At 41.6% G+C, this 72,089-nt stretch overlaps 1 protein-coding gene across 2 annotated transcripts; it reads right to left on the bottom strand.

Annotated features, from left to right (window-relative positions):
* Window positions 1-31,354: 31,354 nt before the first annotated feature.
* On the bottom strand, window positions 31,355-52,776 carry Tpm1 (tropomyosin 1). 2 transcript variants are annotated; one of them, XM_026384888.2, is made up of 10 exons: window positions 52,535-52,771; window positions 51,237-51,362; window positions 39,771-39,904; window positions 37,460-37,577; window positions 36,176-36,246; window positions 35,328-35,403; window positions 34,840-34,902; window positions 34,461-34,530; window positions 33,036-33,114; window positions 31,438-31,631 (listed from the first exon to the last, which is right to left on the bottom strand). In XM_026384888.2, exons 1-10 carry the CDS (start codon window positions 52,646-52,648, stop codon window positions 31,628-31,630), a joined length of 855 nt encoding a protein of 284 aa, XP_026240673.1. In that variant the 5' UTR covers window positions 52,649-52,771; the 3' UTR covers window positions 31,438-31,627. The 2 variants fall into 2 exon arrangements, with proteins under 2 accessions (XP_026240674.2, XP_026240673.1); XM_026384889.2 differs by lacking the exon at window positions 33,036-33,114 and having other exon boundaries at window positions 31,355-31,631; window positions 52,535-52,776.
* Window positions 52,777-72,089: the final 19,313 nt, after the last annotated feature.

The following is a 72,089-nucleotide window of genomic DNA, read 5'->3' as shown; positions in this document are numbered from 1 at the left end:
ACATCCACATTTTTACATAATGCTATATTAGTGACTGTTGTATTCTGCTACCTTTCCTATCCTCTACTATCCCCCCTCCCCTCCCCTCCCATCTTCTCTCTCTACCCCATCTACTGTAATTCATTTCTCTCCTTGTTTATTTTCCCATTCCCCTCACAACCTCTTATATGTAATTTTGTATAACAATGAGGGTCTCCCTCCATTTCCATGCAATTTCCCTTTTCTCTCCCTTTCCCTCCCACCTCATGTCTCTGTTAATGTTAATCTTTTCTTCCTGCTCTTCCTCCCTGCTCTGTTCTTAGTTGCTCTCATTATATCAAAGAAGACATTTGGTATTTGTTTTTTAGGGATTGGCTAGCTTCACTAAGCATAATCTTCTCTAGTGCCATCCATTTCCCTGCAAATTCCATGATTTTGTCATTTTTTAGTGCTGTGTAATACTCCATGTTGTATAAATGCCACATTTTTTTTTATCCATTCATCTATTGAAGGGCATCTGGTTTGGTTCCACAGTCTAGCAATTGTGAATTGTGCTGCTATGAATATTGATGTGGCAGTATCCCTGTAGTACGCTCTTTTTACAAAATGAAACTGAATCCCCTCCTCTTGCCATGCACAAAAGTTAACTCAAAGTGGATCAAGGAGCTAGATATCAAATCAGAGACTCTGTATCTGATAGAAGAAAAAGTTGGCTCCGATCTATATATTTTGGGGTCGGGCTCCAAATTCTTTAATAGGACACCCATAGCACAAGAGTTAACAAGAATCAACAAATGGGACTTACTTAAACTGAAAAGTTTTTCTCAGCAAGAGAAACAATAAGAGAGGTAAATAGGGAGCCTACATCATGGGAACAAATTTTTACTCCTCACACTTCAGATAGAGCCCTAATATCCAGAGTATACAAAGAACTCAAAAAATTAGACAATAAGATAACAAATAACCCAATCAACAAATGGGCCAAGGACCTGAACAGACACTTCTCAGAGGAGGATATACAATCAATCAACAAGTACATGAAAAAATGCTCACCATCTCTAGCAGTCAGAGAAATGCAAATAAAAACCACCCTAAGATACCGTCTCACTCCAGTAAGATTGGCAGCCACTATGAAGTCCAACAACAACAAGTGCTGGCCAGGATGTGGGGAAAAGGGTACTCTTGTACATTGCTGGTGGGACTGCAAACTGGTGCGACCAATTTGGAAAGCAGTATGGAGATTCCTGGGAAAGCTGGGAATGGAACCACCATTTGACCCAGCTATTGCCCTTCTCGGACTATTCCCTGAAGACACTTTCTTATATACAATTTTTTTTTGCCGTTGTTGAATGATAAATTCTCAATGGTGGATTCATTAGCTCAAAGGGTTTGAAAAAAATTATTTGTTTTTTTAAGATATACATGACAGCAGAGTATATTTTGACATATTATACATACATGGAGTATAACTTATTCAAATTAGGATCCCATTCTTGTGATTGTACATGGTGTCGAGTTACCCTGGTTGTATTCATATATGAACATAGGAAAATTAAGTTCAATGCATTCTACTGTCTTTCCTATTCCCATCTCTCCTCCCTTCTCTTCATTACTCTTTGTCTAATCCAGTGAACTTCTATTCATTCCCCTCCCCAGCTTTATTGTGTGTTTGCAACCACATTTGGCCGAGAGAACATTCGGCCTTTCGTTTTTCGGGATTAGCTTATTTCATTTAGCACGATAGTCTCCAGTTCCATCCATTTACTGGAAAATGCCTTAATTTCATTCATTATGGCCAAGTAATATTCCATTGTATATATATACCACATTTTCTTTATTCATTCATCTGTTGAAGGGTACCTAGGTTGGTTCCATAGCATGGCTATTCTGAATTGAGCTGCTATAAATACTGATGTGGCTGCATCACCTTAGTATGCTGATTTGAAATCCTATGGATGGGGGGTGGGGTTGTGGCTTAGTGGTAGAGCGCTTGCCTAGCACATGGGAAGCCCTGGGTTTGATCCTCAGCACCACATAAAGATAAATAAAATAAAGGTATTGTGTCCAACTACAAATAAAAAAATGATTATTAAAAAATCCTATGGGTATATACCGAGAAGTGGAATAACTGGATCAAATGGTGGTTCCATTCCAAATTTTCTGAGGAATCTCCATCCTGCTTTCCAGCATGGTTGCACTAATCTGCAGTCCCACCAGCAATATATGAGTGTGCCTTTCCCCCACATCCTCACCAACATTTATTGTTTCCTATGTTTTTGATGATTGCCATTCTGATTTGCATTTCTCTAATTGCTAGAGTTTTTGAACATTTTTTCATATATTTGTTGACCAATTGTATTTCTTCTGTGAAGTGTCTGTTCGGTTCCTTTGCCCATTTATTGATTGGGTTATTTGTTTTATTGATGGTAGGTTGTTTTGAGTTCTTTATATATCCTGGAGATTAATGCTCTGAGTTACGTGTGATAAAGATTTTCTCCCATTCTGTAGGTTCTACGCTCTCTCTCTCTCTTTTTTTAATTTTTTAGTTGGACACAATATCTTTATTTATTTTTATGTGGTGCTGAGGATCGAACCCAGGGCCTCACACATGCTAGACGAGCACTGTAATGCTGAGCCAGAGCCACAGCCCTCTCTCATGTTCCTGATTGTTTCCTTTGCAGTGAAGATGCTTTTTAGTTTGATGTTAGACCCTTTACCATGAAAGGGTCTGAAAATTTTTTTAGTGTTCTCACAAATGTTTCAACTATTTTCCAAAAGGATCTTATAAATTATAATACCATCAGACATGTTTGATTTCACTACAAACATTCCAGTGATGAGTGATTTATAACGAAATTTTACTAATTTAATAGGTATAAAATGCTATCTTTTAAAAAAATGCTATTTTTATTTCCACAAAGGATAGAAAATCTTCAAGGGCTACTTTTTAGGGAGCAAACTTTGGTAACACAAAGATAAATCCAGGTAGCAGAAAATATCTTCACTTAGCTTTTTTGTCTTGACCAAGGAGGTGGGAAAGCAGGTTGGTATTCAACCTCTTTTTGGAGGGTAAGAACAACCAGGTTGGCTCTCTCATCTCCCTCACATGGAGGCCTGAAATATCTAGTAGAGTGGATAGTATTTAATGTTTATATATAGTTGGTTTATATGTAATATGATCCATACTTTATACATATACTTGCTGCAACTCACTGATAGAGAGTTTGAGTGTTGAACTTTTAGACCACCAACATAAGTTAAGAATCTAAGAAGGAATATAAGATTGGCAACATGCAAGTTGATTACCATCCAACGACTGGCATCTAGACTCAGTCAGAAGGAATTTTCAGGCAAACAATCTGGTGTGCTGTTTAGAGCTGCTTAGAGAGAGCCAGGTCTCTTAGCATTACCATTTGCATCAGTTCCCTAGGGAACTTGAGTGGCAACAGCCCACTCCAGTTTTCTCAGTTTTAGGTTGCCCATTTGTCTGAAAGAAGTGATGTGAATTTTGAAAATCTGAATCTTGAACATATTCTGATAATCTCAGGTGGAGGGGACAACTATAATTGGGGAAGTTTTCTTCCTTAAAAAGAAAAATCAGATCCCCTTTCCACTATGTCATATTCTGGTTCAGATACTCTTAATTAAATGCAAAGAAAATGAAAGAGACTTAACGTTGATAAATGTAAAGTCAGTGGGAAAATACAAAAGGAAATAATTTATTGAGAGAAAAATTGGTAAAAATTGCTAAAAAATGGTCATGTAAGCAGAAGGCATCATTTTGGCATTCGGGGAGATTTGTGCCCCATCCTGGCTTGTCCTTTACATATTTAACTCTTTGTTTTTGGTAGAAATGTGGATATAGGTGGGAAACTGTGTTCATTTCATCTTAATAGTAGTATGAGGTCGAGATTATTACCGTGGTTTTCATCTTACAAATGAGGAAACCAACAGAGAGACTGAAGGCCAAGGTCGCCTGGTCAGAAGGTATATCTTGACTCTCTTATTCAAGCCCTTTTTTGGCTAAAGGTTTACCCTTTCTGCATTTGAATTTGAGCAAAGGTCAGAATTCTTTTTTTTGTGGGGGTGGGGGGTACTGGGAATTGAACTCAGGGGCACTTGACCACTGAGCCACATCCCCAGCCCTATTTTGTATTTTATTTAGAGACAGGATCTCATTGAGTTGCTTAGCGCCTTGCTTTTACTAAGGCTGGCTTTGAACTCGTGATCCTCCTGTCGCAGCCTCCCACTTACAGCCGTGTGCCACCCCACCTGGCCTTGACATTCTTGTACTTAGGCTGCAGAACAGATCTGGGAAAAAGAGTGTGAAGATCTTGAGAGGATCACGTGTGAAAATGTTGGAGAGAAGTGGTTGGATGGAGAATGTGTGAACAGCAGGTGGCAGCAGTGTCTTTGGAGTTCAGGGTTGTCCCCTACAGTCCTTGGAAAGCAAGGTCAATATGTATGCACCGGGGAAGGCGTGAATAATACTTGACCTCTCATCTCTGACCTCTCCCCCCTCATTCACCTGCTGAACCAGGTGGACTAGCTTCATTCTAGAAAGGTGTTTCTCATTCTCTGCAGTGTACCCTCTGCAGTTCAGGGAAGAAGACTGGGAGGGATGATTCAGTTGACATGTACAATGGAAAGTCTCCTCTAGATACTTATGTAATACACAGTTGTGTGACCTTGGTATGGTATGTACCTTCTCTAGTCCTTCATATCCTTTAATGTAAAATTGGGATAATAATGGCTACCTGACTCAAAGGGTCATTGAGATGATAAATCAAAGCTCTAGAAATAGCACAGTGCTTGGCACACACTCTGCACACAATACACATTACTTGTTGTTCTTCTTTTTTATAGAAGCTTTATTATTTGCAGTGGAATTTCATTCTTATCATTTCATTCCATTCTCCCACCATATTTTGAGATGCAAATATTATACCCATTAAAAGAGAATGGCACTTAGGTTGAGCCAGAGGAAGTAAAAATAAGTACCATCTTTGAAGTCAGTCAGACTGGAAGTCAGACTCCTTTGAGGTATTTATACAAATTTCTTAATGCTTTGGAGCCTCAGTTTCTTCATCTGTAAAATAGCAATACTATTAGTTATCTTGTGAGTTTATTACAAGGATTAAATAAAACCACATATGCGAAGCCATCTGGTGTTGTTCCTTTCATATAATGATCACTTAAAATTGCTACAAGAATGTCTTAAAACAAAGTTTATAAGGGAGGCAAGTAAAATTACTTACAATCCTATCACCCAGAAATAACCTCGTCATTATTGTGGTGTGTCCCCACTCCTCACCTGGAATTTGTAAGTGACGTGGTTGAGATTGCAACACACATGTTCAGGTAAATTGACCAAGGTGTTGCAGCTGTGCAAGTGGCAGATCTGGGCTTACCAATCAGGATAGCTGTCTCCATCTTCCTGCTATATGATGCCTGGATTAAGTTAAGCTTAAATGCCTTTTGAGAAATTGATAAAAAAAATACTTGGTCTTTCAAATGTGAGAATACACACTTCAAAAGCATGTAAAGAAACCAGAAGTAGCTATGTAGTTAAAGGCTGGAATTTTGTCCAGAAAATAGTGTTTTGAGTGGAAAAATATTTTTAATTTCTATATATGTTTATTTAGCCAACATTTTAATTGTTAAAACATCACTGTTTAAGCATTTACAACTACAATGGGTAAATCTTGTAAAAATCCGGGTGAATTAATTAGTTGACAATTTTATTAAATTGACAATTCAGTGGATTGGGTGTTTAGTTATACTGATTTTTTAGCGAATTGGCTTATATTTATTGGACATGAAATGGTGCTCAATATGCTTATACATTTGTTAAATTTATAGAAGAATGGATGGATTTGTGGAATCTTGCCATAAACAGAATTATCTTTCCATCTAAAAATCAATGTCTTTGGGGCTGGGGATGTGGCTCAAGCGGTAGTGCGCTCACCTGGCATGCGAGGGGTGCTGAATTCCATCCTCAGCACCACATAAAAATAAAATAAAATAAAGATGTTGTGTCCACTGAAAACTAAAAAATAAATATTAAAAATTCTCTCTCTCTTTAAAAAAATCGATGACTTTACATGATATCATCACTTTTCTTTTTTAATCTGGGGATTAAACCCATAGGTGCTTTACCACTGAGCTACATCCCAGCCCTTTTTATTTTTTGAAACAGAGTTTCAGTTACTGAGGCTGGCCTCAAACTTGCAATCCTTCTGCCTCAGCCTCCCAAGTTGCTATATGACGTCAGCATTTTAAGAACCCTGAACACTTCCTGAGACAGTTATTCTGGTTTATGTTCATGAATACTCACTGCATGTGAATCCCTACTCCAAATCCACTCATTGCTCACTCAGCTACACTTAGAGTGGTGCTTCCTTGTTGCTTCTCAGGATTGAAGTCCATTCCCAGCAGGGCTTGGAGTCAGAGGACCCAAGCTTGGCTTATATGCTCACTGGCCACAGAGCATGGTCAGTTCATCTTTGAGCTCATACGTCATGACACACGACCAGTCAGGGTCACTCCATGCGAATCTGGGCTGACTAAATAAAGACACAGACACAGAAAATACTTTTTCTTTGGGTTCAGTGACCGCTCCTCAGCCACAGCTCCCACAAGGGGGGCAAGGCAGGCAAGAAGGAGAGCCAGGAGTATGTTCTGAACCCTTTTATTGGGGAGAAGCCATTCAAATGAGGCAAGGGGTCAGGTTTCAGGGCGTTGAGTCTAGCTTTGATGTCTTGTGGGTCAGCAGGTTGACTGACATCTTGGAAGGCCACGCCCATCTCATGTGCTGTATGGGGATCAAAGGCAGAACACGCCAAAGGGACACATATGTGCACAGCCCAGACAGAGCAACATCATCAGTCCAGTCGGCTTTATGTGCTCAAAATGCTCACAGCTCTCACACATAGCCCATAGCTGGCTCACCACACTCACAATTCTGGTGTCTGCCCTATTTTATTTCCAGCATTGCTACAAATGCCAAATAAAATATGCAAATGTTCTCAGTGAGCAGGAAAGTGCTAGATGAATGTTGTTCATTATTGTGAAAACCAAAGTGACCTGTATGCTTTGTGCAGTGGAGGGAGGGGGTTCCTCAGGAAGAACAGCTGGGCCTGTTCCCTGGGAAAGGGTTACTTGTCACCACCTTTGCTCTTCAGTCTCTTCCTTTCTGGTCATTGACATCCATAACAGAGAGACAAACATACCCATAAACTATCCCCACCCCCACTTCTGCCAGTGAGGAGCAGGCAAACACCAGTGGCCCTACAAACACCTCCTCACTGGCCATTTCATTGATGAGGTCAGGCCAGGAGCCACTTGGGGTTGATGGGAGGAAGGAAACCTGGATTCTGTGGCAGCCAGGTTAGGGGGCAGCTTCTTTCATCTGGCCTGTCCTCGCTACCCCTCACAGCTCTGTACCCAGCCTTTGAGGGGGGCTGAAGGGCCATCTGCTTGTCACCTTCCATGCTGCACAGAAAGAAGTTTCTTGACACCCTGAGGAAACCTGGCTGGTGAGGGCAGGGGAAGAGAACACAGTTGGGTGTGACAGGGAGGGCAGGTGATGGTATAAGCCTGGAACCACATCAAAGACCAAAAGTGAGGTTGGAAGAGAGATGCCTGGAGAATACTGTTTTTTTTTTCCCTTTTCCCTTTTCTCAAATATAAGAGTGAAATCATTAAAGGAAGAAAAAGAAGCCCTTCAAAGGAAAACTAGCATCAGTGTCAGACTTGAATGGGTAGCAGACATTCCAGCTGCAGTCAGGGACCTACCATCGCTAGGGGTCGCTGCCAGCCAGCGCGCTGGTGCCTGACCTCACACCCAGATCACTTGCCACCAGCCACGCAGTGAAGCACTATTCACTCATTCTGATTCTCTCTCTTTTATGGGTACATCAGCCCCAGAGGGGACTTAACATAACTTTTCATTATACCTGAAAGGCATTTCTTCCTTCCGTAGAATTTCACATCTGCTGCTTATCCCTCTGAATGCCCTTCATGGGGGAAAGCTGTGTTCAGACTCTGAGTTGGAATGTTCTGAGGTTCATCTAATCGAGTTATTACACAGATATGGGGTCCCCATCTTACCCCTCAGAGATCTGGTTCAATTTAGACTGAACCCCAATTCCAGGGCCTGTGACCAGGGCTGATTTATTAAGACCTCTACAAGTATTTCTCAGCTTTTTGGCTAAGATTAAATGTCTTGAGATCATTATAGGCCCCAGAGTCTTCTAATTATAAACTCCACATTTCATAGCACATTAACACACCAGCAAATACACGTATTTCACATTAAATATAATGTGTGTGTGTGTGTTTGTGTGTGTGTGTGTGTGTGTGTGTGTGTGTGTGTTTGTTTGTGTTTTGGAAAGGATCCAAAGGACTTTTACTATTCCTGCTTTTGGAATTATTTAGCTACTCTGGGTTACCATTGTACATGCACTGGAAAGTTTATACAGTGAGAAAATCAAACCTTAGCCTTATTTCCAAACATAGAATTTAGAAATGCTGAATTTACAAATGAACAAGATTGACATGATTATGTTTTATAGACATTTAATTAAAATGTCTTGATTCATTTTTTAATTATTTTTGTGTTTTAGAGTCCAAAACCTTTTTTTTTTTTTTTTTTTGCATTTGTCTCACATGTTCTCACAGGCCTTTGAATAAAGCTTGTTGGCTGGGAGCTCTGTGCCAGGGAGGGCTATTGACCAGATGACTCTGCTTGTGGTTAATTGAGAGCCCTTGCCAAGATTTTGGACTGTCCCTTACCTCCCTTGCAGCACCTTTTCTAATTCCTTGCTTCTGATTACCTGCCTGTATTTTGTTTCAGCTGGTAAAACTGTAATAACCATTGTTACATTGTATTATAAGGTTAATAGCAAATTCTGAGGACCATGGAGGGCAGTCACTTAGTTACCTTGTGACCTTCTACCATCTTGTTGGCTCCATCCTTTCCAACCAGGGCCCACCCTCTCTCATTCTGCACCCTCCAAACTGCCTCTGCCTGCAGCATGGCCATTCTGCCCAGGGCAGCTCTGCAGGGAGCCTGCACCACAGTGTCCTCTTCCATTTTTGGGCTGCTTCTTTCTCAAACAGCAGACCTTCCAGGAACACTTGCATTGCCTCCCTCTCTTGAACCTGCAGAATGACATTGTCTCCATCTCCTTTCATAAGAATTTGCTGATACATCTTATCTCCAGGGTAGGAGCTGCATCTGGACACTTCCCAGAATGGAGACCTCATCATCTATCAGGACAAGGATTTTACTTGCCCTCTGGCCTGTCCTCACTGATAGAAAGTAAGATAAATCTGAATTCTGGCTTCATTTTCATCTGCTCCTAATCTGGTCTCTGGTCTCCTTTGATGTTCATCATACCCTGTGAGCCAGAGCTGTGTCCCTGTGGGGCAGCTGAAGAGTCAAGTGGTAAAGCCCACTGAGATTCAGGCCTCTGGTCCCCAGGCCTGGGCTCTCTCAGGTTCTCCCGAACTGCAGCCCCACCCCACTCTTTTTATTACTGGGCTTTCTTCAGGAACACACTGCATTGTGAATTTCCTTCAGCCAACACAGGCTCTTTACTTGTTGAAGTCAATAGTGCCATGAGGGCAGGAGGAAGCAAAAGGGAAGGGAGCAGGGCAGCTTCTCCATTTGCCCCAGGAAGCACTGTGTTCAGGGCCTATCATACTCTTGGAAATATTTTAGGTTCTTTTAAAGTCAAGAGGAAAAAAACCTTTTAGGTTAAAAAAATGTTTTTAAATGTTCTACTAATATGCTATTAATTTATTTGTTTTTGGATAGTTATGCTATGGAGGTGACAGAGCTGGCACCTCCTGGTCTATGAGTGACAAATAGCCCCTAGTAGATGAACTAATTATAAGGCCAGTTCTGCCAGTATGATCTGCATGCATTGGGTCTAGATGTCCAATGCTCTCAGGTAATTTTCCTTAAGAGGAGATACCATACAGAGTATATAGAAGTTGTTTTTCTTCCTGTAAAAGGAAAATAGCATAAAGCTTTAGCTGTGGTTTGGGATCAAATTGGTTCCTCATCTCATATCAAGGAAGCAGGTATGGGTACAATATTGTGCTCCAAGCATCACAGGTGACAGAAGTGAAACCAGAGGCCATGCTCTGCAGAAACTGGCATCTTTGCTCTGGGCAGTTTGCTTTGTCCTTCGAATTCTACCCCAATAACTGCTCAGCTCAGGGCTCTCTGAAGAATAGACTGGCAGTCCATCCAAGGCATAGCTCATCCTCATACTGGCCACCCCACTGGGCTCTTCCCCTCACTCTTCCTTGCAGTTCACCTGCATTCTCAGGAGAGAAGAGCACTAAATAGCAAAAAGGAGGTGAGCTTTGCACCCCCAGCTCTACCATCCCCCAGATCTGTGTTCTTTTTGAGCTTTAATGTTGTTATCAATTAAAATGGGGGTAACATTGCCTGCTCATTGTTGTATTAAATAAGAAGCTATACAAAGCCCATAGAACCAGTGGGAGTTTAGGACTGGCAGTCTGAAAGCAGGGTCCAGGGCATGTTTCTTGAAGCTGGGTTTTCATGCTTTATATAATATAAAGAAATAGCAATAGCTTATATCAAAGATGGGAAGGGATTGACATTAGTGTTTCCTGGCATGTAGGTAGCTCCTGTCTTCTTTTGAATGAAACATTCTATTTCTCCATTCACCAGTTATCTGCCTTCCTAGTTCTACCATTCTATCTACAACCCATCTCCATCAGCCAAGAAGGGAAGACAGTGCAGCCTCATGGGAAATGCTCTGGGTATCTTGTCAGGCGCCCTAGATCATAATGTGCACCCTGCTGTCCCTTAGCTATGGGACTTTGAATGACCTGCCTCAACAATTTGGTCTCCTTCTCCATATCTGTAAAATTACTTCTCCCTTCCAGTTATGACATCTTGAACTTTTTTTTTTTTGACTCTGGGCAAATTTGAAGTTTCTTCATGTTAGGAAAAGACTCTTTGTCTAAAGGTATTTCATGCATATGTTCTATTATGCTTTGAAAGCAGAGATTGTACCCTGTATTCCACCAAACTAGATGGGGCAGAAATAATGAACGTTTGCTGCCTTCCATGAATTCTCTGCATCTCACAGTTGAAGGTGGAATTGATTTTTACATTGCCTACCAGCAATTCTGTGTACCGCTAGAAGGCTCACATGCTGTTACAGACCCAAGAATTCTCTTACATTCTCCTGCTGGGACAGACTAATGTGAGAAGGGAAAATGGAGCTTCATCGTCCCGGTGAGACCAATAAAATTCCTCTGGCAAATCCACGAAAATCTACAATTCCATGGAGCCTGGGGAAATCACACTGGATCAGACTTCATCAGCTTTCCTCACTGAAAGGTGATGTCTGACTTGAAAATCCTTGAGCTGGCAACTCAGCCCAAATTTACTGTCCTTGAAGTTGACCAGCTGCAAAAGCAGGAGTTTGGAGAAAGAGTTCATGTGGGGAGATGGGGCGACTAACACAATAACCACACATTTACCAATAAACTTGGGGTGGGGAGGATGGAAGAAAACCCACTTCTGGAATTCCTATCCTTGCCTGTTCTTTTCCCCTGCTCTTTGCAGTATGGAAACCATTTAGCTGCAGAGCGATGATTTCCCAGGCATGTAGTCGGGACTACCCAGAGTAAATCACTTCCTTTTCTACCCCTGGGAAAAATCTCTCTTTGCTTGGGTCATGATTCAAACCGTCTGCTTCCACTGAGCTGAGACTCAAGAGATTGAGTATGAAGTGCACCATCACTAATGGACCTGGTCTCCAAGAATTAGGAGCAGTGAAAAGACAAGATGAAGAGGAGGTATCCCTGGGCTAGCACAGTCACTGCTTCTGACCAACCTGTCTCCCAAAACTCAAGCTAATGTTTTTATCCTCTAAACCTAAGTAATTATTTTTAAATTGAAGTATAAAACTATTTTTAAAATACTATTTTATTAATAAGACTTCTATTTACATAGAATTTCTGGAAATCAATGTACCTCTTAAAGAACCATTTCCCCACTAAAAAGAGATATACACAAAAGTCAACTCAAAGTAGATAAAAAACCTAGGAATTAGTAGATAAAAAACCAAGATACCCACACTCTGCAACTACTAGAAGAAAATATAAGCCAACACTCCAACATGCTGGCACAGACACTGACTTCCTTAACAAGACTCCTAAAGCACAAGAAATAAAGTCAAGAATCAAAAAGTAGAATAGCATCAAATTAAAAGGTTTCTGCACAGCAGAGGAAACAAGAGTGTGAAAAGAAAGTCTACAGAATGAGAGATCTTTGCCACCTGCTCCTCAGAGAGGGGATTGATATCCAAATATATAAAGAACTAAAAAACTTAACACCATGATTCATACCCCATAGACAAAGAAATCAATCCAAATAATCCAAATAATAAATGGGCAAGAGAACTAAATGTCATTTATCAAAAGAAGAAACACAAATGGCCAAATACATGAAAAAATATTCAGCATCTCTAGCAATCAGGGAAATGTAAATCAAAATTACACTGAAATTTCCTCACACTGCAGTCAGAATGGCAATTATCAAGAACACAAATAAGGGGTGGGACTGTAGCTCAGTGGTAGAGTGCTAGCCTTGAAAGCATGAGGCACTGGGTTTCATCCTCAGCACCACATAAAAATAAATAAATAAATAAATAAATAAAAAAATAAAAATAAAGATATTGTGTCCATCTACAGCTAAAAGAAAGAAAGAAAGAACGCAAATAATAGTAATTACAGGCCAGGATGTGGGGAAAACGTACACTCACACATTTTTTGGGACTGCAAATTAGCACAACCACTCTGGAAAACCATATGGCTATTCCTCAAAAAAACTAGAAGTAGATGGGGCTGGGCTGGGGTTGTGGCTCAGTGGTAGAGCGCTTGCCTACCATGTATGAGGCACTGGGTTTGATTCTCAGCACCGCATATAAATAAAATAAAGGTCCATTGACAACTAAAAAAGTATTTAAAAAAAAAAAAAAAGAAGTAGATGGGGCTGGGGTTGTGGCTCAGCGGTAGAGCACTCACCTAGCATGTGCGAGGCCCTGGGTTTGATCCTCAGCACCACATAAAAATAAATAAACAAAATAAAGGTATTGTGTACAATTAAAAAATAAATATTAAAAAAACTTTTTAAAATATATTACATGACCCACTCCTTGGTATATATCTAAAAGATCTAAAATCAGCATAATATAGGGATATAGTCACTTCAATATTTATAGCAGCATGATTTACAATATTCAAGTTATGGAGCCAGCCCAGATGCCCTTCAATAGACAAATGGATAAAAAAAATTGTGAATATATACACAATGGAGTTTTATTTAGCCATAAAGAAGAATGAAATTATGGCATTTGTTGGAAAATGAACGGAATTTATGTTCAGTGAAATAAGCCAGACCCAGAAAGCCAAGAGCCCGATGTTTTGTCTCATATGAAAACTAGACCAAAATAAGGAAAGGGGGGAGGGGGAAGTGTGTGTGTGTGTGTGTGTGTGTGTGTGTGTGTGTGTGTAATCCCAAGAGATTGGTAGAAGAGAGAAAGGGAATTGAGGGGGAGGGAGGAGGGATGGGAAAAGGAGGAACAGTGACATGAAACTGACTGAACTATCTTCTATCTTATATACATATTTGAATATACCACAGTGAATTTCACCTTTATGTATATCTTTAATGCACTAATTTTAAAAAACCATAAATAAACAGAAGAAAGACCAGTAGAGGAAAGTAAACAGAGAAAGGAACTACTATAATTATGTCAGAATGAACCACAATATTATGTATAATTATAGTGCACTAATAAAAAAATTTAAAAAGGTATTTTATCTAGTGATTTTACAAAAAAAAAATACTAGAATAAGCTAGTGTTGTATGTATTATATTATGTGTGCACACTTGTGTTTTGTGTTATATGTTTGAATGTACGTATGTCCATATATCATATATGATGAGCTCTCATGAAAAAATGGATCCAAATTTTTTTTTATTCACGTGATTTAAATGGTTTAATTTAAATTGGGTAAACAACTGTTGAGGATTGTTTTAATATGTGAACAAAAAAAGTAATCTGTTTGTTTACTTTCACCTTTCCTTTTCATTATATTTAATAATTCTCTTCAAGATAATGTAAATTGCTAAGAAAATTGTTTTCTTTTAGTGCTTTCTGAAATATTACATAATTTTTTCTTAAGCCATTATTGCCAGAATTCCTATCTTCATCCCAGTGCCAGTGAAGACAATGTAAATTGTTAAGAAAATTGTTTTTTTTTTTTTTTTTTTAGTGCCTTCTGGAATGTTACATAATTTTTTCTTTAGCCATTATTGCCAGTGCCGGTAAAGACAAAGATAAAAACAATCTACAGCTTCTGCAATAGCCATCATGAACTGCTTGCAGAACTTACCTGGACTATGTATCACCTGTATGCATTGTGAACTATCTGTTGGTGCAGCGACTTGTGGTAGTGTTGGAGTATTTTTGCTGATGATGTCATCGGTGGTACAATTTTTCCAAAAGGAGCCGTCAATTGGCTTGGTGTATCTTCCTCCCTTCTGCTTGTCATGATTGTTCAGCTAAAATTTGGGGGCCAACAGAGGTGAGGCAAAGAACACCCCCCCCCCACTGGTACAAAGACCTCTCCACAGGTGTGGCTGTATACTGGACCGGTAGTCAATGACGGGTAAGATCCAATTACAATGGTACCAACCTAAGACAGGAGGCTGACGCCCTGAGGTCAGCTCATTAGATGACGGGTAAGGACCATATGTAGTATTAGACAACCTAAGGCAGGCACGGTCCCTAAGCCACATGCTTGTTGTTTAAACAGAGAGGGGGAGATGTTGAGAGCCACAGCCAAAGGGGCCCCAACAAACTTCTAGCTGCCAGCAAACTTCCAGCTGCCGGCTGATGATTGGCTCACAGTGGCCCCAGCAACATCTAGCTGATTGGCTCCTCTGCGGTGATGTTCTTTGGGCTGTTTCCCTGCCCTTTCAGACCACGGAGCTGCTCATTGGGGGACTTCTTTGGCTCCGCCCACGCGACCCAGCCAATCGGCCTCAAGAGCAGGAGGATTGTGGGAGGTGGAGAGGCTGGTGTTGGGGTGAGAGGCTTGTGGAAGCCGGTGGTGGCAGTTGGGCTCTGAGGGTTTTTCCTGAGGAGCTGTTTTGTTTGGCGTGTGTGGTTCTAAAAATAAAGTTAGTTTCTTTTGACAAGTGGCTCCTGAATTGTGCCCAGCCAGACTGCAGCACTGATGGGATAAATGTAGGGGCACAACCTCCTTCAAGAGAAACAAACCGTTTCTGCAATGGGCCAGATAGCAAATATCTTAGACTTGTGTGCCATATGGTCTCTGTCACAATTATTGACTCTCATCCTAGCACTAAAACAGTCATAGCCATTGCATGAATGAATGGATGTGGCTGAACTCCAATAAACCCTTACTTATGAACCCTGAAGTTTGGGTGCAGATAATTTTCATATATTATAAACTATTTTGAGTTTTTTATTTTGAGTTTTTTTCAGCCATTTAAAAATTGAAAAACCATTCTTTACTCTTAGGTTGTACATGGTAGACTGAATTTGACCTATTGACCATAGTTTGCCAAACTCTGGTTTAGAGGGTTTCCAGGGCAAAAACACGAAGAAGTTAGCATTTTGTTTTTATTAGTATCCCATTTCCCTAATGGCACTGATGTTTAAAATAAAACAACTGGGTAAGAAAAGTTAAAGTAAAATAAAAAGTATCATCATCATCATCATCATCTGTGCTAGAGGTGGAACCAGGGGTACTTTACCACTGGGGATGAGTACATCCCCAATTGTTTTTTATTTTATTTTTTTTATTTGCAGACAGGTTCTTGCTTAATTGTGGGTCTTGCTAAATTGCTGAGACTGGCCTCAAACTTGTGATTCTACTGCATCAGCCTCCCTAGTCTCCAGGATTATAGGAATGCACCACTGCACCTGTAGAAAATTTATTAATAAAGGAATTTCAAGAAGAGTAAGGGAAAGGGCATTTTGAAGAAGGTCCCTCAATTGATGCATTGTAAATAACTACCAACTTCACCTTCGGGCGGAATGAGTTTCACCTCTATCAAATCTAGCAGACTTCTGTTGATTTCTATTATATTTCAGGGATACACTAAGTGTAAAAGTGATGAAAAAACAGTCTCTGCCCTCTGAGAGGGCAACTGCTGTTAAATAATGAAGGGTCCTGTGGTAATCAGCTTTCTGTCTGAGATACTTATAAACAGACAGGTTTCATTTTTGGAAGTTCCAGTCCATGATCTGTTGGTGCTGTTGATTTTGGGCCTGTGGCAAGGCATCACACCATGGTGGGAGCACGTGAGAGAGCAAACCTCATTGCCAGGAAGCAAAAGAGAGAAAGAGGAATTGAGGAAGTGCTTCCTTCTCACTGATCACAGTTTCTGGGGATCATGGGATCTTGGGCAGGGGCCTGTCCTGAAATGCACAACTCACTGAAACTCAGGGATGCTCAAGGCTGGCCCTGCCTGTTCAGGAATCCTCAGCTAAGTGTTTCTTAGACACAATCATCTGATGCCCCATTGATGGCTGACTCAAAAAAACCCAAAATTATTTCAGAGAATTGCCTTTAAGCAAACCTCTCTCCAGAGAAGCCCCTCTACTTCAAATATTTGAAACAATGAAGGCTGAAACTTATGAAGATAAAGTTTCCCCACAAAGTCCATCAGGCTAAGATGGGATGGTTATGTGGCTTCTTTCCTCTATAAGGGGCTAGGAGTGAAGAGAGAACATTGACAACCCTATTTTTATTTTTTTATTTTTTATTTTTGTACCAGGGATTGAACCCAAGGGTGCTTAAGCACTGAGCCATATCCTCAGCCCTTTTTTGTATTTTATTTAGAGATACAGTTTCACAGAGTTGCTTAGGGCCTCACTAAGTCACTGAACCTGGCTTTGAACTTGCGATCTTCCTGCCTCACTCCCCTGAGCTGTTGGGATTACAGGTGTGAGCCACTGCTCCAGGAAACAACCCTAACATTTGTAAATTTCACCATATAGGCCCTGTTCATGATTTATCTTTTATTCTTTAATATAACCATAAGAGGCAGGTGCAGTCTTTTTTCCCCCTGGTACTGGGGATGAAGCCCAGGGGTGCTCTATCTCTGAGTCACATCCCCAGACCTTTTTAAAAATGTTGAGATAGGGTCATTGACCAGGCTGACCTTGAACTTGTGATTCTTCTGCTTCAGTCTCCAGAATAGCTGGGATTACAGGCGTGCACCACCAGCCCTACCGAGGCATGCTTTTATAGAGGAGAAAACCAAAAGTCAGAGCCAAGTAACTTGCCTTACATTCCCCAGTGGTTAACTGGGAAGCATTAGGGATTGAAGCCTACTATTACAGATTCACAAAACAGACTCATAATGTATAAATGTGGTCGGTGTTTCCTGTAGGTGATTAGTGGTGGCAGTGATGACAATGGCTCTGTGTATAGATATGTGGCCATATGTTGAGGGGAAATGAGGTGGGTCCTCGGGAGAGTTAGGGCCTGGGTGAGAAGCTTGTGGAAGAGCCCAGCACTTCTTGATGGTGAACTGTGACACTGATGAGATATGCAGTCAGCTCAAGACAACATTTTCATGAAAGGCATTCATAACTCCAGATACACTATCACTAAACTATAAAATATTTATAAGAGAGCAAATTCCTGTTTTTCAATGATGGCTTTGTTAATACATCATTTTGAAATATAAAATATAAATATTAATTTGCATTAACTATTAAATTCTATTATATTTTTTTCTCATTCTTTTGGGTGCCCTGGTTGTGCCAGCTCACTCAGTACCAAGTCCTATAGGATAATCCAGCTCTGAGGTGTGGAAACTGACCTCCCACTTCTCTTTAATGTCAAATCTGAGGTGGCAGCTGGCTCCTTCTGCTATCTGGAGGTTGCAATGACCCCTCCATCTAGAATACCAGGGATGTGCACCATTGTTAGGGTGGCAGATAGGGTGCAAACTTATGTAGTCACTGCTCTAAGGATTTCTGGAGTGTCCACTATCCCCATTCCTGGGCTTCCAGTCAAGAATGTAATTGAAGCCCTATGACAATAGAGTGTGAAAGGAAAGATGTCCCCTGCTGTCAAATACCTTGGCCAGCCAAACCTAAAAGCACAGAGCAGATGCTTGGCTTTATTCCTGGTGCTGGCTGGGTCCCTATGTCCTGCCCCATACCAGAACTACTCTCTAGGCAAAAGTCATAGCCAACTAAGGACCTCAAGCTCCTGCCTCCTCCAGAATGCCACAATCGGATCCAGTGAGAACAGCCTGCCTCCTCCTACTAACCCTCCTGTTTAAAGGCTAAAGATATGGAGGTAGGAGCTGTAAGTCCAAGATAGGGGACCATGAAGCAGCATCTTATATGCTGAGGATTTCACCAGAGGAGGACCAGGATGTTGCTGTCTGATGTCAGCTTTCAAGTGCTTTAGAGTCAGAGAGCAGAATCAACAAGCAGGTGAGCTGGGTTTTCATGTTTTCATAGTGTCATTGAGAAGTCCCCAGGAAACCTAACCTGGAAAGCAAACCCCTATCATCTGGAGGAGACACTAGAACTAGGCTCTCTGTTCTGGATGCCACCAGGGCAGATAGCTCCCTGGACAGATGCTGATGGTTGCTCATTCAGGGTCTATTCAGGCTCCTCCTCTCTTTCCTAGAGGGGGGCTCTTCATGCTGTTCACCTGTGCTGGATTTTAGAAGCCTTGCTTCCTTGTGATTTCAGGGGAAAGATCTATGAAGCTATCTGGCCACTGCCCTGATCCATCCTGATTTTCCTGAGGAAATGAATGTCAATGGTGGTCCTGAAGAGGAGAGCAAAATATCGCAGCCTCACAGTGAGTAGGGAAGAGGCAAAGGGCAGCCTTTCTTTTGAAGCCTGGGGAGGGACTATACAGGATGATTGTAGGGATGTAAGACTCAGGTGTGTTTCAATAATAACACACCAATGGGAGTTGTTCCGTGGTGAGTTTGCTGTGCCGGGGATTATACTAAAAGAAGTGCCAAGAAGTCTATTTTATACCTTTTCTGTATCATCCTACAACTCCCAATGTACAGTTCCTCATATGCAATAGCTTATTTAACCGTGTCCCAAATTTTATGATGCAGGTACTATTATTATCTTTCCACTTGGCAGATGGGGAATCAATCACAGAGAAGTTAAGAAGCTTACTCAAAATCACAAAACCAGTATACAGCAGAGGTGGCTTTCAAATTCTGGTCTTTTTCAAAGCTTGGATTTTACCCAGTACCTAGGCTGCCTCCTCAGCAGTGCAGTTTAAGCTTCCTTTATAACTGCTTCCTCTCACTATTAATGTTTATTACCTAGCACTTGAGGGTCCTCCCCAAACTGAGTACCTGGGCAGTGCTTTTGAGTCCACATAGCACATACCCATTATTTACTCATATCAGTTCTGGGTCTAGACAAGGTTACAGACAAGAATAGGTAGCTGTGGTGAACATGTAGCTTAAAGTTCCAGTTTTCATATTTGTGTTTCATAGAGATGAAGAGAGAAACAGAGAACAACCTGTGGAGCTAGATTTCTCTACCCCAACCAGTTTGGGAACAGTGTTTTGTTTCTTTCTTAATAACTCAATGTCTGGGGTAGGGCTCAAAAAAAGGCTGTCTAGTCCAGGTTGAAGCAGAAATCACACACAGTTGAGAAGCAGCTTAATTCTATATTTTACATTATGTCTGCAACTTAAAAGAAAGTTTTTTTTTAAAGTGCATGTTTTTATTTCTCACAAGTCAGAAAATATCCACATTACAAAGAATCTCTAATCAGCCCTAGTTATGAAAAATTAGAAATGACCCAAATGATCAAATATGAGAGAACAAATTATGGCACATTAGCTAAATGAATATCATATAATGATATCACGAAGATTAGCTTAGCAATATAGGAAAGTGCTTATGCAAAAGTTTTTGAATACAAAAATTTGAATAAAAAGACATACACACACTAGCAAACTACATGGAAAACAGAAAATCCTTCTTTTTAAAGGTGTTAAGATTACAGGTAATCTTTTTTGCTTTGTAGATTTTCTCTATTGTATGATTTGTGACAAATAAAAAACTAAAAATGTATACATATGGTATAGTATATGGTAGATTTTACTTTAGGCTCACATTTTGGCTTATTTACCTTGCAACTCTGTAACCAAATAGCTTTTCATTTGAACTTGCAAAGTATTGCATGAAATTTACATATTCCTTTAAATATACAACACACATCTATTCCTGTTATACAAATTGGGATTAATTCTTTAGGTTGGCATCTTTTCCATTCAAATTTAATATCCATGTTTATCAGTAAAATTTTTTTTTTTTTTGTTTTGGATAGGAATCAAAATTAGAAAAGCAAATGGTGAGCTCCCACCCCAGCCCAGCAGTTCCTGCTAAGGCAGCAGGGAAACCCAGCACACTGCCCTACTTTTCATCTCTCTTGAAAGACTGGGAAATGGGTTATCTGGAGACACCCAGCACTCCTAACCTGTTAGGGAGGCTCTGAACTTGGCTGAGGCTTCTGAAGTCAGGCAACCCAAGAGGATCAGATCTTTATTACTCCAAGAAATAGAGCTAGGGCATATCCCATGGAAGAGGATGTTAGTGAACATTCCCAGTTTTTGTTTTTTCCAGAAACCCAAGGCTAACTAGTGGTGTAGAAAGCTGATTTTATGGTCTCGGACAGTTTATGCAACTGTTTGTTTATGTTCTATTCTTTCCTCTAAAGATTAAATGTTGCCCTAGGACAAAAGAAAAGGTTTGATAGGTAAGACCAAAAAATGGGAAATAGGTAAGAGGGAGTGTTAAAATGAGACTATGGGAGAAGAAATCTACAACAATGAACAAAAACCTAGTGGACAAAGTAACTAGTAAAACCAAAGACTTTCTAAGCCAGTAGAGCTCATTTGTAAGATTTTAGAGACCAAGGTGAGTCATGACTTGCCTGGGACTGGAGTGCCTTTGAGGAAATCATACATCATGCCCCAGGGAGTCTTGTTTTAGGGGGATAAAAACCTTCCCAGAAGGGAGTATGTCCGTTTCCCTTGTACTCCTGTATCATCTACTTTCAATTTGCCATGTCATCGTTTTTTAAGTGTGTGTGCATATATTTAGTTGCTTCCTCTGGATTTCACAGTCTCCTTGATGCCAAGAAGTATATTTTATACCTTTTCTGTATCATCCTGCAACTCCCAATGTACAGTTCCTCAAATAATGTCTTTTAAAAATAGAAATGGAATTTAATTCTTAGTCTTTTAGACCAAATTATAAAGCTTACTTTCCATATATTCCCTAATTAATAAATGACAACATGGAAGCTCTTTTGCATCTGATAGTGAGTAGAATAAGAGGTTAGAGTAATAAAAAATTTCAGGAAATGGTAGGGGAATGAAGATGTTCCAGATAGTTTTTAAGAAGGGGGTTAGCAACTCAAGAGAGGTAAGCAACTTCGCCAAGATTGACACCAGAAACAATTCATTGGGACTCATTTTTTTTCTTACTTTATTATATTCTTATTACTAGACAAATTACTCTGCCTTTGTTTCTTCTTAATTTGGGGGGGCAGGGGAGGCACTGAGGTTTAAACCTAGGGGTGCTTAACCACTGAGCCACATCTCCAGTTCTTTTAAATATTTTAGAGACAGGGTCTCACTGAGTTGCTTAGGGCCTCACCAAGTTGCTGAGGCTGGCTTTGAATTCATAATCCTCCTGCCTCAACCTCCTGAGCCACTGGGATTGCAGGTGTGTGCCACCATACCTGGCCCTAATTTGTTGAGAAGGGGCTGGACAGTCCTGAGTTGTTCTGGAAAGGAGTGTTGGTGGACTACAGCAGGAAAACATGGCAGCGAGCCTTCAAGCGGAACAAGCTAGCAGTTCTCATTTTCAAACTGCCTGGTCTCCCAAGAGGCAGATATACCAGCACCTCCCTAACCCCGCCCCCTGCCCTGCCTCTCCCCCACCAATCCCATTGCATTGTTCCCATTTTTGTGTGGATCACTGAGCTTTTAGCAATACTCAGTCCTTTTGGGGGATAGATAGTGAAGAGGTTCACATTATGTCCTTGACCAAAGCAGGATCTAAAAGTAGTTCCTTGACAATTGTTTTATGCAAACCATGGTTTTCATGGAGGAACTGAACTTGAGTGTGGGTGCTGGTGCAGGATCTAGTGAACCCAGTGAAACTCAGCTCACTGGAACACTGAAGGGCATTATCATTCTCAAGACACCTGGGAGTGGATTTTCAATTTTTGAGTGTAAAAGAGAGTTCCACTGGAAAGGCAGTATTTCAAATCCTTAGAGTTGGAAATAGATTGAGACTCACCATCATGCAGTATGCTGGTGTCTCTGTACCCTTCCCCATGCAGCATCCACTAAGAGGAGGTGGCTTTTCATTCCTCTGGCCCACCCATGCCCAGCAGGCCCTTGGGAAGATGGAGAGAGAGCTGCTCCTCTGTCACACATACAAAAGACACCTTACCTTTTGTGCCATCAGCTTTCCTCTGAACAGGGGCATGGATTCCACAGTGGTCCCCTTGATGACTCCTCCAGAAAGAATTAAGGCTGCACTGCCTTCCTTTACATCAAAGCCAGACCTTGGCACAGTATCCTGTGTTCTGTCTACTTGCAATCAGCAGCAAATCCAAATATAGTTTGAGAATGGTGTCACAGAAACCTATTCTCAAGGGTAGGCGTTTTGATTAAAAGTGAAATGTCAATCTATGACATTCACCTCCTGTGCACAAATGAACAACTTTGAAGCTATTACTGGTGCTTGTTTCTGGGTCATTTTTCCAATCAACAAACATTGTAACTTTCATGTATGGGGCATCCTGGCCATACAATGAATAGCCTCCAGGTCAATGGTACTGGAGATTTTCATTTCAAAAGAAAAAAGTAGTTTCAGCTTGGCTAAGGGCACAATGCAGAAGGGAAGAAAGCCCAGGGATGAGGAACACATTGCCACATCTACTTCTCAGCTAGCCCCTCTGCTGAGCTGAACTCAACCAGCTGAATGTCTTGGAGCAAGCCACTTAATCTCTCCAGGCCTCCTTTTCCTCTGGCCTTTGTGGTCAGAAGGGGCAATGTTTTGCTGAATCAGCATTTCATTCAGGGCATCAGCATTGGCAGGCTCTGATAAGGCCCTGACTCAACTCTTTGTTCTCCATGGCCTTGGAAACAGATGGAAATAAAATTCTCACAGGCAGCAAGAACCAGCCTTATCCTCTGGGTTGATGCCCATTTGTCATAAATTTGGCAAAGTTACATTCTTATTAGTGAACTCTCAATATAGCTTCATTCATTGTGTGACACACAAAATTTATGACATCTGTTGGAGGAATGTAGCTCTGAAAACCCTCAATGTCAAAAAGTATATATAGTGGAGGGAACATTTCTCATACTGCCTGACATTTCTGATTTCTTTCTAAACCCCTGCTAATTTGGGAAATGATGGCTCCCTGAACACACTAATGGTTTTTGTTTTGAAGTGAGGATTCAGAATATTCTTTTCCTGTATACACATCTGATTGTAGACTTTTAAAAATTACATCTATTAATATTGTTGACAAGTTGAGAAAATGGTTAAGATACACTCAAATATTTGTTTAAAAATAATTTTTTTCCTGGAGAAGAAAAAAAAATTCAGGCCCAAAATGTTAAACTATGGAGTATAAATACCAGCATACACAAAAGGTGAATTTTGTTTCTGTTAATGAATCTCTAGGAAAAGCAGGGGAACTGTTCTCTTCACTGCTAATTGCAAAAAAGTTCAGAATGTATTCACCAATGTTTTTATTTCCTCTTACTAATGGATTATAGAAGTCTCATAAGGAATTTATGTTTTTTGAAGATGTTTATATCCTCCCCTGTACCCTTTTCTCTGTGGGTTCTATTGTTTTGCTCTGAACAGGGCAACTGCTACAGCCACTCATTCTGGAATTAGGCCTGGTAAGTTTCAGCAATTCAGATTCAGAGTTGAACCTTGAAATCTCTCTCTATACTTCATGGGTCTCTATACCTGGTGGCCCTATCAGCAACATTAGCCTTGGTCCTTTCATGAAGGACTCCTAATCTTCTGAACCTGACTGCACAGGGCAGCCTGCTCAGAAGTTATCACACTAAGTCAGTGAAGGCGTGTGCCATATAAAAACAGGGCTGTTTTTTAAGTTTAATTTTGTAGATTAGGTAATCCTTCTTGGAATTGGTATGATGCATAATTAATTGATCTCATCTGATACTTAAAACCCATAGAGGAAGTTTGATGTTAAACCAGTTGTGGTCACATCAACTGCTGAACAATAGACTCTACCTACATCTTCCTCTCCTAACTATGCTGCTTCAACTGTCTTCATCTGTATCTAGTCACTGCTTTTCTTCTACTGAATGTTTCCAACAAGTGGTACAAACCAAATAGAACTTTAGAGTCTGACAGACCTGTGAGCTATGGAACTGAGAAAGTTGACTTGGCCTCCTGGAGCCCCTGAGGACTGATGTGAAGTTTAAATGAAACAATACTTGTGAGTACAGGCTCTTGCAAATATAAATGCTATCTGAGAATATTAACTATCACCTTCATTTAGAGTAAAGGTAGTGTAAGTCCCTGAGGTGGTCTTTAGAGTACACATAGCAAGTAGAGGGCAGCAGTACTATGAACCTGCCTAAGTGCCAAGACCTGTGCTCCACCATTCCTTAGGTTACACATTACAAAAGTAACCTGTGTGCTAAGTATTAATCTCACCTCCATTTTACACAGAGAGCACTTTAGATTGAGGTCCCTGACAGGTAGACGGCTAGTAACAGTAAATCCTGATCTGAAGTCTGAGCTGGCTCCCAAAGTGAAAGAGTGCCAGGTTTAGGAGAGGTTTCCATGACTATAGTAGAAGCTTTTTTTTTTTTTTTTTTTTTTTTGTAGCTAAGGACTGCCAGAGTGAAACTGTGGACCAGAAGACAGCTTTTTGGAAGTGGTGGGACTTAGAAGCCAGACCTCCAGGCTTTTTTTTTTTTTTTTTTGCTTTATAGTCTTTGTCTTTCTGCAGAGAGGAGATACTTGATTAAAGATCATGAAGGACGCGTAAGAGATATTTGTACTTTTGAATGAAAATATTATACCTACATGCAAGTGAGTTTTCATTTATTTCCATTTGACTGTTTGCTTTTGGTGAGAACATTCTTTTTTCTCCTATAGCACAACTTAAGCCAAGTATTATTGTTTATCATCTGGGTGTATTGGCTTAGTGTCTCCAAAAGCTATGGAAACAACCAATGATATTTTCAGTTTCCAAGTCTGAGGAAAGGAAGATGCAATGGAGTTTGAAACCCATTCAATCTAGAAAGCAGAAAATCAAAAAGACTCATGAAAGCAGAACTATTAAGTAGAATCACAGGGGTGTGGGCCAATAGCAGGTTTGGTATATTAATCCACCACCAGTTGATGTGTATATATTAGGGCTAAAGACTTAGCTGATATTTGAGCAAGAAATTCCCAAAGCAGTAAAAGCACTGCAAAAGATCTCTATGTCCATGCAGATACATACCAGTAATATGGAAAAACAACTTCTGGAAAGAGCCCTTCCTGCTTGCTGTAACTTTTAAGAGACCAAAATCATGCTGCCTTTACTGCTTCTGAGAGTATAACACATGAGACCCCACTTCCCTCTGGCTTATCATTTTAAGAAATCTTGAAGGTCAATCATGCAGTCTAAACTTCACAAACTAAGAACATACAAATGACAGGACCACCAAATTTAGAAAATGTCCTACAATGTGCATTTTATTTCATATCATTATACAATGTTTACATATAGTTATAATTCTCAAGAAAATGTATTTTCTTTACCAATTGTATGTAGTGCCTAAACCTTTCACTTTAACATGGACAATGGGAAAGAGTGGAAATCCACATTGAATGCTATTCTACAGAAGTTGTAATGGGCTGCAAGTGTGCCAATCAGAAAGGAATGGAAGCCTTAGAAGAGCAGTGTGGCTTTCAAATCCTTGGCTTCAGTGAACACAGGCATACTGGATCCATAGTCTCATCTTGCAGTAAAACTCAAGACAAAATAGTGTTGGACAAAATTCTAAATTGTACAATATTGAACAAAAGACCACAGGGGACATTTTATTTAAAGTAGCACCAATCCACAAGTGATTGTCTCCGACATCAATCTTCCTGTTGCCCCTATCATTGGCACTTTGAGTGGAAATCTTTCTGCTTCAGTGAGGAGTCTTCCACTGACTAAGCAAACTGTGTGGCTAAACTCTACGTAAAGTGTGGCAATGTCAACCTGGGAAATGGCACATTTAAACCATTATTGCCCTAACATGGGCTTGCCTTTTTTGGTGTTTTCTCCCTACCTCCTGCCCTAGCTGGTGTTTTGTGGATGTTTTTGTGATGGTGGTAAAAGTAAATAAAAATGCATTTAAGGGGTATCATGGTAAGCAGGTGTTTAGAAACAAAACAACAAAAAATAAAATAAAAGAATGTGGCCGCAGCTAAGGAGGTTTTCACATGTTGTTTAACTCCAGTAAAGTCTGATCCAGCATCTGATGCATACTAAGGTTTTCTTCTTTGGCATGAGCCACTTTCTCTGTGGTGGGATTAGAAAATTAAGTCATGAATAGCTGCGCTTTGGACACAGTGGTGCTTTGTACATTCAGGCAGGCAAACATCAATCACAAACACAGAATGAGATGATTAGAACTAGGCATGCTTTTAAGACATTACTCATTTCTAGACAAGGACCTAAGATGGGGAAGACATCTTTAACCCAAAGGAACCACAGGCACAGCAGAGTCTTAGTGTGGTCAGAGACACCAGCACCAATAATCCGCCCTGAGAATAAAATGCAGGGTGGGTTTGGTGAAGGTTCACCGATTGTATGCTGTGGGAACACAGAGAGGCAAAAACCAAATACAGCTTGTAGCATTATTATACAAACTGGAGAAGTTAATATCAGCAGATGCTTCTGAGTTACAGGCAGTTAAAGGTCTGGGAGACGTGTTATAACACGGCCTCACAGAAAACAAAGATGACATAATAGGTTTTGGGCAACTTTTAAAATGATTTATTTCTGTTGCTCATAAAGTTATCAACATGTTTCATGCACACTTCATTAGGACATTCTCTTAATATTTTATAGTATTCTATTTAGTAGTAGCAAGACATTCTCATCAGATTCCAACAACACTATTAAACTGAATAAAGCATACCTTTCAGACAACCAGGGACTTCTGATATAAGCTCCTGTTTTCAAAAGCTATTTTGCCCAAGCATAGGTACATTTAATTATATTTCAAACACTATACCATATATGAATAAGTTAGGAATACAAATATGTAATTATATATATACTTAAAGCAGGACTCACAGTTGTCTCTGTGAAATAGAAAACAAAAATTTTTTGGTCCTCATTATTGAAAGATGAGGACCTGCTGTTGCAAAAAGAGTGCTGACTTGATTGTTATAAATATTTATCCACATATATAATATATGCATTTTATTTTACCATAAAAAATTGTTTTGGGATTAAAGAGAACTTAATTATTCCTGATACATAGAGGAAAAGACAGGCCAAGCCAGCGCCTTTCAGCCGATTCCTTTCATTTGCATTTCTGCAGAAGAAAGTACCGTTTTCCACCCTATTAGCTGAGGGTTGGACAGTCTTAGATTTCCTGCACATGGGCTCCATTCCTAGAATTCAGCCCAAGATTTTTTCACACTTTTTAATCCTCATTCAGGGCCAACTTTAGTTCATTAGTTAGGCGGCGGTTTTGCTCAAGTTGCTGGTAGAGCTGGTCTGTACAGGTCAGCAAGTAGGATAGCAGAAAAGAAGAGGCAGAAGAGAGGTTAGGCAGACTTGGTGAGAGACAGTTAATAGAGAACACAGAGATACCTCAGGCAGGACAGCAACTGGTCACTTGCTGAGCAGTCTACCCTTACCCCATTGTCATCTGTCCAGGTTGGTAAAAGGCCTGGCAGAAGGGTCAGAATTTCTCTCTTGCGTGGAGAAGGGAAAGGGAGCCATAGGAAATGAGGAGAAAGAGTTATATTCCCCTTGTACCTTACTAAAATCATCTTATGAACTGATCCATGTGCAACTTCTGGCAACAGATTTGGGAACTGAAACCAGGCTGGAGGCAAGTCCACATGTCATCCACCCCTTGCTAGGGCTCAGCAGAGATCCTAGGTGGAACTGTGACCTACCCATTTCTGCCCACTCTTCCAGGACCCCTTCCTCTCTGCTCACAGTGCAGGCTTTTCCCTCAGGTAATAGCAAGCAGGTGCCACTGCTTCTGCTGCATTGAAACTTTCTGAAATGCACAACTAAGCTCCTTGTTCTTCGGTCAATCACCAGGATACAGAGTACACATTCTCAACTCTTTGGTAATGTGTTCCTCTATTCAAGTAGCAAAATAACAAGCATTTATCTCTAATCAACATTGATTTAGGAGTTATGTTTAAGAGGATGGCATTTATGTTTGGTGCTAATGTATGTGTATAAAATGAACAAAACCTCAAATATCGCCACAAAGACCTGTGTGATACCATTTTTATATACTGAGATGCAATCTGCTCAGGTGGCATAACAATCCGTTACCTGGTGATATAAGGGATACCTAATGACAACCAAGAGACTGGTACCCACCAGTCTAAAACTGAGAAACATGATTAGAGTGATGGTGATCACCTGGACCTAAAAATTCTACTTAATCATCTTGGTAAGCTAATAGTTTTACTCCTTGGGGAAAATGTGCTGACTATAGCCCCTAGGCCTATTGGGAAATTGAGCAGATTTCCTGTTAACTTTCTTTCCTAAACAGCAGGAAATGGGTAAGATGCTATGCTCCTTGTTTACTAGCTCACTGTGAGATGCTATGCCCAACATCTGTTGCTTTTTTTCTCTTTGCCAATTCAAATTTTCCGAATATTCACAGTTAATTGTCACCTCCTCCAGGTAGCTCCCAGTTACAATCATTTACTGTTCCTTGCCGACTCAAAACACAAAAAGTCTATTGGACTCACCTCACTCATCTATCTCTGCACAAGATGGCTAGCTCATGGAGGGCAAAGAACACTTTCAGCTCATCTTTTTCCATACTTCTACTACCTTCCAGTGTCCTGCATGTAGCATGTGCTTCAGAGTTACGAAAATGTACAATTCCCCCCCACTCAGTATTGGGTATTGAACCCAGAGGCACTCTACCACTGAACTATATATCCCCAGACATTATTTATATTTTGAGACAGAATCTCACCAAGTTGCCAAGGTTAGCCTCAAACTTGCAATTCTGCCTCAGTCTCCCAAGTCACTGGGATTACAGAGATGGGCCACCACACCCAGTGGGGGATTGCAAAGTGTTGCAAACCCCATTACTATGTTCACACTATCTTTATGGGAAACTGACGCCACAGGCAGACAGGCTGCTGAGCCCAACCAAATGTTTGATCCAGCAGGAATGAAGAACTTTAGAGAAACCCCTGAAGATTCCAGAGGGCCAATGTAAATTCAGTTTCAATGACAGTGGTCCCTGTTTCAGCCTCTTTTGGGCTTGCTCCCCTTCACCTGTCATGGAGCTCTTATGCCTATCTGACCTGAGGGCACATGCATTTGGAAGTACTTTCCCTCCTGTCTATTGGACTCCCAGATGTCTGAGGACTTCAATGCCCAGACTCAGTAATGCTTTTGGTTTGGTCCAATAGAGGCTCTTGCAGCAGCTGCAGCTTTGGCCTAACCCTCTGAACTAGAAGCCGGGCCTCAACAATTTCTTGATTAACTCAACTTGTGGTTTAACTTTCTTCTGCTCACCTTCTTAGGCTACAAGACCTGCTCTCTTGATCCATTGCCTTCCTATTTCCTTTGTAGACAATACTTGAAAAATGTGTGTGAAATCTCTGGTAGGTTTTTCAATAAAGAGTTGTGCCTCCAGGCTTTAGTGAACATCTGCTCAGCAGAACTTTCAGACTTGTCATTTTGTCTATAGCAGGATTACTCAGAGATGGGTCACTTTCATTATTCTGAATTTAAAAAAAGAACAAGGCAGGAATCATGGCAAAACCAAGAAGTCTTAGCAAAAGAAAAAAAAAAATTCAGAGGCATTTGTATTCCCAAGGGAAAGATGTTGTCCAGATTCTAAATTTAAAAATGTCTACCGTACCATTACTAAAATACTTTAATTCAGAGTCATAAAAAAAAAAGTACTCTCTCTTTGCTCTGAAGACTTCGTAAAGGAACTGACACCATTTTCAGAGTTTTCCAAAAATTTTTAAGTACATTGGTATATGAGTCCTTGTATACTATCAAATAGTATACAAAAAACAGATGAAGATGACCCATGTTTAAAACACAGAAGAAACAGAGCCAGACTGTTAAGGAAGGAGAAATGTTGAACATTAAGGAGCTAAAGTCTCCCATCTGTTTAAAGTTCTAATTTTGTAATTAAAAAAAAAATTCACTTAACTGCTGTTTGTGAATTAAAATAGTGAAGCCCAAATAAAATACAACTGTGTTCTCAATAATTCCCACCAACTACTTTTTTTGGGATTAAAAAGAATAATAATAATCAACTAATGGCTATAATTTAAAAATGTTCATAAATGAAGAAAAAGCTCAGCTACTAAACAGGAAGATTATATAGTACAACCCCTAAGAAATACATGATATGCTTAAGAACACAAAAATAAACCTTGACTCAACTACAGCTGCCATATTTAGAAAACCTATCATGTCATTTCATGACCAAAATGAAGGATTCAGTAAGGAATAAACTAAGAAAACCCTGAACTTGTCTTTGTGTTATAAAAGGATAATCAACAATAATCACAATTTACATCGTTTGAATCCAAGTTCCTTTCCACTTTCCCACTATGGAAATTCCTAGCTCAGTGGGACAGCTGTGTAGCCATTCATCATAAGCCTTTCATTAGTGAGCCATGTCCTCTGTATCTTGCCATGGCCCAATCTAGACCTCTGGCAGAGGAAGACACTGCTCAAGCCAGATCTCACTCCCAACAAGCACTGTCCCCTGTGCAGAGATTCTCAACCCACACTTCATGCCAGAACTATTTCAGTTCCTAAAACTCACAGAGGCCTGGCCCTCACTCTAACTTCTGGAAAGCAAAACCCTCAGAGGGATGCAGGCATGTGTATTTTTTTTTTTTTAATATAAAAGTTCCAGAAGGAACTACTGGTTTAGAAACTCTTGATATTAACACAAAAATGTTCAGAAAAAGAAAACAAAAACAAAAACAAAAAACAGAAAAGCAGCAGCCAAAAATCAACCCTCATATGAATGAAGCAGAATTATAGTTTTATTCAGTGTTGAAACCAAAACGTCAATAAATAAGAAGTAAAAAGAATAGCAAACAGCAATAGCTTACACAGTGTTTATTTTACACTGGAACAAAGAGCTTCTATACAATAGAAAGCACAGTATGTGCCTGGCCCTAAGGCAGGTGCTAAGAGAAAGAACCAGGTCAGCTGGAGAACAGATAAGTGCAGAGCTGAGAGGTGGGATATCCAGCTTGATGAAGGAGTCTTGGGAGAAGTGAAGCAAAGAAATTTATCTGCATGAAGAAAAAAGGTGGGAGAAAGAGAAAAAAAAAGTGGCATAATGGAAAAAAGGAAGACAAAACTTACAGAGGAGAGCAGCACTTGAATCACAGGCAAGAGGCAGACATGCTTGCAAAACCCACTGCCAGCTGAACCCTGTGGGAGTCTGTACTGGCCCTAGTCTATACTAGGGGCTATCTCGGGTCAACTTTTGGGGAAAACCCATGAACAGAATTTAAATCCTATTGTCAGGACTTTTCTTCATATTTAACACTTAAAGTTTGTCCCACAGAATCACATTTTAGCACTAGAGAGGACCCCAGAGAAAAATGATCTGCCTCATCCCCTCATTTGCAAATGAGGGAGGAGGTTTTCTTTCTAGTTTCCATGGTGACAGCCACTTTATAAGGGTGTGCCCCTGCCCCCCAACCCCACCCCAGTGTGGAGATTCTATACCTCTAAGGCAGCAGGCACATGCCACACTCCTAAAGTTACTGCTTTTCTGCATGGGTAAAGAAATGACAGGTGGGCCTAGAGAGCAACTTGTCCAGCTTTACTGGAATCTAGTGTGATTAGAATGAAAAGCCCTCTGTGAAACATTCCAGGTTAGAATTTAAAGAGGCAGATAAGTTTAATGTTTAAGTTTGGTTAGTGATATGCAAATCAGTTGTGTATGCTTATGGTTCTCCTGAGAACAAGCTACCTACTCCAACTCTTTATAGCCTCTCAAGAGTAAAATCTGGGCCATTAACCCCCAAATTCATAATGTGTAAGCTGTGTTTTAGTTACCACCTCCCCCCTTTTAGGTCACAGCTTGTAGCAAATGTTTACTGTGGGCATTTTAATTCCTTTTCACATAAACATAGAAATTAAAGGTGTGGTCACACATTGAAGCAATCACATTGCTCTAGAACTTTCATAAGTGAGGAAGAGAAGATCATTTTCAGAATCACTCCTTAGGCTATACTGGGTCATTTCCTTTTCCTCAGATCCTCAATAATCTGATATTTTGGGGTTTTCTTAAATTTATATTTCTTTTATGAAAATGATCATATTGTACTTCATGGAATCTCAGGAAACAAAATTTGATATTTCTTGAAAAATCCCCGCACAATTACCTAGTTTTACTCAAATCTAGTTTAATTTCTTGAAAGGACAGTATTCAAGGTCATTCATATTCCAGTTCATCATTTGGTGGGGACAATCTAATTCAGTGTTTACCAAAGAAAAGGATTCTAAAAGGAGAATGGTTTACACAAAATGAATCTTCTTGGCCTTTCTATTAGTACGATGGTTATACAAGATAGCAAACAGAAGAGTGCAAAGATGGAGGTCATGGAGCAGGAAGGGAGCGGTGGTGAGGCTATCACATAAGCATGAGGGCACAGGTGCGAGCAGGCGGATGCATGAGCATTTACATGGAAGTCATATCGTTGAGAGCGTGGTCCAGCTCCTCGCTGATGGCCTTGTACTTCAGTTTCTGAGCATACAGCTCGTCTAGGACCAGGAAGTGGAAGGCAGAGATGCAAGGACATGGAGAGTGATCAAGAGATGGAGGGTGAGCGAGGGTGGCGCAGGCGCCATCCCAACACAGCAGCAAGGAAAGGGCAATGCATGAAGGGGTTGGTGCCGCAGCAGGTGCCAACGCAGGAGGCGTGTGTTTTGTTTTTAAATAAATTGAAACAAAAACAAAGAGAACAAAACCCATTAGAAATTAAAATGAGAAAGACTCGATATGAAAATCATAAATACTGTAGGCATATCAGTAAACCATGCTAAATCCTAAACCAAACTACAGAAGGCTGTCTCTCCTGGTGGGAAATGGAACATCTTTCTTTTTATAGAGCTATATTTTAATTATACCAGAGTAGTCAGCCACCTGTCGCTATAAACAATGGAAAAAATATCCAAAGGCAGTGTTTTGGAAGAACAACTTTTGATTAAAGCCTATAATCCTTATCTAGCTCCACCTTCAAACCACTGACTTCCTGACCAAACTAGACCATGGGATATTGATTTTTTAGTGTCATTTAAACTACTCCTGTGGTCTTCCCTCCAGAGCTGCTTGTACCTTAGTCTAGGAGCCTTGAAAAGCAAAGAAAGCCACACTTTCAATTGTACACCAGCAGACTGTTTGCGACCATATGTCATTCTTTTTCTCCACTATGGATATTATTATCTGTACCAGCCTCTAGTCCCTTCTTCAACTCCTTCTGCCCACAATAAACATTTTTTTTCTTCACAAGCCTCAGAGTTCAACATTTAGGATTTCTGTGAGATAGAGTCAGTGTCACTCAAATAAAACCTACATGCCTTGGGGGAGAAATGCTTAAGCATAAATCTCAAAATATTATGCCCTATTGGTTCCTATCTTCCTTTTAGGATACAGATTATTGTACCAATGAATGACTGACAATACCCAAGCCCTTCCACTGAATTCATACTTGGGAGAAGATGGGTTGTGTCTAAAACCAATGCACATCATTCTGACAATTAGGAGGTATTACTAAAGAAATAAAATATTCCAGAGTCACTCTCATCTATAAGCATCTCACTCACGATGAAAATTAAACCCACTACCTTCTGAGGAGTGTAAAATGCTGGGGGGCATTTGCCATTTCAAAAAGAGACATTTGCTGCCTGGTGGTTAACCAGCCACCTGAAGAACTAAGGACTCAGGTCCAAGAGTTTAAGAGCCACAGATGAAAATCCCAGAGGAAGTTAGAAAAAAAGTGCAGGAGCAAAGAAGTTTATCCAGGTAGATGCACTTGGATTGGACAATTGTATGCCAGGTCAGTATTCAACCATGAGGATTAAATGAAAAACAATATTTAAGATCTTACCTTCTAAGTCATCAATGCTTTTCTCCAATTTAGTTACTGACCTCTCGGCAAACTCAGCCCGAGTCTCAGCCTGTAATGATTTAATTTATCTAAGTCAAAGTTTAAGAAGTTTCACAGTTCTAGTAGCCACAAATACAGGGAAAACTAGAGAATGGACATGAGGCATCTCATCCATGAAATGGATTTAAAACTAACTGTCAGTTTTAGTCACTACTGTGAGCAATGGGAACTAGCATAGTATGTTAATTCCAAGACTACCTCTGAATAACTCTGGCTTGAATCAGTAACTTTAAAAGCAAAAAATTCCTGACCAGCTTCATGGACATAAATATGATTAAAATCCAGTTGACTTCATCCAAAATTCTTATGTTATTATTACCTCCTTCAGCTTGTCAGAAAGGACCTTGATCTCTTCCTCATATTTGTCTTCCTTCTGAGAGTACTGTAATTAGAAAGAGCATTCCAGATGTCAGGCTGTGGCTGTTTTCATCCCTTCTAACAAAAAGAACTCGCCAGCTCAACCAACAGATGTTAAGGATCTCCGAGGCAGTAACAGAACCTCCAATATCAAATGGCATACTATAATACATTCTCTGCTTTCTAGCCTATTGTTTTACATGGGATAAGAACAAGATAACTTATCCACCTGGCACTCTGTTTAAATTAAATTGATGACTCACATACTCAACATAAAATATTCTCTATGAAAAAAATTATAAAAATACCCCTGGTATCCAATAACCACTAGAAATCATCTAAAAAATTTGCCATTTATTAAAATGTCTACTGTGCTAGTGCTTTCATCAGCAGGGCCTCTTTTGAGCAGTTCTTAAAAGATGCCTTCCCCACACCATGCTCCTGGCCTACCTTCTCAGCCTGAGCCTCCAGTGACTTCAAGTTGTTGGTCACAGTTTTCAATTCCTCTTCAAGCTCGGCACATTTGCTAATGTTTTCGATCAGAGGCAGAAAGGGTGGGAGACAAGCCAAAGGAAGGAAGAGAGAAAAAGGAGAGGAATGGGAAAAAATGAAAACCAAGTCCTAGAGATGAAGGACTGCCTTAAAGTAGCCAAACTATCAGGTATGAAAATGCTCAATTTTACCATGGACATTGCCTCCCAACTTTGCAACAGTGGAAAGGCAGGATCACAAAATTGAGCAACTGAAGTGTGATAATTTGGCTTCTTATTTGGCTGCCTCTAAGAGCATTTATAAAGGGAAAAACAAAGGAGCATAAAGGACCAAGAGAAAGCACTTAAAGCAAGATATAAATAGCAGAGGGTGTAGTGAAGGTGCAGTCGTTACATCAAACCAACCAGTAGGCATTGGAAGCTGAAAGACGCCTGGGTTTCAGTTAAACCTAAAAACCACACATGAGCCATCAGTACCTTATCCTCTGCAGCCATTAATGCTTTCAAGGTCTGATCCATTATTCTTAATTGTTCTTCCAGCTGTCGAACTTGGCTGTTAGTGGACACAGGAAATGCACAAGGCCATTCACAAAATCAGTGTGCAGGTAAGGCATGCAGTGATACACGCATTCATACATAGACACCCCACACGAGTCCTCCGTGTTCCATATTCGTGGCTCATCCACAACAAATGAGCACAAAAGGAGCCCGGAGCTGAAATAGGTAAATGTGCAGCTGCCAGAAGGTCATGCTGTTTAGTCACTGCTCTGCAGCACCCCACACGCTCCTGGTGCTGGGCCCGCTTACCCTTCTGAGAGCTCAGCCCGCTCCTCTGCACGTTCCAGGTCACTTTCAATGATGACCAGCTTACGGGCTACCTGCAGCAGGACAAACACAGTACACACACACATTATGGGGCTTGTGTATTTTGTAGAAGGGTTGTTTGGGTGAGAATCAGGCTGCATCAGCCCCTACAGATTCCTGTCTACATACAGGATCCTCCCCATTTGGGGAGACTGAAGAGAAGCAACTTTCCCTCAGGAGTGCTGACAGACAGGAGGCCAGAGTCTTTGCTCACCAAGACCCAGAATGGACAGCTACAATTTTGCAATATCAATCTGAAGTCTGACCCAGGTGAAATCTACATAATTACATAGCAGCCAGACCAAAGTGTGGAATGAGAGAGAAATATGAAATCCAGTCTCAAAAAATAACATACTGCTATTAGTATGCAAACATACTGCTCATCATACTTCTCTTTAAGAAACCCATTTAATACTGAAAAAGTAGGGACTGCCAAGAAACCATGAAAATAAACCTAGGAATTCCACCAATACAGAGTTCTGTGCCACAGCCTCCTTTTTGTGGAGGCAATTTAAGAAGGCAAAAGAAATTAACATGAGATGAGGTGGTGAGATGACTAACAAGGTCAAATCTGTATTCAGTGGAAGAAAGAACCTGAGAGAAGGGATCCTCTGAAGCAATTCAAAATTAGCAAGCACAGTATAATCTGGAGAAAGGTCAGTGCTGTTTCAGGCAGTCATGATGTGATACAATGAGGAAAAAACTAAAATTTTGACAGTCATATTGACTCTGTTATCACAGGTCATTGTCACGGTAATATGACCAGGAGCTGATTCTCCTGAGAACCTGTGCTAACAGAGGATTTCCAAGACCTGGGAGGAGAGGCCTTCATGAATCTATTAAGTAGATGCTACTCAGTTGCCTGAACTGGACTACTAGGTGGATCACACTGAAAGAAATACTTGCATAAGGACAGCCTGAGCATCCTTTCCCAAGGGTTCACCTTTCCCATTTCCTGGCCAAAGACCTTTTATCCTGGTCATTAGGGAAGGGAGTTTTAATTCTTCTTCCCAGTGCCATTGACTAGCTTCCTGATAAAGGCTGGGATCCCCTAGCTGGATCAAAATAAAAACCATTTTCTGGAATCAAAGAAATTTGCTTCTTAAAACTACCCATTTCTACCAAGGAAGCAGACTGCTTCCCTCAGGAATCAAGGCTATGTATGCTCCCTGAACCCCAGAAGACCACTGCTAGGAATCAATGAGGCTTTGGGCGCTAGGATCTGACCTCTTCATATTTTCGGTCGGCATCTTCAGCAATGTGCTTGGCCTCTTTCAGTTGGATCTCCTGAATTTCCATTTTTTCTTCATCCTTTTGGGCTCTACTTTCAATGACTTTCATGCCTCTGGAAAGAAAGACAAGTACAAAACCCAAGATTTAGAGTTGACCTTCCTAGACTCATATTTCTTTGACCTTCCTAGAATCATACTGTCCTGCTGTGGTCTGAGAGGTTTAGATCAAAATAGAGCACAGAACTACTTTTTATTTTTTTTCCCCCCAAACCATGAAGCAAGACCTTCTAGTGCTAAAGGCAGAAAAAAAGACACATTTCTCTCTGCTCATTGTGCTTATACTTTGGGTACTGGAGAACCTGTCCAGGCACTTTATGTTAAGTCAAAGGAACAATATTAGGGTCCCATTTGAATCTGGAAGGCATGGAAACAAGAAAAGCCAAGATGCTTTATTTGTTAAATAAATAAGGAATTTCTTTCCTTTCCTGAGGGAAGTCTGTTTGAAAATGAATAAAAGCTACAATCAAAGCAAATTTATTTTTGTGTACCTCTTTCTATAAAAAAAGGGTCTTATCCCATCAACCACAAACAAAAACAGTAGACTAGCCCATAAGAAACTGCTGATGTTTGAGCATTTTGGACCTATAAAAGTAGCAGTTTTAGTAGAGTCAACTGAATTCTTTAGATAAGAAACCAAGTTTTACTTCTAATGGAACCCTCTCTAAATAGGGAGGTTGGGAGGGATTGATATTGGCTTCTATATCGATGTGTATATTAGGGTCCTATGGCATGGTGTTACATTTCAGAAAATGTTAACTGATCTATGATATATTAAAGATTTATGAAATAAGAAGTCATGTTAAAATGGGACTCATTTACAAAATTTAAGTAGGCAATAAATAAACCACTATTTTTTGATCTAGTACTAGAATATACTTGAGGAGACCCAAGGTCCAGCTTTGGCTTAGACGCAAATATGCTATCAGCCTTTGGGCAGTGACAGTCTCTGAGTCTTAGTTTTCTTATTTTTCCTCCAGAGGATTGGAGTAGATGATCTCTAAGTTCCTTTTACGCCACGGTCTAACATTATCAGACCATATTTACAGTTCACTAACAGGTATATTTCAGGAGGAAGTTAGCTACAACATCACTGTTATATATACACTGTAAGAGATAATCAGTCATCATGAAGAATTTCAAAACTCTTGGCCAGTGAAGAAACACTAAGTAGTAGTGAATAATGAGGTGACAACTGAAGCTAAAAACCTTCTTGAACCCTGAAGTCTGAAATCACTTTTATATGTGGTAGCAGAGAGCAGAGGCTTGCTGTAAAGATGCAGAAATGGACAAATGACTGACTACATTCTCCTGCCCAGGTTACAACACAGGCAGTCACACTTGTAGTGTTCTAACACATCATCCCTCAAGCAGAACTCTCTTACCTCATTGAGTCTTTCCTGAAGTTCTTCTTTGCAATGTGGCAAATACATTAACTTGGACAGTTGAGCACAGAAGAAAAAACCTTCTGGGATGCATGAGGTTAGTTGTGCTGCTGTATATGAACCATGGTTTCCCTTTCCTACCACAGGTGGCATCTTACAGTAATAAGCCAGGTAGAGTCATGTTACAATAGAGGTGGGCTCAGAGCACACAAGTACCTGACTTATTTGTATGTTTGGCAGTGTCTTGTCCGCAATTAATCCTAGTCCAAAACAATTTACTTCTGCAGATCACATTTCTGTTTTATCTGGGCTTTTTTCTTCCACCTATTTGACAACTAAGAGCCCACAGTTTCTGACCCAGGCCCAAGACTCCTTGGTGAATTTTAAAATAAAGTAGTTATTATTATTTTTTTTAAATGCACAATTGCTCTGTGGTCAGTTGGAATTAAAGAACCACTGCATATCCCTGGAACTTTTCATTTCCAAGTCTGTCTCCCTTGTTGGGTGGTGCTCTGTGAGGACCAGAACAGTATCTGTTTCTTCTCTATAACTCTAGAGCTTAGAATAGTGCTTTGCACACATTCAGTATTCCATTTATTTTATTATTATTATTGTTTTTGGTGGTGCTGGGAATTGAACCCAGGGCCTTCTGCATGCTGGACAAGACCTCTACCATTGAGCTCCAGCTCTAGCCCTTTTCTACTTATTTTAAAGAAACAAAATCAAACTACACATGTGATCAACTAAAGAGATGACTCCATTGAGGGCTGTAAAACTGTTAAACCTCAAAGATCAGAGGAGCTTCCTGTTCATCCTGCCAGGAGGAAAGGCTTGTGCTAAAATGGCTGGATGAGACGTTCTCACCTCTCGCTTTCATCTGCTGCTTTTTCAGCCTCCTCCAGCTTCTGCAAAGCTGTTGCCAGACGCTCCTGAGCACGATCCAACTCTTCCTCAACCAGCTGGATGCGTCTGTTCAGAGAAGCTACATCAGCTTCAGCCTAGGCAGAGAGAGTGGAAGGCCTTTCAGAGCTGGAGAGAAAGTGAAGGTGGCACTTACAGAAAGTGGCTGATTTTAGACAGGACGTGTGGTCCTAGTGGTCAGTTAAAAGTGCATTACAAGCCCTCATCAACTTTGGAGTTCTCAGAAATGTACATATGTTGAATTACAAAGTGAGCATCCATATTTACACACAATTTTTATCAAATAAATGTACCATTAGCAAAGATTCACATAAGCCCATTTCTCACCCTAGTATTACTTGTCCATTGAAGGAGAGTTTTATCACAGCCACCTCATTCACTAGGGGCCTGAGGTGTAGATAAAGACAACAAGACTTACCCAGAGATTCAGCCACTTAAGACAACAGCAGTACCACAGAAATTGGAACCAGCAGTTTCATTAAATTCTCTTTTTTTCTGAAACCACTTTCTCAAAGAAGCCTTACAAAGGAACTAAATACTCAAAAATCCAGTAGTTTAAAAATACATACCACATGGAGACCTAACACAATTTTAGAAAGCTTCCTCCTCTCACCCCCGCCTTTTCAGGAACTCCCTCAAAATAAGTGGTCACACCAGAAAGAGGCCAAGACAAATCTCCCAAGAGTTTTTGTCCTAAGCCTACTGGATATTCTTACAAGTCAAGATTGCTACAAGAAAAGTTTCAAACTCTTATGGAGAAAAGGAATACAGATAATGTTTTTACTTGGAATCTATGCTTCTTTTTGGGTACTGGGGATTGAACTCTGGGGCACTCGACCACTGAGCCACATCCCCAGCCCTATTTTGTATTTTATTTAGAGACCAGGTCTCACTGAGTTGCTTAGCTTCTCACTTATTTACTGAGGCTGGCTTTGAACTCTTGATCCTCCAGCCTCAGCCTCCAGAGCCGCTGGGATTATAGGCATGTGCCACCTGCCCAGCTGAAATCTATATTTTAAATAAAAATTTCCTTCCCGGATACAGATACTACCTCCTGTCATACACATTTGTTACTATATTTGAGAACACTAGAAATGTTGTAAAGGTGGCCATTCAAATTTTTACTGCGTGGAAGTGAAGATGGAACTTACTAATTAGGTACTATTTATTCATCTTTATCCACTTTGAATGTACATCTATCAAGGGGTGATGGGTTTTCAGGACATGTAGATTTCTAAATATTATAATATACACCTCAGGACCCACAGTAGTTCTTTATATACATCTCTGTCTTTACTGAACTATAAGCTACTCATATTTTATATATATATGTGTATATATATATATATATATACATGCGCGTGCGCACACACACATATATATGTAAATATGCAATTCTCTGCAGAGTATAGACTCAACAAATGTCTATTCAATAAAATACGTAAAACCATTCTAATTTAAACAATAGCAATTTTCTTAGCTCATGGCCCCATGACAGAGTTTGAAATGCATACGTAGTTAGAGAGAGGTTGTGGTCATGGCCTTGAGTCAAAGGAATATGAAAGAACATTCAGCTTTTTGCTCATTTGGATTTGTAAGATTTTAAATGCCAAGTTTTATCTGGGGAAGAGAGGTGAAAAGGGCACTTCCAACCATAAACACATTTAAATATACTTTTATCTCAACAAAAAACTATATGGTAATTGACAGATGGAGGCAGGGAGCAGAGCAAATGTGAAATGAATCCTAAAAGGAACATTTACAACTGAACTGGCTCATAAAGTCAATCCTTATCAGTGTTCAGCTAGCAACTAGGTACAACCAGGAATGGCTGGCAGGTAACCCTTGATTTCTGCTTGTTTTTGAAGGGTGAGGGCAATAAGGTAGGGAATTTTCAAAGTACAGGGAACTGCCTTTTAAAGTCATAGTCCCCCCCCTTTTTTTTTTAATTATAAGAATGTATATACATTAAAGGTGCAATTTTGGGCCAAGTTAAATTTCTTCACTGTTTTATATTTTCCTTTTCCAGTAAAATTCTATTCCTTTTATGACTAGAGATGGGGAACAGGGACAAGCAGTCAATCCTGAATGTTGAAATAATAAGGGTAAATATCCCCATTACAGATGCTATGGCTTATCAGATAAATGGCAACAAGATTTTCAAAAACATTTTTGTAGACACCAAAGTCTGAGTTTCCTGATCTGCTTTAGATCTGGGTCCAAACCTTGAGAACTTGGTGCTCACAAAAAGGTGACTGTTTATTCTTTGGGGAAAGAACCTTCTGGGTGACAACTGGGTCTATGGCCCCAGCTCCTCACACAGTTGAAGCCCCAGAGAGGAAGGAGCGGGCACCCTGAGTTCATCCTTGCCTCTGGTATGCAAGACTACCCCACATGAAAGGCTCACCTCAATCAATTCTACTTCCTACTGCCCCCACCAGCTTTATCTTTTCTTTTCCTTAGCCCTTGACTCAGTTTAGAAGAATATTATTTTGAAAATATCACTTACACTTCTGTCCCAGGAGCATTTTGTAGAACCTGATTCTCTGATAGTAGGGTATGTCCTCCAAAACTAGTCTTCAGGGACTTACATAGTGTGTCCACACAATGGCAGGGAATGGAGACCTGTCTGTAGAAGCCAGTTTGACACAAAGATGGGACTGGTGCACACACAGAGAACCTACCTATGGACAGCTGGCTCTTCCTGAGAAACTGATATAAGTAAACAAAATGGGGGTCTCATTTTTTTCTTTAGCTGGAAGAATCCATGAACATCATCTAGCTCCCACAACTGGCTAGGTGCCAGAATCAACTAGAATATGTGTATTAAAAATATAAACTTCCAGAGAGTTTCCCATCCCTTCCCCATCCCTAGAGATTCTGATTTAGGAGATCAGAGGGGCAGGGCAGGAATTTGCACTGTAAATAGGCAATCCCCTCCACTCCTCCAGCACCACCCCAAGAAGCTGTCAAATTCAGTGGATCAAATAGGACTATTCATCTACCTCTCAGCTTAAAAGAAGAGAGGGACCTCTGACCCAGAGTGCTGAAGCAAGCTCCTATATAGCCCTCAGTGGAAGACAGGACTAAACTCTCTATAATACTGATCCAGCAAATTTTGTACAGTTCCTTGGAATTCAGGAAAAGTTTAATTTCATAATTTAATCAAGGTACTTTCTTTCTTTTTACTTTTCCTCCCCTTATTTACTATGCTCTGTGTTCAAAGGCTTATTCTCTCATTTCTGGTATTTTTTTCCCCCTGAATTTTGAGTCTCCTCTAGATATTTTCTCAGGTTCTTTTTATCATAGCCTGGGTAGTTTTAAGGATCTGCTGCTACCTGTTAATACTAGTTCACAGACACGACCATTTGCTATTTAAAAGCAGTCAAATAACAAGGCACTCGGGAGGGTCAAAACCCTAGATACAATTTTTTCCCCCAAGGCATGTAAGTTACCCTTAGAGTACTGAGTTAGCTTTCTTCCAACAAGGGCCTATGTGTCCACACTGCAAGTGAAGACTTTCAGTTTGGGTTGCTAGTTTCTTTTATTTCAAAAGTGCTATTGTGTCCCAACATGTGATAAACTTCTCAGAAACAGACTGCTGCATTAGTAAGGCTACCAATGTCTTCTTGCAGATCTATTGTTAAACTACCACCTACCACTCTGAACTTGTGAGGTCCTTAGGGTTGCACATGCCCCTCACCCCAGCAGGTACTAACTACCTATACAGAAGTCAAGCGCCTGCTCACTATTCCCACTCTTCTGTGTCCACCTACACAGAAAACAAAGGCACACATACTGTTATCCCACCTCAACAAAGTACAGAAATCAGTGCATGCCCACCCAATATAGCAAAATATTTTTCCAAATAGGATTTGAAAAAAATCAAAAAATAAAATATCTTTATAAGGCTTGGGATTTTGAAGAGATCCAGAGGTTTTAGCCAATACAAAACCAACAATTTAAAATTGCAATGATTTTTACTTTAAAAACAATGTCCCAGTTAGGGCTAGTCACAAGAAATAGAGGTAGGAGAATAATATTGTATCCTTAAAATCAATCCTCTGGAATATATTTTCAAAGTCCTGCCTGAACCAGAGTGGATCATGGGATGACCAAAGTTCATATCTTTTTATTCATGTCAACTGTAGTTATACAGAGGTTTCTCCCAACTTGCTGTGTAAGATCAAGTGACTATAGCCAAGTTAAACTTCTGCCCTTATATGGTAAGGAAAAGGGGGAGGGAGACCCAAAACACTGATGACATTAGTGGCCACTCCCATGGATAGCAGATAAACACAACCTCGTCTATTTGTGCCAAAGCCTATAATTTATGAGGCATATTTGTATAATGAGAGAAAACAGACTTGAACAAGGCATTGTGGTGCCTCTGCTGTGCTACAGAGAGTGGAAATGGAGGGTACTGTATACATTCCAATTACAGCCACTCTGGGAGTGCCAATGCAAGCACAAAAAGCACTCTCAGTTTCCTGGTCCCAGAACTATTTACCAACTCTTCAGAGGGAAAGGGCTGGGCATTTTTGAAAACTGGTTATTTCCCATGACTTAATAAAGTTACCAACTAAGAACTTGCTGCAACTATAAGCCTCCTCATTTGCTGGGTACTATCCAGAAAGGAGGAAAATCTCTTTCTTGTTATCTTTTTTTAAAAAATAATAACAACAAACAAAACCCTTGTAGATCATAAGACCTACAGTCAACCATTACATCAAGCAAAGTAGCCTCATTCCAACATTTTGAAGGGCCCACACACCTTGGAAAAACAAACTAGGAGGAAATAAGGGATGGCTGCTTTTTCCAAGGTAAGTGTTGGTTTAGTAGGGTCAATTAATGAGAGCCTGTCAGAACCTCTGAGTATCTGAACTTCAGCCAACTCTCCAGTCAAATATTTTTTGCAGTGGTTCATGATTTTGTCGCTAAACCTTTATCTTTGCTGCCAAGAGAAACTCTTGCTGCTAGCTTGATTCATGGATACCTAAATTAGCTACACTGAAGTTCTAGTTTTAGAAGTTAGGAACAACTCTCAATCAGAAATTCTCCAACTGTTAGGAACAATCCTCAACCAGTCTTTAAGTTACTATTTTATAAGGTTTTGTGTCTATAGATAGACTGTTTTTTGAAAAAAAGTCTTAAAAATTTTTCAAAACAATTTATGCCACTTTTGACATAAAGTCTTAAAAAGAAAGCCTGTCCTTAGTCAACTAGCAAAGGAGGAATGCTGCTATAAAAATGATGCATAAATTAGAAGGTGAATATAAAAATCATAACATAGCCTTCATAAGATCTGGTGGTTTTTTGGTGTCTAATATCAGTCACTAGGCCTGGAGGTGATCCAGGCTCTCTTGCATATGATCACATATTCCCTTTCTTGTTAGGATGAGAGTAGTTCAACTCACATCACCAATATATTAACCCACCAAAATTCATTCCAGTCTGCTCACTTCCCCTCTCTATTCAAATTCCAAAAGGCAAGGGTGGGGTTGAGGTTTGATTAAAAGCATTAAATGAAAAGTTTTACGATGTAGTGAAATGAGCAGGCCATTTGTAATAGCCCTTGAAAGGTGGTGAAATGCAGGTAAGGAACACTGGGTTAGGCAGTATTGTGCAGAGTTAATAACAGGGGAAATAGCACAACCTCTGTTGTGCTGAGTCCCACTGTGATCTCTTTACATACCAACCCCTTTAACCAGTAGGTATATTGTTACCCACATTTTACACTTAGGAAACCCAAAAACTAAAAGATTAACTGTCTCCAGCTAGTATGTAGTAAAGTCAGGATTCAAATTCTTGAAATCTGGGTCCAGAGTTCTTGTTCTTATTCATCATGTCCTATTAGGTCTAATGGTTCAAGGACAGCTGCAAAACAGAGAGGGAGCTGGAATTAATCTATCACCCAGCCAAGTTCAGAGGCATTGGTGGGGTGGGGGCACCCTGCTGACTTGTCCTCAAAGCAAATACTGAAAATTATCTCTTGCCTATTGATTTCCTTATTTCTGTATTTCATCTGGAAACTTCTCTAATCAGGACTTGAAGAGGACTTGTTTTTTTTCTGTACTTTCTGCAAAACATGTCTTCAAGTTTCTGTTGTAAGCCCTACAGTCAATACAAACATTTAACCTAAAGGATTTATTCAGTTCAGAAAAGAGTATATGACGCACAGAATTTTGATTTAAAACATACTCTCAAAATGGACAAATACCCAAAACTAAACTCCCTATGAAATCCTGCTCCTGTTTGATACATTTGCCTTAGGAGAAGAAAGGAAGCCAGGTATTACATTCAACAAGAGGGGAAGCCAGCCAAAAGAATACACATCCAACAACCCTTGACATTTACCCAACCCTTTCAAGACTTGATAACAAAGGAATATCTATTTGTATAGACAACTTGGGAAGAGCGATGGTTAAGGGAAAGATAAAAGGGCTGCATACTATATAAGTTGGTTCTTCCATCAGAATCCAGAGCTGTCAATGTCTTAACCACCACATAGAAACCGCCTCCAGAAAACTACAGGATCGACGGGGACAGCAGAGTTTAGCATCCAGGCCCCAACGTCTGACAGAGCTTCAGGAACTTAACCCCTTCCCCAAAGGAGGGATCTCCCTCTTCCCCATTGTTAGAGTAAATAATGCCAGCAGTGCAAAGTGCACGTTCCAGGGCTCCCGAAAGACCCGGACACAACCACCCTAGAAATGGAACCCCTTCCTGAGAAAGTGCTGCTTCCAGAACCTTCACAACACCATTTAGGCTTGCCCTCTGGGCTTTTAAATCAGCGAGATAGAAAGGGCTGAGGAGAAAGGGCAGGGCTCCTCCCCGGAGCTGGACGCCAGCTGGCCCAGGTGTGCCAGGTGCACAGCGGAGGCGTGTGTCCGCCAGCTCCCGGAGGGACCCGGGGGGCGCTGCGGGATCGACTGGAGAGGTAGCGCCTCTAGGGGATTGCGGGGTGATGGTGGGTGCCTTACGGTCTCCCTCAGCTTCCTTTCAAGGTCCAGCTCGTGCTGCAGGCTGCCCGCCCGCTCCTCCGCTGCGTCCGCCTGCTCCTGTAGGCTCCGGATCTTTCTACGCACCGCCTCCAGCGAGCTGCTCGCCGCCATCGCAAGGGCGGCGGCGGCCGGCGGGTTGCGGTGGAGAGGCCGGCTGCTGCGCTAAGGCCACCGCGGGTGTTGCTGCAGCCAAGCGCCTGTCCGCCCCGCCCAGGCCGCTCCGCGCGACGGCGGCGCCCCCAGCCGCCCAGGAGCAGCCCGGAAGTCACGGCCTCCCCGGCGGCGCCGACGAACCGCGGGCGGGTGCGCGAGCGCCGGGGGCGGGCACCACCAACCAGCAGGGCGGGGCTGGGTGCGCGCCGCGGACCCCGGGAACTTGGGGCCCGCCGGAGGCATTGCGCATGCTCGCGGCCGCAGAGACTGGGCTTGTGGCTAGCGGCCCACTGAGACCTAGAAGGAGGCGGGAAGGAGATGCCACAGCGCTAAGTATTTTACTTGGACTGGTAGTGCCCCTCCCTAGCACCGGGGAGGTGGTAACTAGGGTAACGGACCAGGCCGCTAAGGGCGATGGAATCCAGATTACCATGTCTAGAAGGAAGAGACGCTGAGAGTGAGGGTTGAGCCTGAATGGGGCCTAAAGAAAATGTTTAGAACCCTAGACACACAACCTCCTAATCACAATCTCACCCCCAGTCTTGAGCGAAACCCACTAATAAAGCATAGTGTGATTGGCCCTCCTGTTCTAAATGCAGTATTCCTATATTTGAATCTGGCTCCTATTTCCCTTGACTTGTCTGGTCTTCAGCTGCAAAAATAAAGGTAATAGTATTCATAGGGTTGTTATGAGAATTATGATATAATTAAAGCACTTTTCACAATACCATATATGTAGTTAAAAACTCGAATGATAGCTATAATTAATAAATACGCAAGCACTGCTTTAAGAGTCAGGTTGGGACCCATACCTAGCTATGCAATCTCAAAAAAACCAAGAGTCGCTTCTAATTTCAACCGTCCCTAGTTTTAGACCAGCCAGGGTCTGAAATCTGCTGGAATTAGATGGATTCTGGGCTGGACTAGGATGCCTTTAAAAGGCACCCCAAAGAAGGCCACAGAACCCTAGGAAAGAACCTCTGTCTACCACCTAGAAAACCATTCTGGAACATAATTTTTGGGGACTGACTTTTGTAGGTTTCCCTCTTGGGCTGCATTTTTGGCTTTTTCCCTTCACCTTTGTCACAGGGCCATTGAAGTCAATTTCTGACAAGTTTTAAGAATGATAAAGTGTTGGGGCTGAGGATGTGGCTCAAGCGGTAATGCGCTCGCCTGGCATGTGCGGGGCGCTGGGTTCGATCCTCAGCACCACATAAAATAAAGATGTTGTGTCCACCGAAAACTGAAAAATAAATATTTAAAAAAATCTCTCTCTCTCTCTCTCTCTCTCTCTCTCTCTCTCTCTCTCTCTCTCTCTCTCTCTCTCTCTCTCAAAAATAAAAAAATAAAAAAATAAAGTGCCCGGGATGGGAGGATAGGAAGAGACAGTAAGAAAAAGAAAACATGCCTGTCAACATCCTCATCCTCCAAAGTCCTAACAGTGAGCTTCCTTTGCTTTCCTAACACTTTCTGTGGAGTTCCTCAGTATTTACTGAGATGCTCACAAACCCCAGCTTGGGTCCTCTCATCCTGTAGGTGGAGCCTCTGGCTTTGTTTCCACACAGTTCAACTGGACAGGCCCAGTGGTTACAGCTCCTCCTCTAAGAACACAGACTGAGGGCCTCTGATTTTGGGGATGAGGAAAGAGGGCATTTAAAACCTTCAGGGGCAGACAGGGAAACTGCTGGACACTTGCAGATGCTCTAAGCCAACTAATGACTTAATAGCCTGCTTTTCAAACACCTGAGGAATTCAGTTTCAGGTGAGTTCATTTTAAACTGATGTCATTATAGAAGAGTTTGGGACAATTGTTCTCAGCCTTGGCTACAAGTTGGAATCACCTGGGTATTAAAAAAAAAAATTCTGATTCTGCCTCCTGGGTTCCAACCCCAACAATTCTGACTTATTTGACTAGGTGCAACCTGACTTGAGTTTTACAACTTCCCTGGGTTGTAAAACTTTACTTAAATAAGGTTGAGAATCAATAAAGACCTAAGTAGGGATAAAGACCCACTGGAAATATCAGATCACAATTATTGGGGAAAAAGCTGGGCCAGAGACAATGGAGCCCTGACACTCCCTTAGGCTCACTTAGCCAATCAAAAATTCAAAACAAAATCATCATCAGAGGTGCTACCTCCTGAATGAGACCCTTATAATCTAGGAAAAACCCACTTCTGGAGTTGAATTTGTAAAGCATGTTGGTAAATTGTAAAAACATTTTTATTAATAGTAATCAAAAAATATAAAAATTGTTTTTATGTGGGGAAGTAATGACAGTGAAATTTTCTAATCCCACTTCCTTAGGACACTGATTTCTCTCCCAGCTCTCTTTTTCTCTAGTGACATTCTCTCTTTCTCCTCAAGTTTTAACTATTTTTACTAGTTCAGGAATTATTCTAAATATAGCATTTCTTCACAAACTTCTTCAACATCCCTACAGTCTCCAAACAACCTAAAATGTCTTAAAGGGAAAGACGATCAATACATTCACCAAAAGGAGTCAGACAGACAGACAGACAGACAGACACACACACACACACACCATATTTAGGGTTTTCTGAAGGATAAAGAACCAAAACAGGATTAAATAACCTTCTCCCCTGCTGATCCTGCCCCTACAGCTGAGTTTAGAGTAGTCTCTTTCCATTTCTGCCCCACCTTATTCCAAGCCCCTCTAAACAAGACTTTTCAATAAAGACATGATAGCACTACATAGTTACAATAATTATTATCTTTTTTTTTTTCCCCTTAAGAATTGTAGTAGCATTTTTCTCCTTCTCTTGCTTTCAGTCTTACTGGGCTATTTTCAAATTCTTTGCATTCTTTTCCTTATAAGGAATATCTCTTTCTTGATCTATCAGCGGCTCTTTTGAAAAAGTTAAAGAAATGTCCTGTTGGAGAATTTGGGGGAGACAGGCATCCTCCATTTAGCCATATACAGAGCAGACATTTGATCCTTAAAAACAGGCTTAAAGTTACATGTGGGTTGTTTTTGTTTGTTTGTGACTCTTTTTCCAAGCCAGGTAGTTTCTAACTTAAATGTTTTAGCTTAAATGTCAATGCTTTCCTAAACCCCCTACCTAGGAATCTTGATATTCACCGAAAATTTCTTTTTGTTAGATTCTAAGTGTTGTACATCTGGATTTCTCATTTATAGAACACATATGTATTGCAAACTTTTTATGCTACAAAAGCCTGTGGAGATTTCAAGACGTGAGACCCTTCAGTAATGCACATTTTACTCCCATACAAAAAATTCTGCTATTGTACTTGGAGGTTAACTTCTGGGCATAGCTTTCCCTGGTGCTCATGCATTCTTGGAATAGTTACCAACTTCCCAAGGAATTCTTTTCTAATTGGGCCACTAGGCTTAATTGGCTTCTAGAATAGAATTCAACAGTGTGAAAAGAAGTCGGTTCTTTGGAAATCTAATCCTTCTCTTGACTTTTGGAGGCAGAATAGGCAAGTTCTACAATTAAGATTCCAAAGGGCAATGGACAAAGTGCTAGTGAGATTTAGCTAGTGTGTATCACCCCTGAAAGTATGCAGTGGTTGTCAAAGGGCTGACAGGTGGGGGTGGGGCAAGCAGGAGGGGCAGGGGGCAGCTAGCTCACTATACCATATAAAGCACTGAGCTATATATAACTTCCCACTTATTTTCTGGCTCCAGTGGCCTCAGACTGCCTACCCAAGCAAGTATCATCTTCCCAGGCAGATCTTAAAGGCAGGGTTAAGACTTTGCTACTGAGAAAGGAAGCCTCAGAGTGTCCCTGTGCCCCACCATCAAGCTCAGCCCAAAGTATTACTATGTTTGGAGGCCAGCCTCTCTGTACTCTGACTGGGACCACCATGAAAAGACAGATTAGATTGTCCCACACACTGGGGATGGCAAAAGGAAAGAAATAGAAGAAAATTGAACCTGATGATGACACCCACCTTGGGTTTTCTGCCACTAGTAGTGAAGTTTCACCTTCAGAGTCCAATCCAGCGGCTCTGCTCTCCCAGCTTCTCACCCACCCACATCCAACCCGAGGGGTAAAGAAGAGGAGAAAAAGAGAGGAACGGATGAAATATAAATGAATGTGTGCAGTAGCAGTCAGAGGTAGCATCCAGTGCTCTGGGCTATAGTAGGGCTGTGTACTGGCATCCAGCAGGAGGTTACCTTCCTCCATTACTTTTTAGCCCCTGTGGTGACTCCAGAGTGGCTATGCGGCAGGAGGTGAGGGAAGCAGTGTGAGCGTGCACTTACATCAGTGGCCTTTTTCTCCGCCAGCTCCAGTTTCTCCTGGGCATCTTTGAGAGCCTCAGAGTATTTGTCCAGTTCATCTTCAGTGCCCTTGAGTTTCTTTTGCAGCGACACCAGCTCATCTTCCAGCTGGGAGTTGGCGGTGGCGCGGTATGGGGTTGGGGTGGGGGTGGGGGGTGGGGGAGGGTGCAGCAGGCAGCGTGATCCCGCAAGGCGGGGGGGTGTGGGTGCACAGATATTCAGACAGGGACAGAGGGAGAGAAAGAGGGAAAGACAGGGAGGGAGAGAAAAAGAGAAAGAAAGAGTTAGCCATTCGTGCCGCACCGCGCCGCGCGCCCCAGGTACCTTGGCGGCGGCCTCGTCGGCTGCCAGGAGGCTGTCCTCCGCCTTGTGCAGCTCCTCCAGCACCCGGTCCCGCTCGTCCTCCGACACCCGCAGCAGCTTCTCCTTCGCCGCGATGTCCTCCTCAAGCTAGGGGGCAGCGGCGGGCGGGCGCGGGCGACCGGCACGGACCGGGTGTTAGACATACACACAACACATGGGAGCCACATTGGCTGGGGAATCCCGGGGCTTGGGGCGCCACCAAGTTGGGGCTCAAGGGACCCTAGGTAACCTCCTGTCGCCAGAAGCTGTAGCCATTCTCTGGTGTCTCAACACCCCCCCACCCCCACTCCGCGCGCCCTGGACAAGCCTCCAGCCGAGGTCCCAGCCGGCTGGAGTCCACAACTTGGGGGCGCAGAAAAATGATCCTGTTTGCCTGACTTTCCGGCCGCATCCTACCTTCTGTCCCATCTTTGTTCTTAGGAAACATCCCCGTGACTCCATTCTCCTCCCCTAAAGTCTCCATCCCAATTTGAGGTTTCTTTCTCCCCAGTCAAAAGTCCAAAGGACTGCAAGCACTTTCAGGAATTTGAAGCTCCCTCTCTCCTGCTCTTTCTTCAAACGTCTTCAAAAGACGCCCCCACCCCGCCCTCCGATCTTAACAATATTGATTCCCAGCCTAGAGAATTAAGTGCCTTTAGGACTGGGATACACTCGGATAGACTCGGATAGCTATGGGAACCAAGAAGGGAAATAAGCCCACTCCAGCGAGACTGAAAAGTTAGAACAAGCCTCAGTCTTGCGCTATCCCTCCGTCTTTTCCAGACGCTTGCCCCGGCGGCCTTGGCTTGGGGTGGAATGGGGATAGAATCCTCGGGGTGGGGACAGGAAGGGATCCTAGGCTCTGATCCCCCGGCCCGGGGTCATGCGGGCAAGCGCAGCGCGGAGGACTAGCGGACGCGGTCCGGGGAGGCGCAGACCTGTTTGCTCCTGTCTTCTGCCGCCTTCTTGTCGGCCTCTGCCTGCTCTGCTCGATCCAAGGCGTTCTCCTTGTCGAGCTTCAGCATCTGCATCTTCTTCTTGATGGCGTCCATGGTGGCGGTGGCGAGGGGCCCTTGGGCTGCGGCGGGAGCTGAGAGGCGGGCACGAGCGCGGTGAGCCGGCGGATCCTGAATGCGATCGCGGAGCCTCCTGCTGCTCCCAGATATGTACTTTCCCAAGGGGACGACCGCATTCCTCAAGACAGCCAATACTTTTTTGGAAAAGCTTTTTTCTCCTGCCCCCTTTCCCCTTCTCCTGCCTCCGCCCCGTGCCCCCTCCCCGTTCCTCCCGCGGGGGCCTCTCGCCCATTCGCTACCTCCCGCCGGCCTCTCAGTTGACGGTGGATATGACTATATATGGGGACCCGAGCCCGGGAGGCGGCGGCCAGGCGAGGCCGCCCTGTTTCCAAATCTGCGCGCTTAGGGAGAGGGCGCCGGGCCTCGCTCGAGTGGAGCCGTGCTCAAGGCACTAACCTCTGCCCTCTGCACCTCTTCCTCCCTGGGCCAACCTTGCCCTTTAGGGTCCTCAGTCAACCCGATCTGAACCATCGGAGGCCTGGGGGCAATTGTTAGGTGCGCGTGGACCCACTGGGTCGCCAGACCCTGGCACTTAAGGCCACTTAAGGCACAGGGATTCGTCCTAGTAGATGAGCTCTGAGCACCCAGCTGTCTTCTTGGCAGCTCGCAGCCTTTCAGGCTCACTCAGGGCGCTAACTTTCTGGAAACTCAACTGAAGCAAAGGGAGAGCTGACAGAAAGGTCTGGGATCACTCGTGAGAATTTCTTGCTTGTGCAGGTTGGAAAGGTAGGGTGTATCACAACCACAATGCGCAGTATCCCCCGACCCCCTCAGGGGTGGCCAAACAATTTGTAAGTCCTTCAGAGAATGATCAAGTTCCCCTCCAGGATTTTATCAGGTTTCTTTCACTAACCCCACTGCCCAAGAGGGAAAAAGTACTCTGATCTACTAGTCAGAACATCAGGGAGGGACAAATACAATAGGGAGACAGGACCCAACTGGCTTAATTTTGAGTGTGCAATTGTATGGTGCTTCCAGAAAGGGTAGGGCATGTGTTGGTGTGTAGGTGATGGGCAGGAGTTTCAGGGGAAAAAATGTTGAGTTTAGACTCAGACAACTTGGTATTTGTTTGTTACTTAGTCACGAGCATCTGTGTGACCTTGACTAGTGATAGTATTGCGCTGTAGATTAAAACCAGAAGATAGTTGATTTCCTGAAGTCTCTCTAAATCTCCCTTTTCATAATTTTCCTTGCACTGATTTTAGGGAATCAATCTCTTCCCATGTTAGGCACTCAGGTGCCAGGTTGCCAAAACATGGGATAAACAATATCCTAGTTAAGTCTTTGTATCCACAGTCACAACTGTGAGGAGGGAATAGAGCCAGCTCTGCATTGTGAGCTCAACTTGAAAGCAGGAGAATTTCCCCTAGTGCCTCTCAAACTCCCATTCCTCCATCCCCCAAGGGAAAAAATTCTGCTCTTTCCAGAACTTCAGTGGAAGAGCAGGAAAGGCCTTTCCTGAGACCAGCAGAGGCAGGGTTGGTAAGGGTCTTGTTAACAATCCCCACAGAATAATTCACAGCCTGTACTACATGGATACTGAATAGTCCCTGGACGGTATCTGAGCAGATTAGGCAGGCCAAACAATTTGCAAGTCCTTCAGAGAATGATCAAGTTCCCCTACAGGATTTTATCAGGTTTCTTTCACTAACCCCACTGCCCAAGAGGGAAAAAGTACTCTGTGCATGGCACAGGAATTTACCAGAGTCTTTTAAATCACCACTTGTCAACAAAGCCACTGCAGCACTGATGCATTTCCAGGCCTGTGGGCACTACACAAATGTGTGGCTGACAGGGAGCTGACTCCCCAGCCTGGAGTTTAGCAGAGGAGGCAAGAATAAGAACTCAGGAGTTAGACCTTGAGACTCAAACTTGGCTTGGCCACTTGCACCTTATTACATATTACAACCTCTCTGAGCCTTAGTATTTTCTTTGCTATAATGAGGCATCTGAACTACAGACCTTCTTTAAGGGACCTTGTATTACTGACTTTTCTCCTTTCATTGAGCCAACATAGCTGAGGAACTCATTAAGTCTTCCTTAAATGAGCCAGTGCTACAGACAATTAATTAAAAAGATCATTATTGACCACCTACTGTATATTAAGCTCTAGAATCCCAAAATAAGTAAAATATATCCATGTCCTCCAGGTGTTCAACATGAGCACAGGTATAAGAATTCAGTGAATGAAGAACTAGAAATGATGAGGTCACAGCAGACAGAAAAAGCTTTTCTGAAAAGGTGGTGACTTTTGAACTGATTTTAGAGGAAGGGTATCAATTAGATAGAGAGGGGGGGGCATTGTATGAACTAAGGAAAGAAAAGGGAATGTTTGATGGTGGTTGGATGATAGGTTTTTTGGACATGAGACTGGAAAGATAGGATAGGGCCATATAATAAAGAACTTAGAATTCCAAGTTCAGCTGTCCAGACCTTTGAAGCCATTGATTTCTGTTCTTTCCATCTCTTCCCTTTCTTCCCCTCTCACCTAGAGTTATTTCAGAGCCTGTAGTATTCAAGTATAGAAATGGAGCTACACAAATCTAACTTTTTAAATTCCCTGATCCTAAGACTGGTGGGTTAGCATGGCAGGTCCCCTAATTCAAATCATTTCTATTTCATCCTTGTTGAGATTCTACCCCATTAACAACCCATGGAAAATAGCCTCTGCTTCCTGGAGGGGTTTGGAGCTCTGAGAAAAGTCTTTAGGCCATTTGGATGCCTGTCCTCATAGTTAGTGACATTCCTGGTCACTAACATCCCAAAGCTCAGATGTGGCCCTTAGGCTTGAGAAGGCACCTGCTACTGTTCTGATTCTGCTGAGAATGCTTGCTACCTGGAGAGTTGCATGGGGAAAAATGGTTCTTCCAATACATTTAAAAAAAAAAAGTAAGTCAAGCATAGGCATTTCCTCTTATCTTCTATCTCTCAACAGTAGTATCTCTGTGTAGGGTTAATCAAATTCAATTTGCAATGGAATTTAGCCACCTCAAGAATAGAAATTGGGGCTGGGTTGTGGCTCGGTGGTAGAGCACTTGCCTAGTTTGTGTGAGGCACTGGATTCAATCCTCAGCATCACATAAAAATAAATAAAATAAAGGTATTGTGTCCATCTACAACTAAATTTTTTTTAAAAAAGGAATAGAAATTGTCTCTTATGTATGCAAAATTTTAAAAAGAACTTTCAAATTCATTACCTCCTCACAACCACTTTCAACAACTTCAGTATCAGTGCTGCAATTCCCAGACTGTAGATTAGAAAACCAAAGGTAGTGACTGGTTTAAGACTATCCAACTGGGAGGTGGCAGTTCAGGGACAAGAATGCAGATGTTTCAGTACCCAACAACAATGCTCGTTTCACTCATTCATTTCCAAGTCTGTTTTTATATTCACATTTTATTTTGTGTTTAAAATAAACATAAGGTCATGATAAGAAGAGAGGGGACTACCAGAGGTCTTGTCTAAATATAGAACATAGTGAAAACATGATCTAATAAGGCTGAGGCTGAACAGGCATCTTGAATTTCATGGGCCAGCTCAGTACCACACCCTAGCTTCTAAACCCATCTACCCACTTTCAGCTGATGGGAGAACCTAGCAAAGAAATGAAACCTTTTCCCATTGTCACGCTTATGGCTCAAGATAGGATAATTCAGACATCTTCATGAGGATTGAAGGCTGGATGTATTAATTTTATTCCCAGGAGCTTCAAGGGAGAATTTGAGGCAATCATTAGAAATCTATACCTGCTTCCTTCAAAATCCTTAGGTGGGCAATGGAATGAACTACAGTTAATTTAGGTAGTATATTTGAGGGAAAAAAGAAGACAAGACCTATGGTCAGGACAGCATCTCTTGCGTCCTCAAGCCCAGCTTGCACAGCAATAAAAGGACCTATAGATCTTGCAGTCCAGAGACTGTAGCCAGCCTAAGGGGCCACATCTGAGGTTTGAGATGGTTTTAATCATTACATCCCAGCAAACTTCACATTCTTTTTATATTGAATGCCACCTGTTCATTTTTAAGTTTTTCTATTCAGTTCTCAAGTTTCTATGGATGTCCTTAACAGGAACACATGTGGAAGTGACCTTTGCAGACTCCTGAATGGTAAGCAGAGCTCCACTCTTATTCAGCAAACCATGAAACCTGACCCCAAAATGCTGGTAGGAGCAGACAACCCCAGGGGCATCTTGCTGTACTGGACAGCTAACTATAACTCATTCAGGTGGAAGGGGATGGCTGAGGGCCCTCTTGCTGTATTTTTTGTTTCACTATAGCTAATTCAGGCTTTAGAGGGATGCCATATTAGATGAATTCAAAATTATTTTTCTAAAGTTTTATTTCTATGCATGTTAAACCCACTGCTAACAGCTAAGTTTTTAGTACAGATGATTTGGCTTGGAGGCCTGTAAGCGGCATGAGGTTATTAAGCAAGCAATGGACTTGCTTTTTGTTTTTGTAAGGATTCTTTCTCTAGTGACCAGTAAAACCTTTTCCCTAAGCACTTTCTACTGGGACCCTAGTCTCCCCTTCAGGGTATCAATTCCTCAGGGTAAATGCTTCTTCTAGGGTTTTCGCCTAGTAACTTCAGTGCAGGAGGGAGTCAGAGCTTTCTTATGACTTGAGGCAAAGGAAACTTTCTGTTTCTTTTCTGGGGACCTGCCACTGAAGGAGGAAGCTCCATCCAGTCTGTCGGCCACGGTCCAGAAGAGGCTGGTATTTTTAGCATGGCCTTCTTCACTTCCCAGCACCTGCCATGATCTGTAACCCAAGGGGCTACTTAAATGCCAGCAAGATGACTGAGGACAAGGCAGCCTGAGCTAATGTCCTAAAATTACCACCCAGGGGAGGCTTTTCTTATGGGAGTCATTTCATGCCTAGCTCTTCTCTTTTTCTTGATCCTTCCTAAATGGTGGGGCTGCCTCAAATCCTGGTTGAGACGTGTAACATCAGCCCTTCAAAGAGGTCAGAGAAAACCATCGACCTGATTCGGCTAAAGTTGTGATGACACTATAACTTGGCTCTCAACTTCAATCTTTCCCTCCACTGTGCATGCCAGATGGAAGCACCAAGAGAATGTCTGCACATAAAGCAAAATGCTTTTTTGATATCTGAACATATGTGAAGATGAGAGACAAAGCCTAGGCAATGTTTCAGATCAGATAATGGCAAAGGGAATGCAAACCTCTTTCCCATAGCAGGTAGAACTCATGGAACTCATGATCCCCTAAAGACAGTGCAAGCTGGAAATAGAAATGTGTTTTCAAGAAGCCCAGTGTGTTTGTGGAGGACAGATGCACCAAGGGTCATGAAGCATAATGAGAATGTCTTAGGAAGTCTCTAATCCTGGAGTTTGACATCAGTTCATACCATCCACAGCATTCCTTGTGTCACTGTCAGTATGATATGGGCTGATAAATTCTAGGGCTGACCCAGTGTGGAAATATATATGTGCTTTTCTCTGGTAACTTTAAATTCTTCCAAATGCTCTGCTATGAAATGCCATTGAAATGAAGTCAAGAACTTATTTTGAAAGGAAGTGAACCAGGAGCTGCAGTTGTGGCTCAGGGATGGAGAGCTTGCCTAGCATGTGTGAGGCACTGGGTTCAATCCTTAGCACCGCATAAAAATAAATAAAATAAAGGTATTGTATCCATCTACAACCAAAAATATTTTTTTAAAAAGGAAGTGAACCAGAATATTAAATATTGAAACAAGTTTTATCTCCTTTAAAGTGGTAAGTTCTCATTTTAGTTGCATAAAAATGTTATTGACCAATAATACATATGGTGATCAAATTTAATTTAAAAAATAATAAATATACATATACATTTCATATATGTGTATGATTATACACCCACACATACTAACGTAGATTTGGAAAGTTACACATCAATCTGATAACTGAATTCACTTCCTCTAGGGAGGTGAGTGGGAGGGATGTGAGGGTCAGATATGGTGGCAAAAAGGGAGTACAGACATATCATTAAAGTTTAATTCTTAAAGAAGGCTATATTTATGAATTATATAACTAAAGTATTAACCACTTCTTAATTTTTCTTTATTATTTAAATATGTATTCTTGAGTTTATTACAGAAAATTTTATAAGGTTTATAATTTCCTGAGTCTCCTAAAGGAGGAAAAATCCACGTTAGCATGTATATTGGCGCAAGCCTCACAGCAATGAAAAATTAATTTAAAAATAAAGTGATCAATTTCCTTCAGGGTGCTTAATTTTTTAAAAATGCCTACTATTTGTCAGGCATAAATCTGGGCACCAGAAATTTAAAAGTGAGCAACAGCATGCTGGCCTCCTGTGAGATCCTTTATTACTAAATTAGTGCTTGTGGCAAATTCAAGTTTCAAACTACCTACTGGAACTGTCATTAGTGCTCTTTTACAACCCACCCACTAAAATTAGCTTCATTATTTTGCCATCTTATGTTTGGACTAAAAGCAACATGCCCCCAGCTTGATCATGTTTCAAATTTGCCACACCTGGTTCCTGATGACTTACGGGTGTTTCCAAAACTCCAGCCTACCTTCAAAGGATGGAGATTTGCCTCACCCAGCAAAGTCCAGAGAATGTGCAGATCAAAAATACTGTGGGGAAAATATGAATAAAAGAATATGCGGTACAATGTTGACTTGTTTTGGGATGATAGAATTATAATTTCAGAATAGCTTTCTATATTTTCAAAAATTTCAAAGATGAGCATGTTTTATTTTTACTATAATATTAAACTATTTAAATGTTGTTTAACGACTCTTTTAATCCACAATGATTCCTATGTAAAGATGAGGCTTTCCAAATGTTTTGAAAAGGGCAGAGCCTATAACTCTGAATTGCCTCTGGGATTCCAAGTCACATCCTGCATATTTCCTAGGTTATAAGTGCAGGCACAGTGTGCTTGCTCTAAGGCCTAGAAGGAATGCCCCTTGAGTATTGTGCCCTGCTTTTGGCACACACCTTCGGAATCCCACTGAGTGTAATTCAAGTAATGATGGCATCAAACTCTCACTGGTCTAGGCTTGTGTGAGACTTGGACTTGAACCCAATTCAGATAGGCACCAGAGTTCACATTCTTAACCGCTGGACTATATCACTCCTCTACATGTGTTCTGAGAGTAGACCCACAATGCTTGTTTACCAAATGGGCGAATGTTCCCACATGCATTAAAAAAGTGCAGCCCCTATACCTTGTAGTTTCACGTCACTAACAGCAGTAGGGAAGCCAGAAGACAGTGTCTTTTCAGCTAGAGAAGGGAAATAGCAAAGGTCATTCCTGCCTGTGTTCACCTCTACTCCCTCCATTAGCATGAACCTGAGTACGGATAATGACCCTGCAGCTGGGAATGATGTTCTCTGCATGCGTGTGGCAGCCAGGCAGCAGTTACTCATGTACTGCCTTTTGGGGAAGCTGAGTTGCCTTTTGACTTCTCCATCATTGGCCAAATTCTTCCAAGGCAAAAGTGCTGATGGTTGCTCTTGGGTTCCTGGGTTCCTGGGTTCCTCCATCAAGGAACCCTACCTGGGTTTTCTCCTTGATGTTATCATTTCTTGATGTCTGTGGAGCTGGTGAGTCTGAGCACCCTGGAATGGCCAGAGAAAAGCTCAAGCACTCAGCGCCCCTGTCCTCATGCCGGGCCAGGTCACATGTGAGTCCTTCTGTCCAACCAACAGCCCAGCGGGGCCAGTTCAGAGGCTAAAGTAGGACATAGATGCCTTCTTGGGCTTTGGAGTCACCAGGCAAGAGTTTAATGAAGGCCCTTTATGTTCCCAACCTCAATGTCTCCTGTAAACTAGAGATAAGAATATCTCACTTAAAAAATGATTAAGAGGGTGAAGTGTGGTAACAGAATTGTCATGTTTGCTGCCTCCCCTCCAATATTTTCATATGGGAAAATGATCAGCAAATTAATTATTCTCTGTTTAGCCCTTGAAATAAACGCGCTCACTGGTCTTCATACCAGCTGTGTCTGCAAAATAAACTATCCATGAATGAAACCGAACATTTCCTGTCATATTTCATACAGAGGAGTCAAGCATACAAACCTTCTTACCTTTTTGGGAAGCTGAATTTTTCCACCTAATAGCCATGTGACATTAGTTGAGTCACTAAACCTTTTTAAGCTTCAATTTCCTCATCTGAAAACTAGGGATGATAATATTACCCACTTCATAAGGTTATTCTCATAATTGAGCCACTCAGTGAATATAAACCACAGTGCCTACCATTAATAGGATTCAATAAATATTACCTTTGTAATTATCATAAATTTATTAAAAGGTCCAAGGCAATATACATGTGTATACACACATTCGTATGCTTTGGATCTATATATAAAACATTAGCCCAAACACATTACTGTTATTATACCACTTATGTTGTCTTTGTGGTAATGAGATCTCTCTCCCCTCTTGAATTCCAAAAATGCTGCCCTTCTGTGACTTGGCTTCCTGATTCCTATTTTACTTTCTTTCTTTCTTTCTTTTTTTGTGGGGAGGGTGTACTGGGGATTGAATTCAGGGGCACTTGACCACTGAGCTACATCCCTAGCCCTATTTTTGTTTTTTATTAGAGACAGGGTCTTTTCGAGTTGCTTAGCGCCTTGCAAAATTGCTGAGGCTGACTTTGAACTCGTGATCCTCTTGCCTTCGCTTCCCAAGCCGCTGGGATTATAGGTGTGCGCCACCACGCCCAGCTAATTGTTTATTTCAACCAGATACCCCATGTATGGAAATGCTAGGGAGGTGGAACCTTGAATTCCTGCCAGGACTGTATCAGGCAGGCTCTGGGGACAAATCAAGACCTGACCCCTGTTTGTTTTACTTTTGAACTTTTTGCTGACAGAGACCATATATGACAGATGTGTATATATCACACACATGCAGCTCACTGAATTTTTACAAATGCAACAGACCCATGTAACCAACATCCAGACCAGGAACCTGAACATTCCAGAACTCCTTGTATTCCCTTCCACATACTATCTCCACTAGGGGTAACGAATGCCTGACTGTTTTTTCTTATTTTTGAACTTTTTACAAATCTTTCCTCTGATTTTAAGCAGCCCCGTGACCCTTTGTTTTCCCCCCAAATCTCCCTTGTGGCCAGGCTTCCACAGGGGAGATAATTAATTCAAGTGGCAACAAACTTACCCAGCAGCTCCCATGTACAAGGACCCTGTGAATTACCTCAAGCAATGAGGTCAAAGAAGTTCAGAGTCTCCAGCTAGTGTTTTTCTGCATGGGGCTGCCTCCTTGAGCTGTGTCTCTCTGGAATGAGGTACAAGTTTTCCATCTTCTCTCTCTTCTGGCTTCCAATCTATCTTGTATCTGTGAAAGCCAGTGTTCTTGGATAAAGACCCCAACAAAAGCTGATCAGGGTGTCCAACACTCCAATTCCAGAACTCCTGGAGAGAGAATTGGCTGGCCTGCCTATGTCTACTCCTGCTTATGTCAACCATGGCAGAGGGTTTACGAACATATGATGCTAACAGGCCATGGGACCCACCCCTGAAAAATAGAAACTGCTGAGACAGAGAGTGGGGCGGGACTTGGGGGTCTACTGTAGGGATATGAGTCAGAACTGCCCCTTCCAGGCTGTTAGTCTATGATACCTCTCCTTCTCTGATTCAGATACTTGACCCAATATCTAGACTGACTTATTATTCACCCAATGCACCAATTTTGAACTAAAGCAATTAGATATCGTGGTTCATGGGTGACTAAACCTGCTGCTTCCCAAACTGCCTTTGTGGGACTCTTCTGGTGTGATGCAGCGAGGGCCACTCAGAAAGGCAATTCTTTCACAGGGCTCTGAGGATTAGCTGGGATTTTATAGACACACATGCTCTGCAGTCTCTCCCTTAGAGGGATTGGTATGTTCCATCACAGCACAGACTTGGCCCCTGAAAATTAATTTCCTGAATGCAGGGACCACTGACTGTTTATGATGATGATTATTATTACAGAGCATTGGAATTCCTGCCCTGGTTCCAAAAATCACCCCCATGTAGGAAAGTTTGCAGCAGCATCCTGAATCCTATACAACATTGTGGTCAGGGTGAAGAATATAATGTTGGGTCTACTGTCCAGACTGTGGTTGTGATGTGTGGGACCAGAGATGGAAGCCGGGAACTGCACTCAGTTTGCTTTACAAACATGATCTCACCTCATCTTCACTGTGAATTCAAGAGAGACACTATTACTGCTTTGGTTTTTATGGGTGTGCAAACTGAGGCCAAGACAGTTGAGTATAACACAAGTAAAACTCATTTTCATTTGGAAAGTGGATTGCTTCTTATCATCTCATTTCATACTTATGAAATGCCACTTTACAGATGAATTCCTTGTGACTCAGTCTCCCAACTTTGTCCAGGTCATGAGTGCCAGAGATTGGACACAGACTAAGAACTCAGATTTCTATCCCCTAAGGCAAATCTGCAAATAGAAGATTATGGTAATATCTTTACATGATCCAGGTGAAATTCTATGGTGTTTCCAAGAAAGGAGACCTTTCATTCCCAGGAGAAAATTTGGGAAAGGATCAAAGGAGGAGGTGATAGTGGTGCCTAGTTGTACGTGGACAGTAATTGGACAAGGGTAATTTGGGATAAGAACAGTCCAGGAGGGGGGATCAACATAACTGAAAGGTTGGGGAGGGGATGTATGTTGGGGAAATAGTGGGAAGTCATTCGATGCACCAGGGAGACCGATGGGTGGAGTAGGATGTAAGACTGGTCCATGGGCTACGCTGCTGTCTCCTTGACAGGTTGGGGAAGACAGGTGATGGGTTGACAGTGCACAGGTAGAGGCCTGTAACCTCAGAAGAACTCCCAAATCTGCTTAGCTGTCTCCCTCACCTTACTGTTTAGGGACAGGGTGGAGGTAGCGGTTGGAGCCTCAATTGTTTACAAGTGCTGGGGAGATCCAGCAATCTTCTAAAAGAAGGAACAATAAAACTTTTATAGACTATTAAAGAATCAGACTCTACTAAGGGGGAGTCACATTTCATGTGCATTTTGATGTTTGTGGGTCAGGGAGGGTAGAGAGCAAGCCAGTCAGGGAATGACACCTGGGCATGGCCTCCTTTCCCATCTTTAGGGGCAAGGCTTATGGGAGGATATCATCCCTTCTCTGAGCCTCAGTTTCCTCATCTCATTTCATCCATAAACGGGGAGAGCATAATACCTATGCCGAGGATTGCTACAAGAATCCAGGGAGATGTGTCAATGTGTCCTGTGACATTGCTTTCATTGTTATTTTATATGTCCCTTTTTTGGTACTGGGGATTGAACCCAGGAGTGCTTTGCCATTGAGCTATATCCTCAGCCTTTTTTGTTTTTTTGTTTTGAGACAGGATCTTCCAAAGTTACTGCGGCTGGACTTGAACTTGCAATCCTCCTGCCTCAGCCTCACCATGTTGTTGGAATTAGATGTGTGTGCCACTGCACCTGGAATTATTTTATACTATCATTAAACTTAAGCTTTCTCATGAGTGTATACCTTCCCACCTAGAAAATAAAAGTCTTTAAGAGTAGGGCCTTATCATCTACTTCTTTTAATCTTTGACAGTCACACACACACACACACACACACACACACACACACACACACATCACACTGGTTCAATAAAAAAACCAAACAAACAAAAAACACATTCTAGTTGAGGTTCCTTTGCCCATGGAGTCAGATCTCATTGAGCAAGAAGTCAGATGGGTTTCACCCAGTCCTTTGATACTTGTAAAACAAACCTAGATTGAGTTGTGTGCCTGCCTACATGAGTCCTGGACATGAGTGAACCTATTGAACCTATTCTACTGTAGAATCTATTGTAGAGTAGATTATTTTGGAATCTGCAACATAAGATTTGTTTAGGTAATGATAACTTAAGGTACCATGTTATTGAAAAATGAGGTTCTTGTCCTTCCTGGTTCTCCTGCAGGATCATCAGAAAACAAAGGAGAGTCACTTTCTCTTGAGACTGGTGGGATAAGGCTGCCAGCCCTCCCATTCTTGAGTTCTGCATGCCTTGCCCTGGTGGATGGACTGGAGAGGCTGATGATAATCAGCTTGTGTGTGCATATGTATACATATAGGATTCCAGAAGCAAGAGGAAAGCATCTGGGCCTTTTTTGGAAGGTCTAGACCTAACTATGAGGAAGGTCAAGGCCTGACTATGTGTCCTGTAGAAAGTGCCAAAGTCTTGCAGCTTGGGGCTTGGGACTTGGGTTTGGGATGACAATGGGAGTCTTTCAATCCTGAGGGTGGCAGAAGCCAGGGTGGGATGACTGTCTGGATGCTTAAGGACAAAGACACAAATTCCACACTGGGCTTCTATCCACGAATGGGCTTAAGGATTGTAGTTTTGGATATGTTTGTGGAGCCCTGCACATTTGAATGGAATCCACAAGCTTGGACCAGAAACCTCAACAGTGACCATGATGGATCACAACTACCAGTCTTGCTATGGCTTATGAAAACCTTAGTGGGAGGGCCAGGGAGTCACAAAAAAGATGACCCACATGGGACTTCACACTATCTTGGAGGAATTAAAGCCTGGTTTGATTTAGTTCAGAAACATTTGCAATAGTAACAATTCTTACACCTCAAGCAAAGTGCAAAGATTCATGCCAGTTCATTTCATAATGGTGAACATTAGGTAGAGAAATTGCTATACAAACCTTGTCCTAGGACCTGCATATTGGAGTAATAGGAAAGAGAGAGCTGACATTAACATGGAAGAGATCAGGTCCAGCTGCCTAATCTTTGGGTGATAAACTTTTTTGGGAAAGAATTTACTTTAGGTGTGAATGCCTGGAAAAATTATTTTTGACGTATTTTAAAAAGTAGGAGATGATACAAAACCACAGGTAGTTTCTGTACAGTTAGGAGAGAATCTGGATCCAAGCCATGACATAGCTTTGGGAGAAGTTGAGAATATCTATGGGTAGTGAGGGCTTCTTTTTCTCCTCTTTCTTTTCCTCCTCTTCCTTCTTCATGTTGGGGATTGAACTCAGGGCCTCATAAATGGTAGGCAAGCTCTCTACCTCTGAACTACCATCCTCAGCCTGAGGATTTTTAAAAATTATTTTGTATATTATTTTCATCTGATTATGCCCAGAGATCCTGTGTTGATAAGTTCTTCTTGGTTCAGTGCTGGAATAATGCCTGACATATAGTTACTTAATAAATATTTAGTGGATATATGATTGAATGAATAATATCCATTAGTTTCAAGAAATGCTTTATAGTTTACAAATTAATTGTCCAGCTTTATATAATTTGACTCTTACCTCTGTGAAATATGTAGGATTGGGATTATTAGTGCTCTCAGAAGCATTAACGTATGGTCAATATGTGAGGCAGTGCTCAAAGTTACACAGTCCTAAGTCCAATGTTCTTTCCTTCATACTCTAATCACATGACCATGTTGTGACCTCAGTTCACTGGACTTTGTCCATACTCATTGGCTATGAAGTGGGTATTTTGAAGTGTAGATGAAATGACCCTTGGGAGGCTGGGCCAACCAAACCCTTTTTATGGTCACAAGGCAGATTTACTGTGAAGCCAGTGCTGTTTGAGCCTTAAAGCCACTTACTTGTTCTGGATCTTTCAGGACAATTCCTGACTCTTTTGCCAAGTGAAAACTATGTATGTGTGACTTCATTCAACAAACCAAATCAAGTTCTAGAAGAAAGTAAGTTTCCATTTAAAAACATCCAGAGTCACAAGTGAAAATAGAGCTGCAAGCATTATTTAAAATCAGTAGGAGGGCTGAGGCTGCAGCTCAGTGGTAGATCACTTGCCTAGCATGCATGAGGCACTGGGTTTGATCCTTAGTACCACATAAAAGTAAATAAATAAAAGCATTCTGTACATCTACAACTACAAAAAAAAAAAATCTGAGAATAGATGTCAGAGACCTATTCTAGTTTCCTTAATCTCACAGGAGAACTCTCTTCCTTGACTCCTGAAGTTGACATTTTCAGTGTTTTCCAACAGTTACATATTTTCTTTTCAAGTTTGTATTATAGACATAATATTTAAAATATAGATGCTAACCTGGATTTTGCTTTAGCTCAAGAACTGAAAAAAAAATTCAGACTCAAAGATTAATATGTTGTGAGATTGATGACAAATTGTTTTGATATCAAGAAACAAACTAGGGGCTGGGGTTATGGCTCAGTGGTAGAGCTCTCGCCTCGCACGTTCAAGGCCCTGGGTTCCATCCTCATCACCACATATAAATAAATAAAATAAAGGTATTGTGACCAACTGCAAAAAATAAATATTAAAAAAAGAAACAAACTGTAACCAAAGAATTACAGTGCCCAGAGTAGTAATTTATTAAGAAGAAGAGGTACGTTTTGAAGATAAGTAATACATAGAGTCTCAGCCAGCTGGCAGTTCTATCTTTAAGGAGGGCTCCTCTGGGTGATGGAGGCTTTGGTTAGAAGACACGTCTTCCTCTCAGCCCAGGGTCTGTGGTGTGCAGCTTCTACTAGCCCTGGCCAGACAGGGGACCCAGTGAGCTAGAGCTTCTCCTGCAGGCTCCTGACCACCCAGCTCCTCCTGTGCCCCATGTGACCCAGCCTCCCTCTAATGAGCCAGTTGGAGTTCTTAGGCACGGGCAAGTAAAAAGAAACCCAGAAGAAACATTCTGTGTTTATTTAAAATAAATGTTTGCTATCCCCAACTCTTCTATCGTTCTTCAGTTTCAGAGAAAACTTTGTGTCTGGATTAGTCCAGCTGAAGTTATTTTTCTTACCATCTGTATGGGGAATTTTCCCATTTTTTCCAACAAGAAAATAACCTCTGGGTTAAGGGAACTGTGAAAATGTTTAGTCTCCAGAAAGGCATGCAGACTCTCTGGGCGGCAGGAGCCCTGTAGTTCAACTTTGGAGAGGGCCATCATGTCATTATGAAATAACCTTTCCTGCTTCTCCTTTGCACACTCAGCGTTCAATTTCTGAGCCCAACAGTTCACCATTAACTGTCCTTTGGGATGTCAGGGGAAGATTTATTGGGGGTGGGGTGGTGCAGGAATGTCACACAATTATCCCAATAGGTGGTGTGGAATCAAAGAATGGATGCTGGGTTTAGTGTTGAGAGACTGGCTCTTGTCTCAGTTCTCTTGCTGGCTGATCAAGGACAAGTAATTTCTATTCCTTGCGTCTTAGTTTCCCCAATTATGAAAAGAATGTGTTGAACTGATAATCTCCTAAGTTTAATGATTTATATGAATTGCCTTGAAGGACACAGGGCAAGCCTAGGATCATGCTACTGAAATGAGCAAGGGAAAATGCCAATCTGTGTATTCTTCAGGGGAAGCAGGGAAGAGCCTTAATTGGGGGGGGGGGAGGTAGGAGGCTTGCACATGCTAATCACATGCTTTACCATGTAGCTACACCCTCAGCCATGCCTTGATTTTTGAAATGTATATTCAACATTAGTGAACTGTATCATGTTAGGCCAATGGATGCCAGGGGCCATTTGGTAAGAAAGAAGCAGATGTTGTGATCATCAAAATAAGTTTAACCCTGACCAGAATCAAGAGGACAGTGACTAAGGCAATCAGTTAAGGCAGATCAAGAACCAGGTGATTAGTTAGATACTAGGAGACAGTCCAAAGACCAAAATCAAAGCAAGGGTTGGGCATGGTGGCACATGCCTGTAATCCCAGTAACTTGGGAGGCTGAGGCAGAAGGATCTAAAGTTCAAAGCCAGCCTCAGCAAAAACAAGGTTCTAAGCAACTCAGTGAGACCCTGACTCTAAATAAAACACAAAATAGAGTTGGGGATGTGGCTCAGTGGTTGAGTGCCTCTGAGTTAAATCCCCAGTACAAAAAAAAAAAAAAATCAAAGTAAGACAGAGGGAGGACATTTACAGTGTACCTAGCAGCAGCTAAAATAGCCTGTAACTGAGGGTCTGCCTGCCCCAGCCAGGAAGGCCTTTATATGCTTCCTGCTCAGCCAGGCTGAGGACAGGCTCTACACCTGGCTGACCTACTGTTTGCTGGTCCAGGAAGGGTTCCCAGGGAGGTGAGTATGACTGGAGTAGAGAGTGAGATTCACCTTATTTGGGCTACTATAACCAAGTACCATAGATGAGCAGCTTACAAATGACAGAATTTAATTTCTCACATTTCTGGAGGCAGGAAGTCTGAGAGCAGGTTGAATTCCTCCAGGTTGTATGTAGACTATTAACTCTGGGTTGCACCTTCCCATGGCAGAAAAGAGCTGGCTAGTTCTCTGCCCTTTTCTTATAAGGGTACTTGTCCCACTCATGAAGTTTCCACCTTCATGACCTAATTATTTCCTGAAGCCTCCCACAATCAAATACCAGCACTTTGGGGTTAAAGTTTCAACATATAAATTTTGACAGCACACAAATATTCAGTTCATTGCATTATCTAATGTTTCCATATGACAATATTTATATGACTAAAATATTGACATGACTAAGTTGCAAAACAATGTTGGAATTAAAAGATAGAATTTAAACTATAATAAGTTCATATCAACTGTAAAAATCAACAATTACTTGGATAAAAATTGTTTTGAAACCATCTTTTGAATATGTAAATAAATCTTTAAAGTATTTTTATAAAACAAAAACTATAGTTCTAGCCGGGCATGGTGGCTCATGCCTGTAATCCCAGCAGCTTGGGAGGCTGAGGCAGGAAGATCACAAGTTCAAAGCCAGGCTCAGCAAAAGTGAAGTGCTAAGCAACTCAGTGAGACCCTGTCTTTAAATAAATAAAATATAAATTAGGGCTGGGGATGTGGCTCAGTGGTCGAGTGCCCCTGAGTTCAATCCCAGTACAAAACAAAACAAAATAACGACAACAACAAAAACCACAACTACAATTTTAGCTTTAAGATCTGCTGCAAAGTCAACATTAAGAATCAGTTTGTTTCCTGTGTGTTATGGATTCACCTGCAGATACACAAATTTAAAATACTATGTCTTAATTAATATTACAATATATTTTGTAGCAATCATATATAATTGTTGTAAATACTGCCTTAAATTTGAGTGCCTCCAGAACCACAAATTGGAACACAGAAGCAAGAAATAGACAGTTAGCACTGCTAGGAAAGTATACTCTACTTTGTATGAATCTGTTGCATTCATGCTAACTGCAGGAAGAGTATGATATACTAATTAATTTGCTTTTATCCTTATATAAATGGGTCCTCTGCTCAGATCCTACCTACCTTTTGAAGGGTGGTGTCTATCTCCAATGTTGGCAGCAGTACAACTCACAAAATTTCATGGCATTTGAGTACAATTTCCTTTTGATTCATAGACACAGACACGAGATGTAGAGAGGTGTTTTCCTGGGGCCTGGTTGGTGTTACAAGGTAGAAGATTAGGGTTCCCAGTTGTGTTACCAATGCTGAGCTCTGGATCCTGAGCAAAAGAAGCACTCTCTTGTTCTTCAATATAATAATTTATTTTGTGCTTGTGATATGTGATACTTGTTGAACCATGGGCTCAGAGACAGGGCCCCTCTTTCTGGGTCTTGCCCAAATGATGGGTGACTCATTCAATAGACACTAGTGTGGACAGATGATGGCTAAAGAATACATACTCAAAATAGATGAGAAGTTGAATCATAAAATCCCATTTTTGGAATGTTCCTGTGTGAAGCCTTCCCCAATCTTTCTTCCTTCCTTATTGAAAGAATTAATCATCATTCTTTGGTCTATTTGTACACATACTTTTTATCCTTAACAAATGTCACACTATAATACATACTTTTGCAACATGTTAATATTTGTGTCTCTGGTTAGGTTGAAATATCACAAGACCAGGAGATATCTTAATCATTCTTATGTTTCCAGTGTACAGCATAGCAGTTGATATATCACAGGGATATGGGCAGAAATGGACAGTGAGCATTAAGAGTCTGTGCTTTGAAACCATCCACTTCTGGGTTTAAATCCTTGACTTGTCACTTCCTACTTGGGTGACTTTGAAAATTTCTTAACATTCTAAGCCCAATTTATTTACCTGAAAATATAGTGACATTTTCCCCTTATATGATTTACGTATTTGGAACACGTTTAGCACAATGTTAATTAGCTGCTGTAGTCACTCTAACGTTAACCACAACAGATAATATAAACGGAACCTTTTCCCTGTCCTGCCTCACAGTGTTGACATTCAGATAAACTAGGCAGTGTGTACTGGGACACTTGCAAGGACATTGCAAGGAGGCACTATTGTTAGGTCCACTGCTAAACTTATAAAGGATACCGCGTGTGTGAAAGGCTTGCAGCTCTTTCAGCTGACTGGGAGGGAGGAAAGATTAAGGAATACAGCTAAGCTAAAAAAGTCCTGGAACAAATGAAATGTAGACCTTCAGTTGTCATTCTCCTCCTGGAGGGTGACGCTCTCTGGCAAATATTTCCTGCACTAATGGGATGGTGGTGACGGCCATGTCCTGAAGCAGCTTCCATCAAAAGCTGAGGAGCTGCAGCAGGGTGTAATATGAGCCCTGCTCCAGTGAGCCTGAAATCTCAGCCCAGATAGCACTAGTGTTCAGAGCCACAGTCAAGCCGGGCTCTGTGTCTGTATGGCTGTGTCCTTCCTCCCCAACCTGGAAGAAACATGCAGCTTGTTTTCAGCTTGTGTGTTCCTGTCTGTCAACTGACTTTTAATCATCAATCCTGGCCCTGAGAAGCACCTTGGCTTTCCATTGCCCCCCTGACCACCATATATGCCATTTTTTTCTGGTGGGAAGGGACTATAGCAGTGTCCTGTGTCCTCCATAGAGCAGTTACTTGACAGATATCTTGTAAACTCGTATTAGTTTCTAGGCTCTGTGCCGAGTACCAGGGACAGGAAAAGTATAAGAAGGTTCTTCACTTTAGTTGGGAAGAAATGGGCTGCTACTCAATTCCTAGTGCAAGAAATGTATGTGCTAAGTGTCAAATTAGTGCTCTCGAGAGTAAGGGAGGGACCCCAGAGGTTGGCTGGTTTGTTCAAGGAGGGAGTCTCATTTCTTCCATGTTAAGAAGATCTGCTGACATTGCAGTTGCCCATTTATCTTCAGGGTCCATGTAATCAGCATTGGTGCCACTACCCAACTGCCAGGGTTTGGGGTAGGGGAAGTCCAGACTGGTATGAGAATGTAATTCTTAGAGCAGCTTGGGAAGGGATCTGCAAATCACTTCTCACCAGCATCCTAGGCTCAGGAGCAACCCTTAGAAAAAGTGAAGCACTGGGGAGCAGCTCCCTCCAGCTTACATATAGAGCATCTCAAAGTGAGGTTTTCCATTCAGCATGTGACTCTGGCTCATGGGGCTGTGTCAGGCAGGGGATCCTGGTCAAGGCCCTACCTGACCTGAGATCAGATAGCAAGGACATGATTGCAATAGCATGATACTGCATGGCC

The sequence above is a fragment of the Urocitellus parryii genome, chromosome 6, assembly GCF_045843805.1.
Source record: "Urocitellus parryii isolate mUroPar1 chromosome 6, mUroPar1.hap1, whole genome shotgun sequence".
NCBI lineage: Eukaryota > Metazoa > Chordata > Mammalia > Rodentia > Sciuridae > Urocitellus > Urocitellus parryii.
The sequence above is the reverse complement of the archived record's forward strand: the minus strand, read 5'-3'. Positions and strand labels throughout refer to the sequence as shown.

Coding starts and splice junctions, on each gene's coding strand:
- Tpm1 (XM_026384889.2), bottom strand. CDS start 52,648: ATGGACGCCATCAAGAAGAAGATGCAGATGCTGAAGCTCGACAAGGAG. Junction 39,905..51,236: donor CGGAGAAAAAGGCCACTGAT/GTAAGTGCACGC, acceptor CTCTCTGCCTAG/GCTGAAGCTGATGTAGCTTC. Junction 31,632..34,460: donor AAGCATTGATGACTTAGAAG/GTAAGATCTTAA, acceptor TTCTTCATGCAG/ATAAATTTCTTTGCTTCACT.